This window comes from Peromyscus maniculatus, chromosome X (genome assembly GCF_049852395.1).
Source record: "Peromyscus maniculatus bairdii isolate BWxNUB_F1_BW_parent chromosome X, HU_Pman_BW_mat_3.1, whole genome shotgun sequence".
Classification (NCBI taxonomy): Eukaryota; Metazoa; Chordata; class Mammalia; order Rodentia; family Cricetidae; genus Peromyscus; species Peromyscus maniculatus.
The window spans coordinates 16,270,681-16,323,855 of NC_134875.1; the positions used below are offsets into that span (position 1 = coordinate 16,270,681).

Here is a 53,175-nt window from a genome sequence, read left to right on the forward strand (position 1 = left end):
TGAGGTAGCATTCTCCTCAAATGTAAAATTGACACTTAGAGTAGTTCATCTCTCTTCTTCTCCTTTAGCCAATGATAACAGAACTGATTAATCTAAGTATGGTCCCCTTTCCCGATGCTCAATGCATGACTAATTCTTCTGGAATAAACATGAACTCCAATTCACCTAACATTTAAAAAAATCATTTATCTTTATTCACGTGTATGTGCGTGTGCCTGCTTGTCTGTAGAGCATCACATGTGTGCAGTGCCCATGGAGGCCAGAAAGGGCCATCAAATCTCCTGGATCTGGAGTTACTAATTAATGGTTGTGAGTCTCTTGATGTGAAGCTGGTAATTGAACCTGGGTTACTAATAAGAAGCAAGTGCTACAGCAAATGCTCCTAACCACTGAGCCATCTCTCTAGCTCCAGCTAGTGTTTATTGAGCAACTACTGTGTCCTAGTGTAGTATGTACACTGATGGTTATTTACATACTTAAATTTTTTTCAAATGCAAACACTCTTATTTCAAAATTTAATCAGCATTATTGGTAATGTTATGCAGGGAACTCTACTTGAATATTTGTTGAATGAAGGAATGAAGAACAAAGAAACACTTGGAGAAATTTGGAAAGATGTTTATTGATACTTTTTACAAGACAAAAAAGAGTAAGTAGTGGCACTTTAGTAAAATCAGCAGTAGTGAAGTAGGGTTTGTTTGATGGGGGCAGGTGACAGTGCCAAGGGGTTCAAATCATGCTTTTGTCATTTTTCCCCTTTATGCATCATTGAGTGCTCAATATCAGACAAGTTTATACAGAGATCCATGATATGAATTAAAATACAAGTTCATTAAGTCCCAGATGAAAAAAACGTGTTGGATGGTCAGTTACCCTCTAAAAAACTTAATATAGCAAGATTAATTATAATAACAAAGCTCATTGGTGAGCTGAAAACCAGAAATGGGCAATTCAGTTGGCCATTTGCAATGACTCTGTCCTTGAGCCCACTTATGTTGGTTGTCTTGTTTAGGCAAGTTGTCTTGTTGATTGGCACTGGAGAAGGCTGAACACACGCTGTTAAAACATTCCTTGAGAACTCAGCTAGTTCTAGGTTAAAACTGACTAAAGCATTGTTTTAGATCAATTTTGTATGTTTTATCAACTCCCTTGTTCAGTAATTTCATGTTAATAGCTTGAAATCTACCAAGATTATACCATAGAGATGAGTAGTTGCTACACATAAGGTTCTGAGTTGTTTTTAAGAGCCCTTGCTTAAACGTTTACCAATATGCTACTATACACAGTGAACTTACATGGCTAAATTAATCATTTACTTTTTTTCTTTTTCTTTCTTATTCTTTTTCTTCAAGACAGGGCTTCTCTATGTAGCCCTGGATGTCCTAGAACTAACTCTATAGACTAGGCTGGCCTCAAACTCAGAGATTCACCTGCCTCTGCCTCCTAAGTGCTGGGATCAAAGGCATTCACTACTCTGTCTGGCTCATCATTAACTTTCTATTACCATGATTTCTTTCAGACAGGAGGCAATGCATTTTGATCAATGTCAGGCCTCCATGATCACCGATTACACATTCTTAGGGAACTATCCTGGGTGGTGCATTGAAGGGGGAATTCCCCTTATGATTGTAGGTAGTACACCTTATCCCATGTTATCCAAAGTAAGTTTGAGATAAAACTGAAAGCGAATATGGGTTTGCTGTGTGTGTGTGTGTGTGTGTGTGTGTGTGTGTGTGTGTGTGTGTGTGTGTATATATATATATATATGGCATTTAAAAAGAGTCCTCTTCCCCCTCCATGGCTAGGGAGAGTGGGAGTGAGTCAGGGAACACTGATTTAGGGATTGACAGTTTGAAAAGATACAGGATTCAGGAAAAAAAAAACAGGAGAGGAAGTAATGATTTTGATGAGTTTTAACCTATCAGTGGCTCCTGTGTGCCTCTGGCCTTAAATGGGCTAAAGATTCTGGTAGAAACCCAATAAACTTGAGAGAGGCAAGGAAGATCTATGACATGGGTTACAGCTAAGAAGGGAGAACCAGGTAAGTCACTGCAGTCGAGGACCATCCTTCCTGATGGGCACCATGGAAAACTTTCCTTTCTAATTTTGCCAAGGGCTGCACTTATGGAAACAGTAAAATCTCTTACCAAACTCATTCTCTAGCGATTATATCTGCTAACCTACTTGATCTAGTACAATATAGATCCTAGATGGGATCCTCATCTGCACAGAGAAAAATCAGTATTTATAGAACTTATATATTCAAATTTAACAAGAGGTGGAAAATGACTAGTTAGTAAAGAGCTTGGTCCATTTTCAATCCTAGTGAATAGCCTTCAAAAATAGTTGTTTTTTTTTCATTAAGTTAGCTTTGTTTTTTCCTTAATCCAGTTGACGTACCGGGAAACCTTAGTATATATTCCATATTTGCCTTTCATTGCACACTCTTCACCCCAGCTAATAATGCCAGTTAAGAAACTGGTTCCTTCCACCTCAGTAACATGGGGTCCCCCACTATCTCCTTCACAAGAATCTTTGCCTCCCTCACGGTAACCAGCACAGAACATGTTGTTATAGATGCTGAATGTTGTGGACCGAAGGCACGTGGCTCGGTCAACCAGTGGAACTCTAAGGTATTGAAGAATTGAAGCCTGTCTACCTTTGTTGAAGACTTTCCCCCAGCCACTTACATAGCCAGACCCAAACTTGAGGAAGATGTTTGTATATTCCCTATTGGCAACACAGATAGGGGTTACGTAGCTATTTAGTATTAAAGGTTTATCCAGCTCTAGCAAGGCAATGTCATGGCTGTACTTATTAATGCTTGCGTTGTAGTGGTGATGAGGAATAGTTCGAATCACATTTCGCCTTTGCTCGGTGTCTTCCTTTTCATCAATGTTATATTCACCTGTTGAAAACAAATCTTGTAATTTATTGTCTTTTGCATAAACACATTTCCCATGGGTCTACAGTCTGCTTGGGTTCACTGATCACTAGCAACCAACTCTCAATGATCTAATATAGTGGGTGGGGAAATTAATGCATCAAAAAATAATTGTACCATGCTGAGAGTGCTTTATGGGTTCACAAAAACTGGGGCTTGGAAGCTGGAATAAGTTAGAATTTGAAATTATGGCCCCTCTACCATTAGCCCAATTTATTCAGTAACAATCTTATTGGACCTTTGTACAATACATATGTCCATCATGCACTGATGTTGCCAATTATTATCTATTTTGTTTACTTACCTGCAACAACCTCAATTTTATCACCAGGTCTGAGACAGTGGGCAGCAGTTACAACCCATTTTTCATTAATGATGGCACCGCCACAGAATGCCTCAATTTCACCATTTAAAATGACCTGTGGAAATGAAATTAAGAATCTCACTGCATACGATATTTGATCCAGAGAGAAATGAATACATATGCTGTTTGTGGGAGTAGGTAAAAGTTGGCTTCTAGGTGCTGGCAGAAATGGAGGATTTCTGGAAAGTGTCAGCTCTGCAGATGAATTAGTGTTTCTGGAGTACAAACCAAAGTGCTGTTTCTATAATGATCTTGAAGCGAATGCAGAATGAGAGACAGAATGGTAGGGCTAGTGCTCCAGGTGAGGCAAATCTGAGGGGTGGGTTTTTTGTGTGTGATGTGGGGTCCTTGAGTTCCTTTTCCCATGTTATCTAGAGTCTGCTGGCATAAGTTTTTCAAGGAGATACAGTGAATATGGCGTGAAATACTAACTCTCCAGGATGAATAATTAAATTACTATTGAGTCTCTTGCCTTGTATGAGGACATCTCTTTTCTATAGGTTACTTGAAAGAGAGAAATGACTAGTTTTCTCAGGAGTTGTTTCAAGCCTCCCAGATGAGAATATTATGAAATGAGGCCTAAGGACTCCACAGGGTCTGTGTTTACTAGTCACCTATGTGCTGATCACCAGCAGGACTCGCACATTCCTTCCATCTCCCCTAACCATAGCCAGCTTGCTCTGGCTAGAAATGCAGGCTGTCCTTGTTCTAAACTGTCTGCTTTGCTGTACTTGATTTTTAGACAATGTGGACAGAAGTGCCTGGAGTGTTGCATTAAACACGGACATTAGCAGATAAGAGGCTAATCCATTCTCTCTTGTCCATAGTCACATCATAATCAAAGAGGACCATCAATGTTTTTTACCCAATTAACATCTAAATCAACTTAGAGAATTTCAGTTCCAATGTAAACAAAGGCCTTCTTGATCCACATTTTCAAGGATAAAACTGAGAAGCGTGGACACTAGAGGGCGCACTCAGCATTCAGTAAACTTTGCAGGAGCCAACTAGCCTCTGTAAACTGATGCCCTTTGCCTAAGCCATAAGTAGCCCTTCAGCTAAACCTGTTCCTAAACGTGACAAAGAGGGATGTTGGTCCCTTTGCATGTGGGGTAGAGATGGTCCTTTTGAAGGACTTGTTCTGGGCCTGAATTCAACTTACTGACCACCTGCTGAGACCTGGACACTGAAGCACTAGCTTTTTATCTAAGCTCCTGATGGGCTCATCCAATTATTACAGCCCGTTCACCCTCTTTCCCACTCTCAGGCTCTCTGGCTCTTTTTAGCTATTGTTTTATATTTTGAAAAATTGCAAAAATACAGAAAAACATAATAATGATATAATAAACACCAGCATTTCTACCACCCACCTTTAACAATCTTCCTAATTTTATACATTTATTGAGTTCATTTATTTGGGGCTAATGACTGTATTGTTTATACATGTTTGTAACTCAAGACACAGTACATTATGGAATATTACTTTATCCATTCTCAATGAACAAACTAAGGTTTAAAGTTATATAACCACTCATGCTACTGAGATGGCACAGTAGCTAAAAGTACTTGCCACCAAGCCTGGTGACCTTCGTTCAATCCCTGGGACCCACATGATAGAAAGAAAGAACTGATTCCTGCAAGTTGTCCTTTGATCTCCACATGTGACTTGTGGCATATGTGTCTCACCCCACCTCAGTCTGCCGGGCCCCAGGGTTTATGTTTCTGAGCATTCAGAATGTCTTAGAGGTGGTCTGAGAACCAAATGTGGTAGAAAAATCTTGGTTTCTGATAAAAACAGATTTGGGGGCTCATAGAGACTTAATGAGAATATTTTGTGGGTAGGACTGGGGAAAGTGGAATATTCTTACAGTTCTTACAGTTACCTTTGTAAACTGTTACATAGCTAGTGAATCTGGATTCTCATGGCTTGGTAATCCTTGTGGTTTAAAAATGTGGCACATATACGTAATGGAGTACTACTCAGCAGAGAAAAACAATGACATCATGAGCATTGCAGGCAAATGGATGGATCTAGAAAATATAATCCTGAGTGAGGTAACTCAGAAGGACAAACATGGCATGTACTCACTCATCAGTGATTCTACGTGTAAAGCAAAGGGTAACCAGACTGCAATCCACAGCTCCAGGGAGGCTACCTAGTAAGGAGGACCCTAGGAAGGACACATGGATTGCCCCGTGATGGAGAAATGGATGAAATCTACATGAACAAACTGGGGGTGTGGGTGGGGGTAATGGAGGGCAAGGGATGGGGGATGAGAGCTTAGGGGAGCGGGAGGTTCTAACTGGAACAGGAACAGACTGGGAGAACAAGAAAAGAGATACCATGATAAATGAAGACATCATGGGAATAGAGACAAGCAGAGTGATAGGGAAGTTCCCAGGAATCCACAAAGATGACCCCACTTTAGACTACTGGCAATAGTAGAGAGGGTGCCTGAACTGGCCTACTTTGGTGATCAGATGACTGAATACCCCAACTGTCATCATAGAGTCCTCATCCAGTGACTGATGGAAGCAGATGACAGAGATCCACGACCTGGTGTCAGGCTGAACTCCAGGAGTTCAATCGATGAGAGAGAGGAGGGATTCTATGAGCAAGGGACATTGAGATCATTATGGGAAAAAATACACTAACAACCAGCCAAACTAGTGGAAACACATGAACTGTGGACCAATAGCTAAGGAGCCCCCATGGTTCTGGACTAGGTCCTCTGAATAAGCAACACAGTTGTTTAGCTTGAACTGTTTAGGGGGCCTCCAGGCAGGCAATGGGATTGGAACCCATCCCTGGTGCATGAGCTGGCTTTTTGGAGCCCAGTGCCTATGGTGGGACACTTTGCACAGCCTTGGTGCAGGGGGAATGGCTTGGACCTGCTTCAACTAAATGTACCTCCCCATGGGAGACCTTGCCTTGGAGGGGATGGAATCGGGGGGTGGGTTGGGGGAGAAACCTGGGGGGCAGGATGAGGGAGGATGGGGGAATCTGTGGTTGGTATGTAAAATGAACAGAAATCTAATAATAATAATAATAAGAAGAAAGAACATGCTAAGAAATTAAAAGTACTTTTATGCTTAAAAAAATGTTCACTCAGGCTGGGAATATACTTTAGAAGGGCCAATGGGAAACAGAAATCTGAGTCCCCTTGTTCTAAAGCCAGTATAAAATTGCTGTTGAAGACACTGAAATAGAAAGCATTCCTTTTTCTTCTAGGGTAGCTTTTATAACCCATAATTTAAAACTTATTTAGTTCTATACTCCTTCCGGCATGGGGATATTTGCTGGTTGACTGCAAGCCTTCACAGGTGCCCAGGGCCTGTAGTCTGCAGTTTAGCACTCATAGTCTTGATATCCCACTGTCTGCTAGTTCCAGATGATCCCCACACTCCTCATACCATTCCTAACGGGAGGGTATGTTAGTCTTCCCTTGATAGACTACCACAGCCATCAAGGGAGGAAGATGATTCCCAAACAAATGCACTTCCATGTCAGAATGTGTACGGGATCTGGAAGCCCCTTTTCATTCTCTGAGTGTGCTCGCAGAAGCATATTCTGGGTCCAGAGATGCTATGTGATTATGTACCTTTCCCCAAATGGTAGAGAGTATGTGCACTTGACATACTCTGCCTGTGCCAACCCTGCGAGGAAGAGTGTAGCAATGGCATTTGGGTTGAATGATGGGAAGTTTGCCTGAGTGCCATTGGTTAGGGGATGGTAGTGGTCACTGGGCAAGTGTAGGGAGAGGTAGGTTCTATGAGGCACTATGGGTAGAAGGTAAAAGATGTGACTACAATAATCCAAGGGTCCAGGTCCTCAGCACTTGTTCTATTGTCTCATTAGACTTCAGTTATGGAACACAAATACAGAATACTTAAGCCTTTGATATGAGACCCTTCTCAGGCTAGGGCAATGTACAAGTGTACTGTTCAAAAGATGAGGTGGCTGATCCCGATCTCAAATGATTTTACCATCACAAAAATTTGGGTAACATGGTTCTATGCTGGTCCTGAATATTACAATCCAACACATCTTTCTCTGGAAGTAGAATTAACATGCCACAATGGAATGCTGTTTCTCTTGTAGGTACTATTATAGAATTAGTGAACACCTCTCAGCTTAGAGAGGTCAACCTGAAAGATATCCATAGCCCCTGGGCACATACACTATAATATATTTTATATGACTCTGCCAAAGGATTGATGCCTGGAGATTCTACTGCTTTCCAGTGGATGACTGAGAAATATGGTTGTGTCCTTTTAAGTCTGAAGAGCATTCTTTGCCAATCCCTAATTGGTATTAGAAATTTTAGCAAACACCTTTGCTAAGAAAAAAGGACTAAGATATATTTACAATTTTTACAATTAAAATATTACAAATGCATGGTTTGGAATGTTTGCTTGGCCATCTCAGGATCATAGCTATCTAAATATTACCTACTTGGAAGATGAGCTGTCTGCTTGGCCAAGGACAAGTTCTTGTAAGACTTCAGAGAATGAAGGGGAAAAATAGGAAAGCATATGTTCTGAGCAAGGCATCTGAATTCTGATCTGTCAATTATTTTCATGGTTACAGCCTACTAGGAACTTTCTTCTAACAGCCCCCATCTCCAACATACCTAAACACAATGACAAAATACATTCAATCTGTATTTCTGTTCTTCATGCAATGGCAGCCCATGAAAATAGCTGTTGTCTCATTGTTCTCTTTAACCTTTAACTCCAGCCTAGCCTTTCCCTGTGAGTTCACGAAAGCTCTTATTCTCACTTGCCATCTATTCTAGCTTTTTTAATAACACCGTTTATTCCATATTTTCTATTATACTAAGCAAGGTACGTGATGTACCACAGATGTTGCTCACCAAATTCATGGCAGTAGGTTATTTTGTTGAGCACATAAGGAATACTCACTTTGGTTTAATTACAACCATTAAATACAATGGCCATTGATATGCACTTCATTAAACAATACTGCAGGTTAATAGTCCAAATGGTCTGTCCAAACTAGCTTTATAGATGTAGGTGAGATTGCATGTGTTATTTTCTTTTTTTCCTCCTAATTGTAATTTCATCATCTTAGCTAGGAATAATAATACAAAGTTGTCTTTTTTTTTAAATAAGATGTCTTTTTCTTCCTTCCTTCCTTCCTTCCTTCCTTCCTTCCTTCCTTCCTTCCTTCCTTCCTTCCTTCCTTCCTCCCTCCCTCCCTCCCTCCCTCCCTCCCTCCCTCCCTCCCTCTCTCTCTCTCTCTCTTTCTTTCTTCCTTTCTTTCGGCGTTTTTTGAGACAGGGTGTCTTTGTTAGACTGGCTGTCCTAGATCTAGCTCTGTAGATCAGGCTGGCCTCAAACTCAGAGAGATCTGCCTGCCTCTGCCTCCTGAGTGCTGGGATTAAAGGAGTGAGCCACCACTGCCCGACTCTTGTTTTGTTTTTGAGATAGGGTCTCACTATGTAGCCCTGGCTGTCCTGAAACTTACTGTGATGAACATGCTGGCCTTGAAATCAAAGATCCACCTGTCTGTTCCACTCAGGTGCTGGAATTAAAGATGTGCACCATCACACATAGATAAGTAAAACATTTCTGTAGAATTATGGTCGGCACGTAAAAGAAAACATCTCTGGCTCATTAATATTTTAAGTTTGCTGTCTGTCATGGGGCTATAACCTAGTTGAAGGAGTAGATCTGTGCAAACAGCAGCATAAGCAAAGAGCTCAGGTTGCTTCAATGACAGCTTGGTGACCAAGCTGCGGAAAGCCAAGAATAGGGGAAATAAAGATGTTTAAGGAGGATATTTATGCCAAAAGTACAAAAATAAGATAAAATACATCTTTGAAAAAGATCAAGTATTTCTTATATAGGGTTACACAGACCTTAGCAGAAAGCAGAAAAGGTGTGCACATGCACAGAGATGTTGAACTAGCCATGACTGTGGGAGAAAAATGAGATGAAAGCTCTAGACAGGCACTGTGTGGTTTCCTCAAACCTCTACTTTGGAGTTGTTGATGAAAGTGATCTAGTAATATAGACGTTACAGTTTGCCTTTCCCTCCCTCTCGTTCCAAAGCTTTTATTCTTTCCTATATAGCTGTTTCAGTTTCTTAGTTGGCTAGATACAGTTTCTAAGAAAAGTGTGTTTCTGTTAAGGTGTGGTACACTTAACTCTCTGGCTTCCCCTCTCATCCCCTGAAGTGCTCCTTAGAGTCCCTGCTTCTTTTCCAAGGAGCTCTGATCCCACTGCAGGAGAACCTTAAGGAAAGACTTCTTGCCTGGTTTGCATCTTTGGTCTAGGTGGAGGGGAGGGGAGGAATTTTAGCCTGAATTGGGTAGCTATGCTGCTCAGGACCCCTAGAGTTCCAAGGAAGTAATCCTGTCAACTTGTGCTGACAGGCCACTTAGGCCCTGGCCACTAGGCAGGCAAATGAAGTGGAAACCATGAAATAAGGTGAGAGATGTGAGATGAGAAATAACAGTGGCCAGGCTTCCTGAAATCCCGTAGCCTGTGCCCATGGATTTCTCACTGTGGATGAACACTCTGTGACCCTCAAGCTAGAACCACTGCTCCTGGGATCAGAAGAGCTCTGCCAGTTGACAATTCCAAAATGTTTGCTCAAACAAGTCTCATGTTAAACAGGTCCAGCCTAGCAACTAAGCCAGGTGCTCAGAAAGGGCTTCTTAACTGAGGCCAGACCACTTTAAGTCTACAAAGAAACAAGTGTCTCCAGTTGGAAAGATGTGGACAGCTCACCTAAACGTCTAAACTAACCCCCCCCCCCTCTCTCTCTCTCTCTCTCTCTGTCTCTCTCTCTTACTGAGACTTGAACCCAGGGCTATACTCATGTTAAGCAAGCACTCTACTACTGAGATATCACCAGCTCCACCTAAACCTTTTAATAGATGAAACATGTCTAGTTTATTCAAACTATTGGTGATTCCTGATGAAAGTCAATTCTTTGTTCCTTGTGGGATTTCTTCACTTGAGTGCTCACTTTGTTCTTCTCTCCCACCGACTTGCCTAACAAAAGAACCAATTCTGATTGGAAAGGCTTTTAGGAAACACAAGCAATTTGAGACACTTTTCTAGGTGACAGTTGCAAGTGATGTCTCATGTTTCAGAACCACTGTATTCTTCCTCACAGAGCTGCAGCCACCATCTACTAGTCTCTTCTCCTTGAAAAGAAAATCCAGGGTCTGCTATGCATAGGTACCTGCTAAGCACCTGCTCTAAAGGGAGTGGGTGGAAACTCCAGACTGTGTGACTAAACTGAGACTATATTCCCCTACCCCATATTTTTGCCATTTCATTTACTAAGGGTGGCAATACTAAGACCTCAATGTAAACATCTTGGAATTAAAAACATTCTGCCTTATTTAAAGAGGAAATGATAGTTGTTGTTAATAAGTCCCTGGATAAAATTGCTTTATGCCCCTCTGGCACGTTGAGGGTCACTGTCACAAAATAAGATTTTTTTGTTAGGGCCACTGTGGTGGTTGAAATAGAACATGTCCCCCCATAGGCTCAGGTATGTGAACACTCAGTTCCCAGCTAGTGGTGCTGTCTGGGGAGCAGGGGCTGCCTGCCCTTCACTAGGGTGGGTTTTGACAGTTTGTATCTTCACCCTACTTCCATTTTTCTGCTTCATGTTTGTGGTTGAAGATCTGATCTCCAGCTGCTATGCCTTCCCTCCATGATGGATTCTTATCCCTTTGCAATCATAAGCCCAAGTAAGCTCCCCCTTCCTTAAGTTGCCTTTGGTCATGGTGCATTATCACAGCAACATAAAAGTAACTAATGCAACCACCTTGCACATGGACATTGGAAATATAAGGAATGAAAATACACAAGAACACAAAAAAACAAAATTAGAATTAGCTACACTGATGTTAAATAGAATGAAAACATTACAGTGTCCGAACCCAAGAGAGATTGTTCAAAGGTCACTAGAGAGGGTTAGTTTGACCAAGGATAATGACAAGCAATAAAGATGTGAGAGAGCAAGGGAAAGGATGATGAGGGCATAAGGGATGTAGCTCTGGGAAGGTGCCTTTAAGGAGGGATAGAGGGTATATAAATGTATATACAGAGACATTTTATTGTCTACATATTCAGTGTCTGTAGGATTTTCTTCTGTCCCCAAGTATATGTTTAATATCTTTCACCTGCTATCCTAGAAAATGGCAGAGTAGCAGACATTTTGAAGACTCCTGGATAGACACACAGCTAGGATTCCTAGCTCATTTCAGAAATTTCTAGTGTTGTTAAACCTGAAATTTAGATGAATACATCTAATTGACCTTGGTTCCTTAAATTGTAACTAATTTGATGATTGCAGTGTTATCCAAACTATCAGTCTCTGATGTTGTAAAAGTCTGTACTCCACTAGAGAAAATATTTTGGTGTGAAGAATCATTGAAATCGCTACTAAATTATGACTGTGGCCTAAGGAGTTTTAAAATAGACTAAACCATGATATATACACTAACAGAAATACATGTAATGATAGACATATTCTCTTTATACTTGCCCTTTCCAGTATAATAGTCACCAACCATATGTGACCATTATTCCTTGGAAGTGTGGCAGAAGTCACAGAGGAAACGATTCTTTTAACCAGTTAATTTAAGTAACCACATGTGCTGATTATCTTATGGGCCAGCCCAATTTATGTAAGGACAGACTAGCTCCTTGTATTGAGGTGGGAGGAGGTGGCTTGTCTCCCTCATAAATGGAATCACTGAGGCTTTGGTTGAATGGATAATTAAGTCCTGCGCTTTGCTACTAATCTCACTCTTGGTTATATAAAAAAAATACACAAAGTTAATACTTTACATGCAGTTTGTGTGCAGAACACACTTGGAAGACTGTAGATCGAGTCCTTTGTTTGGTATTTTGGAAGCTGGTTTCTGTGTGCTTCCTTTAGTACAGTGGTTTTTCAAACTACGGTATGTGTCAGAATGACCTGGAGGGCTTCTTTGAACCCTGCTTGCTGGGCCTCTCCCTCTAGTGGTTCGAATCCAGTGGGAATGGGATGGAGTGTGAGATTGCATTGCATGCCTAACAAATTCTTGGTGATCTGGGCATACTGCCAGACTTGGAGAAATGTGGCAGTAGATCAGGCCTCATATGTTTATTCTCGGAAACTAGTTTTTGCCTTAATCCTTTCCATGTGAGTCCCTTTCTTTATTCCCATCACTTTGTCTGGGCCTAGAGACTTTCTTACTCACTAGTTTGCCCAGGGACTGAAGGCGTTCTGTGAGCCCCAATGTGTATGTCTGTGTGTGTGTATGAGAAAAAGAGACAGACAGAGAGAGAGAGAGAGAGAGAGAGAGAGAGAGAGAGAGAGCACTCATTTACGGACATCCCTGTTGCTGACCAGTTGTTTGGAATCCTACTGTGCTGTTTGTTTAGTACCAAATTCTTTTTTGACCTAGTCTGGTAGCTGTCCCTGGACATGTCTTTCACCAGATGCTTACCTTTGGGGTTTTTATTTTGCTGAGTGATGAAATCTACCTAAGTACATCTCACAATTCCCATAGGTCTTTCTAATGTCCTAGCACTGCTCCTTATCCAGCCTGTCTTTTGCCATCTGTGCTCCAGCTTGTAAACACACTATCAATATAGAATACCTGCCAAGGGATTTGACCTGGTTTGGCATTTTCTCCACCAACAACTCGAGTGAAGTCATTCAGTGATTCACTGTTTTCGGTGACGTTATCCAGAATGGTGCCGTCAGTGATGTCATCCAGAATGAATTCAGCTTCAGTAGAATTTTCATAGCCCATGTCAGAAAAAATAGTCTCTGCACGGGTGAGCTTCTTAGAACTGTATGAAACAGAAACTCTTCCACATGGAAATGGAACTACAGAAATAGAAAAAAGGAGAATATTCTGATATTTCACAGTAGCAAATGGAACTGCATTACAAAAACTGAGAATGAAGTTCATGCATTGCTGTCACTTTGGAGAAGTAGGCCCATCTACATTTAAAAAATGAATATAATTTCAAACTAAAAGGCTGACTGTTATTTTCATGCAAAGTTTTTAACACTTCCATGGGGGAGATCATTTAGCTTTGGAATCCACCATCTTTATGGAAATTAAATAGGTGTTCTGAAATCAAATTTACTAAGACTTTAAAAAATCTAATGATTTTCTATCTAGCTTCTCAATTAACATCTTACTTCCAAGATCCCTTCCCAAGACTGGAAATCTGGAAGGGGTGCTATGTAACTTTCCTTTTAGGATAAGATACAAGGGGCTTCTATTACATGTTATTAACAGGGTCTCTTTTGTAGACTATTAATGCACTGGAGATTCTAATGTGGAATTTTGAAGAGAGCTCATTATGATTCAATTGTATTTGTCAAAATTTACCAAATAGGTATAGGTTACTAATATGATAACCAAAGCCATGTTTACTAAGATCTGACCATCCCCCCACCCCCCACCCCCCCACCCCCGCTTGGTTTGACTTATTTCCCAACAAATCATCTATTGATATACTGGGGGCTACCAGTATGGAAATTTGTAGCCAAACAAAGTCACCTCACACTTCATTTTCATGGTTTCCTCTCCTTTTAGTTACGTTTCATATACCAGACATTTCTATAGCAACCAGCTATGGCTAAGTATCATGAAGGCAGTTTGTAGTTGAAAAATAGGAAATTAGTTTAAAATACTCATGCATAAATGTACAGGATCAACAATGGCTTGAGAAAAGGGACTGTTATCTTTGAAAAGGCAGGACAGCTTATTTTAAGGTTGGCCTACTTCCTCTGCTAAAGCTAAGGCTACATTCAAATGGAACTCTTAATAGTTGGAGGTGCTTTTCAATTTTCATTTTCCTCTCTTAGAGCATGGAAGGGCTTCTAAGGACTAAGCTTCTGTGCCAGCTGCCTTCATTGGAAGTTAGCTTTTTAATGTTAAGTGTGAACAGATGTGTATGTACACACACACACACACACACACACACACACACACACACACACACACACACCCCTAAGGCAAGCTGTGGTAAGGCAATGTATGTGACAAAGCAGGCAGAAGGAAGGACAGGCAGAAGGTGAAGCATCAAAGGCTTTTCATTTTACTTGTAGCAGATACACTCTTGTATTCTGGGCCTCTCTTTAATTTCCTCTGCCTGGTACATTACTGAGATAGGTATCAAATCTACAGTTATAGAGGAATGGTTCATAATTGAATGTACCAATTTAATAAAAAAAATCTTGCTTTGGAAACACAAGAGAAACTGTACCTGGCTTGCTTCAAAATTGTACTTCTTTTTTATTTGTAGGTGGGGTATATGTGTGTGGGCACATATGTGGGCTGGTGTGAGAAACCAAGCCTGTATGTGTGGAAGCCAGGGGTTGACAGCAAGCATCCTCGTCTATTTCTCTGCTTTCTAAATTACTTTTGAGGCTGGACCTCTCCCTGAACCTGGAGCTCACTATTTCTGGCTGGTCCTATCTCCCCCTTCCCTTCAGTGCTGGGGTCATGGGTTCATACTGCCTGGCTTTTGAGTGCTGGGGATTTGAACTCAGGTCCTCAGGTTTGCACATCAGGCACTTTATTTTCCTTCTTTTGGTCTTGCAAAGTTTCTCTCTCTCCCCCCACCAGTCAAAACTATGGCTTCAGAGGTGAGCAATGTATGTGGAGATGTGCTAAACACAGTGATGATCTGTCAACATGGTTGCATGCTCACACATCTGTGAAACGTTGCTTTGCCCTTCACTGTAAAGATGGTGTGGCTCAGCCTAGGAGTGCATAAACAGTTGCTGGATCCAGTCTGACAGCTAGTATAGAAACCCAGTTTATGACTCAAGTCAGGAAGTAACTTTAATAGACTGAACTAACTCGGCCTCCAACAGACTTATGCTTAACATTTGGCATCTTTTTCCTAGAAACTTACAAGTCAGCCATGTATTTATATGTCTTTTATGCTATGGTAACATATTACTAGTTTGATATGTTGAACCTCAAATATTTCACATAGAGATCACACAAATCCATTTCTTTGTGATATAGAAATCTTAGAAAAAACATGGACCCAGAAAAAAAATTCAGGCTGTACATAATTACTGAATTTAAGTGATGATGCCATTTGTAAACTTAATTTGTTCACTTCAAGCTACTAAGCTTTTGTTCAGTTTCAAAGGAAGTAGATACAAGTAAGTATTGAAATAAGGAAACCTAGGGGCTGAAGAGATTTCTCAGTAGTTAAGAGCACTGACTGCTTGTGCAAAGGAACTGAACCTGGGTTATTTAACTGGAGTTATGGAGGGTTAGGGAAGCACCTACATATTAGCCCACTCAGCCTCTGTAACTCCACTTCAGGGGATCTGATGCCCTCTTCTTACTTCCATGGGCATTGTACATACAATGTATAATACATACATGCACACAAGACACTCATACATATAAAATAAAAAGAAATAAACCTTTTAAAAAAGTCTAAAATAAGGTAGTTCAAATGCTAAAGATCCAAATAGAGATTTTCATTAAATAACTTATTTAGATTTTGACCTGCTGGTTCACAGGACTTCTGGTCTTCTGCAAGTTGGTATCCATCAGTGCAGGAACAAATTACCTTGTTATCAGCACCATTTTTACAAAACTGCTTGCACTTGCCATTTTTAATGTTACATGTTGCATCTAAAAGAAAAGAAAAGGAAAACCCTAATGGCTTATCTGATACACATTTCAAAAACTATACAAAACTACAGGCTCATGTCTGGGTTAAACATAAGTTGAAACAACAACCTGGGAGCATTGAGTTAAGAGTAGAGTAGAAAATGAGGCAAAATAACATTCTCAGTAATTCATGAAGATGGGGTTGGCAACATTTTGATTTTATGTATAATCAATTAATTGGATATTGTACTTTGACTAAATCATGAGCTACAACTAGAAACCTATTGATTTAAGCAATAAAACTTTTGTGTCAAGTTTTGCAAAGTAAATGCACCTGTTCAAATGCTGCACAGGTTAATAAATAGGACATTACCAACCCCCACAAGTCCTGTAATGTTCCCCCAATCATTTCCCCTTTACAGAAGTTATCACTACGTGGGCTTCAAACAGAGTAAATAGCTTTGGTAGTTCATGAACTTTATGTAAACAGCATAGATAGTCTTCTCTTTTAGCAATGTATTTATGAGATTCATCTATATGCTTTTGTATAGCAGTAGTTCATTTACATTGCTGTGTAGCAGTCCATTGTATTAATACAATTTTCATCCATCTATTCTATTATTTGTTAAAATACTAATGTGCGTGTGTGTGTGTGTGTGTGTGTGTGTGTGTGTGTGTGTGTGTATCCACAGAAGCCAGAGTGTGTTTAGAATACTTGTATATCTTTCTTTTATTACTAAACACTTAATTCCATCCCAAAACTTATTTTCTATTTATTCTGGTATAAACACAACTGGTATTTGTATATTGCCTCCATATCCAGCATCCTTTCTGTATGTGTATTTATTTTAACTGTTTAACATTCATATGATAAATAGTTCATAGTGCTTACTGATAGTCCAGTAAATCAGGAGAGGAAAATAAACTGTTATCAAGAGGAGGGAATAAAAGAACCAACCTGAGATTTAATTTTTGCTGCCAATAACCCACCAAGTACACGATAAAAAAAAGATGGCATCTGCTGTTTTGCATTTATTTAGTTTTTAGAACCTTTCCCCTCATGAGTGTCGATAACATTTCTGGCTCTTTTCTTGTTCCTAGCTATCATATCGTTGCTACAAAGCAATACTGAAGTGTTCAGCCAAATCAAATACCGTGTGTAGAAAATGTTCCATCAGTATTGAGATTGTGATAAGTTAACAGAGGCAGGTGGTGAGAACAAACTTGTAGTGTCCAGGGCATGTGTGACGGGAATCAGTAAACTTGGTGTGATTTCTCTATTCTGCTTCTGTGTCCTTGGTTAAGCAACCAGACCTTTCAATCATTTTCTTATTTGCCATTGCCCTTTCTGGCCCAGCATGTTGCTGCTACTCTTGATCCCTGGCTTGGTTGGTTCATGCGGTGGGATGTATTGCTGTAGCATCAGCAGACTTTTCCCTGCAGCCAAAGGCTCAGGATTCTAGAAATAGAATTATAGCGCAAGAAATTCCAGGGGAAAGGTCAATAGAGCAGGACCTGAGAAACAGAATGGAACTCATTAATCAGTTGTTGAGCACTTAGATGTCAAACACTAGGTTGGGTATGGGTTTTCCTTGGTCCTGACAGCACCAGGTTGGCCATCACAGCCTTAACAAAATTTTGTTCTGTTTAACAGGTTTGCCAGAAAACATATGTTATTCAGCTAAATGAAATATTTTTCCCATTCCAAAAATACACAATAAAGGAGATAGTTGTGTCTGGGGTGTCCTGCAAAAATTAAAATTAAAACAAACAAAACCCCAAACCATAAAACAACCTCAGAGAATATTCTTTTGTAATTTTTTCTTCCCACTCTGTTTTTCTGTTGGGAAATGTTTCTTGCATTCTTTAGGAGGAAAAGATGACTAGATTCTTGCAGACCTTGATCTACCTGATGATAGATACTTGGATTTCTTCTGCAGCAGAGGAAATCCGGAGATCTTTATTCTAGCCAAAGGCAGACAGTAGCCAATTAATTCTTGTTTTTTATTTTCTAACTAGAAAGCATGCCCCAAATGGTTGCTTCTCATTCCCCTGACTAGGAGCTCTGATGAACAGGGGGAAAGAAAGCAAAAGATCACAACAGTGGAAATCTTTGCTTTTCATACACAAGGTGAGGCATGGGCCCACACACCTATAAATTGTGCCGCCTAGTGACTTCTCAGATTCTTGCTCAGTTCAGCTTGAGGCAAGAAGCTTAAATGGGAGTTTGTACATGCTTTGTTGTTGCTCTCCTCTAGTGTCTGAGATAAAGAGCATTCTGACAGAATTCCATTTTGTTTCTGAACCAGCTGAGCTGAAAAGATTTTTTAAAAAACCCTTTATCAAATTGGTTGGATCTGATCAATATACCCCAGAGGCTAAGTATGGTGGTGGCTGCAATACAGCTACAGAGCCCTGAACAAACACAAATGTGGGAACCAAGGAGCATTGAGATGTTGCCAGTTGTAGATTTAGCACTTTTTCTCTATGGACCGTAACCTCCCACATATTGTTAGAGCATTTCTGAGCTTATGTTCACATTCCTCGAGGCTGTTCTCTTCCTCCTTTCAAACTGTCTTTTAAAACAAGATAAAGAACCAGAGAGCTGGCTCATTGGTTAAGAGCATTTGCTGCTTTTTCAAACAAACCAAATTCATTCCCAAAACCCACGTGGAGGCTCACAGCCACTTTTAACTTCAGTTCCAGAGGATCCCATGCCACCTTCTGGCATTTTTGGGCATTGCATGCACATGGTACCCAGATATACATGCAGAAAAAAAAATCCTTAAACATAAAATAAAAATAAATAAAACTAGAGAGACATTTTAAAATTTAAAATTATTTCACTACTATATTTTTATATGTATGGGTAAGGTTTATCTTCATGTAAGTTTGTATACTATGTGCATATCTGGTGACTGCAGATGCCAAAAAAGAGCTTTGTATCTCCTGGAACTGTAGTTACAGAGAGCTGTGAGCCACCATGTAGGCTCTGGGAACTGAACCCAGTTCCTCTGGAAGAGCAGCCAATGCTCTTAACTGTTGGACCATCGTTCCATCCCAACCTTTATGTTTGCAATGACCATCTACTACACTGTGGCCTTCAATTATAACAGACTATGTTATTCATTCCCTACACTCCAATAGTTTCATCATTTGAGCCAATAATGAGTAACTACTCAAAGCATTCCTGTATATATCTGGAATATGAGGACTAAATTTCACTAAGTAAGTCTGAATTTGAAATGATGATCTTTCAGAACAAATGGCACTTTAGAGATGTTGAGCCAATTAACACACCCACAGGAGTGGAACTCAAACAGTGCTTTATTGCTACACGAGGCACCCTAAACAAATGGAAGTCCAGCCCGAGTATATTAGTTCACCCACTAGCATTCATTCTTTCTTTTGAAATTCCTTTGTCCTTTCAACTTTTCTTTTTATTCTGAGATCTTTCAGATTTCAAAGGAAGATGATCAATGAACTTCCCCTTGGTACTGAACAATATGACAGGGACTTTCATCCCCTTTCTCAATAGGGCAAGTGCAGCTGCTGCCTTTCATTTCATTTTATGCCTTGTTCATCTGTCAGAGAGGTGGCTATACAGCCTTAATAGTGTCCTGATACTTTTCTACTCTTTATCTTTAGCCATGTAGCCTGTGGTGTTAAATTCTTTCTTTTGGATTGTACCTCTATTCTCCTAGAATTTCAGAGTGCAAAATCTTTTCTTGGTACCATATGCTTGTCTCAGTCACAATGTCAGCAATACTGCATCCAGAGGCAGTAACCAAGTAGGAGAAGGACTTCGGGTTTTACTGTGCAAATCACAAAAATCTCAAAAAAAGAAATATTCTAGGCTATTAGAAGAAAAAAACCAAAATATTACATTTGCAAGTTACTTTTTTCCTGTTACTATTTGATATAATCAATACTGTTGATTGAGGAACAATCTCTGATCTTTATAACAAATTTAACTTATAAAATGCTTTGTTCATCTGGAAGAGTTCCTATTACATGGGAGCCTGTCTTGCCCAGGTCTATAGATTATCCACTGCCTCTGCCTAGATTGACAGCAACTCAGTCACAAGTTCAAACCATTTTATGGGTGCAGTTTTCTAAGAGTTTTGTGTACAGTTCAGCTGAAGTTCACTTCCTCGCTCAACCATTTATACCTCTTATGTTGGTGCTGCAGTCTTCTAATGTTCATAAAATGGAAATAATAATGGTACTGAGCACATATGACTGTATTAAGGATTAATAAGTAAAGGGAATGGGACATTACCACTCAATATTAGATTGAATTCATACCCTGGAAACTGACTACAGAGAAAGTGAATGTTTATAAGCTTTGAAGTGTGTTTTAAGATAAATGTATGGTATATAAATATTTCAATTTCCTGTTTCATCTGGTTTAAAAAGGAAACTGTGGACTATGAATAATAAAACAATTACTTACCTAATTCACAGTTCCTTCCTTCAAATCCAACTTGGCACCAACATTCATAGGAATTAATATCATCCTTGCATTTTCCACCATTTAAACAAGGATTTGACTCACACTGATCTCCATCTTTAAGACAGGTTAAGAAATTGAATTATCAGATAAACTGAGTAGACATATGAGGCTAGGATTCTGATTTTTAGGGTCAAGGAAGAACTACCAAGCTGCAAGCTAACTGCAGATGGGCAAGCGATGCACCTGTTCTTCCGAGTTTCTAGAAGCCACTGCAGCAAAGGCCAATGCCATCCTGGAAATTGCACAGAGGGAGGCATACAATCGGAGGGAATAGGGAAGATGCATTTGCGTGGAAATTACTATATCAGCAGACAACGAGAGGGATTGTCCATGTTTCTTCATGGAATGGGAACAGGTTAACCATAAATCAAATCAAATTGAACCACTTCAACAAATACTATCCATGTTTCATACAAGGCCATTTTATTATAAGAATTGCAGAGCAAGCCATGTTAGACAATAAAGGTGTTTCCATTCAAGGAACCGGCAGCCCAGGCACAGGGCAAAAGTATCCACTTACCTATCATATGAAGCAAGGGTCTGTGACAACAGGGAAGGTGCCAGAAGCTTAAAGATGGTTTTCTGCCTACCACTTAGCTTCCAAGTGAGCAACAATGTTCAGTGCACCATCAGCAACTTAAAAGTACTATTGGATGTGCTTTGCGAATAGATTTGCTGTTTCCACTCTATGTTTTCTGAAGTTTCTACATTTACAGTCTTTGAAGACACTGATAGTAAAACAAACAAACAAACAAACAAACAAACAAACATAAAAACATAAAAACAGGAAGAAGGAATAGGAAAGAGGGGAAGGGTTAGGAACAGAAGGGAACCTTTAAGTCTGTTTTCTTAGTGTTTGGACTCCATTCATACTACTAAGAAAGCTTCAAGGGGGATAGGCTGAATCCAACCAGGAGAGAGCTATGTATTTTGAGCTATAGAAAACTTGCTAACTAGGTCTGTAGGACTCCACATATGAGAAAGAAAACCATGAGATAAAGTGGTATCAAAGATCAAAGAGAGAAAAAAAAGGGAGGAATCAAAGAGAAATGTCTAGTTACTAATCATACTTTATATACAGCCAAACTCCTTGACATATACTGTGTAGAGTCCCATGTTCTTTCCCTACTATCTGATGGAAGCATGTGTCTAGGTTCTGTTGACTAAGGGACTAGAATCCTTTTTTTTTTTTCAGAAATAAACTCTCTGGAAAATTGGATTGCTGTAAAAATTAGACCTTGCCCTCTCTGCCCCTTGATCCAATGTGCTTTTGCACAGATACTGCAATTTGTTCCAATTCTATGAAAACAAAATACATTATCTCTGGTTTATTATTATTGATGTTCAGAACTGGTCTAAAAACGAGCTACATTTGCACTTTATATTATAGACCAATGAATCTGAATTATTTAGGGTGTTTCAGTGAAAGGGTCTGGGCTTGCAGCCAGCTGCATAGGAAACTCATTTGCTGAGACATATCTTCAAAATGAGTGTCGTTTTATTTTGCATTTAGCCCTCCTTTGGGTTCCTATCTCTGTGTACTATAGGCCGGGAGAAAGCCATAGTTAGTAGGGGTCAAAGACAACAGGAGACAAGACAAGTGAGATTCTCCTTTAATACTGCTGCCTTCTGGAGCTGAAAAGGTTGCTCAGTGGTCAAGAGCACTTGCTGCTCCTGCAGAGGATCTGGGTTCAGTCCCACCACACACATGGTTGTTTATGTCAGTTCATACCTCCAGTTCCAGGGGATCTGATACCCCCATTCTTGCCTCCATACCAGTCACACATGTGCTGCACAAACACACATACAAAATAAACACACACACACACACACACACACACACACACACACACACACACACACATATAACGAAAAGAAATAAGCCCACAACAACAACCACCACCACCACCACCACAACAACAACAGACTTTTAAGTTCCTATTGGATGAAAAATAATGTTCAGATTTCAAGGTCATAATGAAAGAAGGGGATTGGTAAGAGAACTTGGTTTCTCTTCCAGGTCTTGTGATTCCCTTACCCCCTCTACACCTGTTTCCTTCTTTGTGAGACAGAATTCATAATGCTTCACACATGGGACTGTATGAAGGTTAAATGTGATAAGGCATTCTATAGACTGCTTCTGTGAACTGTACTCTACAAGGTGCCTGACGAATGCTGATTTAGTCAGGCTCCTTGTATGATGAGGTCATACTAGAGACTGACATAGCACTAAGGAGCCTGGGCCCAGGCTATTTCTGAGTAGTACAGGTTAATTTGATAGTAGGTAGGAATCTTAACTCACATGAAAACAAGCATGGGCTTTGTTCCTTTTCTGTTCTTGTTTGTGTTGTTTATGTTTTGGTAGTGAAAATAGCAGTGACAGAAGTATGTCCTTAATGTTTCATGGACATTTGTAATCAAGGTATAGCAAAGATTGAATTTAGCTCACCTGGAAAACCATTGCCCAACTTCAAAGTATGCTGCTGTGGCTGGGGCTTGGGCAGGGCCTGGGGCTGGTGTGTATGATGTGAAGGGATCATGAGAGTTCAAGTGTAGCTAGAGTGAGTATTGATATGAGTGTTGTTTCTTTGGTGTGTGTGTGTGTGTGTGTGTGTGTGTGTGTGTGTGTGTGTGTGTGTGTGTGTAGAAGTCAATCCTGGGTGTTTCTGAGACAATCTCTCACTGAACTTGGAGAATATTGATTAGGCTAAGCTGGCTAGCCAGAAAGCCCTAGAGATCTTTGTTTCCACCTCCTCAGTGCAGGGATTATAGGCAAGCACCACCCAAACCTAGCTTTTATTTTGTATCATTTATTCTATTTTTATTACTTTCGTATTTTACCATTTTTACTACATTTTAATTAGAATATAGTCCCAACATTTCCCTTTCCTTTGTATCCTCTAGCCCTTCCCAAATCACATCCCTTCAACTCTCTCCATGCTCCCCACTCTAAAATTGATAATCTCCTTTTCTTTCATTATTATTGTTAAATATACATACATACACACATACGTATATATCCATGCAAAAATATTTAATTACAACCCACTAGACCCCTTTTTGTTCTTTGTGTGTATATGTTTTCAGGGTTATTGAAGTCATGGCTCTTAGAAGAGAATCTACTACTGCCACTTTGCTAGACCAGAAGAATCCTTAACTACATTCTAAATCTTATTCTTATACCCACAGGTAAGTGTAGCCACCACATCTCATCAAAGAAGTCTCTATGTAAAGCAAATGGAGACTATTACAGAAAACACCACTGGACACAATGCAGAGATCAACACATGGGGAGCCCAGTCCCACTGGATACATTTGTATCATAGTTCTTGCGGGCATAGCTCAGTGAGCATCACAGAAGATGGGACAGAAAGATTGTAAGAGCCAGAATACTCCAAAGTCTGTTGTGAAACAGTCTTTCCTAGAAATGGCTGCATAAACAAGATCTTAACAATGGCAATACCAATGGACATGTTAGCATGGAAGGGGAAAAAGTCTCACCCCTAGGCAAAGACATATAGGTGACTGCTGAGAGAAGAGAATGACCTCTCCAAGGATTATCCTTATAATGGCTACCTGATACAAAGTGGTCAGTCCTCAAACCACATACCAAATACACACAAACAGCAAAAATGGTGGGTGATAAGGATTAAACTCAGGTTTTCATCTGTGCTGGCTGAACATTTTTTGTTGTTGTTGTTGTTTGTTTGCTAATGATATAAGCCAGTATCATCTTGGAAGAAAGAACCTCAATTGAGAAAATGCCTCCATCAAATTGTTTGTAGGCTGGTCTGTAGAGCATTTTAATGATTAATGATTGATGTGGGAGGGCCCAGCTCCCAGTGGGTAATGCCACCACTGGGTTGTGTAAGAAACATAGTTGAGCAAGCCACTGAGGAGAATTCCTCCATGGTTCCTTTCATTGCTCTATCTTTAGGTCCGTCCCTGACTTCCCTCAATGTGAGAGGGGAAAGCCAAATAAACCATTTCCTCCTCAAGTGGCTTTTTGGTTATGTGTTTATCAAAGCAATAGAAAGCACTTTACTAACAGAGGTATATCTTCCCCAAACCCCTGGTTTGCATTAGAAAAAAAACAAGCCACAAGCTTCAGAGTTTTAACTCCAGTATAAATAGAGTTTGGATGAAGTTTTAGGGGCAACTCGGGAAGAAATGGGCATGGAAGCATTCATCCTTGAAATTAAGGGGAGACAAAGGTTCCCTCTTTGCGTTCAGGACTTCAAATGGAATGTGGAGAAACCAGAGTGAGTTCTGAGGGTATGACACTGTCTAGTTCCTCCAGGAAAGGAACTGTAAAAAAATCCAACTGGACCTCAAATTAATGGAGCTCAGTGACTAGGTGTCCCAGTTCATTTGTTTCTGTTCATGTGGATAGTCTGAAGGAGGTGAATCTGTGAAACTTCCCTCAAAATCCTAATTCTGGATTTAAATGGTTTCAAATTTGTATTTGCAGGCAAAATTTAACAATGTACAAAGATATAATGTAAATAATAAAATTGGTTGTTGTTAAAGTATTACATTTTTTCCTTTGGGTCAGTTCATTGGGCAGATATTTACTGCATGCCTCCATTGTATACTGCTGTAGGTGGCAGGAACCCATCAACAAGTGAAGTAACTAATTTCTGCCAAAATGAAGCTCACATTCTATTAGGTGGGAAAATGAACAATAAATTGTTGTGAAAAATGCTACAGATTGAGTATCCTCAATAGAAAAGCTCAAATTCCAAATTACTCCAGAATCTAAAACTTTTTGGATACCAACATGATGCCACGAATGGAAAATTCCATGCTGTGAAATAGTTTCATAAACAAAATTATTAAAATTATTGTATGACATGATCTTCAAGGAACATGTTTAAAGAATATATTGATATTCTCATAAATATATATTATAAACAAATCCTGCATTTAGATTTGCATCCCATGCCAAAGATATTTCATTACATATATGCAAATAATTTAATGCTTGCAAAAAAGCAAAGCCAAAATCTAAAATACATTTGTTTGCAAGTATATTAGATAAGTGGTACCCAACCTGTAGTTAAAAAAAATAGACCAGGACACAAGTATCTAAAATGGCAGAGCTGCCAGGGAGCAGGTTGAAGTATTAATACCTGATAAAGGGAGGACTCATTGAGCTGGTGGAATCTGGGCGAAGTCCCTGAGCAAGGTAAGGAAGTGAGCCTAGCAGAAGCTGGGAAGAGTCAGTAAACAGGGATAGCCAGATAACTCCTCTAATCTGGGGACACTGCCAGGATGTGCAAGGATCCCCTTTGTGGAATGAGGAGAGTAGTAGTAGAGGTGATCAAAAGGGCAACAGGAAGGGGTGGTAAGTCAAGACTTGGAGGATTTAACATAGTAAACATTGTCACTCAGTGTCTTTAACTCCACTAATGAGAGCAAACTTTCATTCAGCAATTGTTTTTGCTTTCTTTCTGCATTGAAGTTTGTTACTGAGACTTTACAATCTCTACTTATATAAAGAAAAAAAAGCACAATTCTCAAATGTTTCATATAGCAGCTAGGAAATAAAACTAATTGCTTACCAACATACTGCTTCCAAAATTCAGTCTGTAAGAAAAAAAGAAGACAACTTTATGACAGTGTTTAAAGTATTTTGATGTGGATTCACTTTCTTTTATAACATTTGTGATGTAATACATACTGGTACTTTAAGATTTCAAATACAAGTTTCTTTCTTTAAAAAATTGATTTAAAAATAGTTTTCATTTTGTTTTATGTGTATGGGTGTTCTGCCTGCATGCACACATGCACCATGTACATGCAGTACTCACAGAGGGTGTTGGATCTCCTGGAACTAAAGTGGAATTCAACCTGTGTCCTCTGGAATAGAACACTGGGCCTTCTCTCTAGTCCCCCATTCCTACTGCTACTCACATCACCAGTGAGGCTACCTGGAAAACGGGACCCCAAGAAAGACACGGAGAAATGGATGAGATCTACATGAACAGCCTGGACATGAGTGGGAGCAATGAAGGGCAAGAGTCGAGGGAAAGAGAGCGGGAGATTCTACCTGGATCAAGAAAAGAGAGGGAGAACAAGGAATAGGAGACCATGGTAAATGAAGACCACATGAGAAAAGGAAGAAACAAAGAGCTAAAGAGGCCCACAGAAATCCACAAAGATACCCCCACAAAAGACTGCTGGCAATGGTCGAGAGACAGCCGGCACTGACCTACTCTGGTGATGGGATGGCCAAACACCCTAATAGTTGTGCCATAAACCCCATCCAAGGACTGAGGAATCTGGATGCAGACATCCACGGCTAGGCCCCTGGTGGAGCGCTGGGAGTCTAATTAGTGAGAAAGATGAGGGTTTATATGAGCGAGAATTGTTGAAACCAAGGTTGGATAAAGCACAGGGACAAATAACCAAATGAATGGAAGCACATGAACTATGAACCAAAGGCTGAGGGGCCCCCAACTGGATCAGGCCCTCTGAATAGGTGAGACAGTTGATTGGCTTGATCTGTTTGGGAGGCATCTAGGCAGTGGTACCAGGTCCTGAGCTCCTTGCATGAGTTAGCTGTTTGAAACCTGGGACTTATGCAGGGATGCTTGGCTCAATCTGGGAGGAGGGGACTGGACCTGCCTGGACTGAGTCTATCAGGTTGATCCCAGTCCTCCGGGGAGACCTTGATCTGGAGGAGGTGGGAATGGGGGGTAGGCTGGGGGGAAGGGGAGGGGGGCAGGAAGGGAGAGAACAAGGAAATCTATGGCTATTATGTAGAACTGAATAGTATTATAAAATAAAAAATAAAATACAATTTAAAAAAATGTAAAAAAAAATAAAGTTTCCATCTTTTGCTCTGGGACACATTGCTTTGGTATGATGTGGTATACTCACAGTTTTTTCAGTGTTTTCAAAAACTTCTCGTGCTTCTTCAAAACTACACCTTTCTTCTATACATTCTCTCTCAAGGTTTCCTCGAACAAACTCTTCCAGTTTCCCTGAATTATATCTTTTTGGACGGATTAGAATTTTGGTGGCATTTTCACGATCAAGAAAAACTGAAATTTAAAAGAACTTTTCTTTAGTTTTAGAGAAAAAAAGAAAACACTCTGAAAATGAAACATGTCTTTTAAGAAAAGGTTTGTTTGTGATCCAAGTAATTCTATAGCTAATTAATTTCTCTTTGGGGCATGGAGCCAAAATCTGTGATATTCTCACAGTACCGTATACATATTGAGATTTAGGAATTAAAATTCAATTTTACTTTTAGTAGAGCTCCAATAATAAAAGGTCACATTTTTAGCTGTATTTGTATTTAAAAAACTTTGGATGAAAAAGGAAGTTCTCAAATAAGCAGTTAATTTTACACTTTGTCATCACTTGAAAATAGCTCAGTGCAGGATCCTTGCAAGGTGATCCATCATTACCTTGGCTGGGCTGTTTCGAGGACGTAGTCTCCCAGTGACTTTGCAACAAATATCCCATGAAGAACAGAAGCCTGTTTTGATTTTGTTTTGTTTTGTTTTATATATATATATATATATATATATATATATATATATATATATATATATATACACATATATATATATATGTATGTATGAAACATGAAGTTGGAGGTTGAGTGGGTAAATAGATTGGAAGGATATAGGAGGAATTCAGTGAGGAGGGGAAAGAATATGATAAAAATGTTTTGTATGAAAATATATTAAACAACAACATCAACAAAATCCCAACTGTAGGCCAGCTACAAATGTGATCTCAGTTCCTCTCATATGATATCGAGGAACAATCATGCCGTAATTGATTTTATCTTCAGGCCAATGATGCCTTTAGTTGGTATATGAATTCCAGTGATGTAAGCATTTCACTGACATTCATGATGTGGTTTCTTTTAGGTATGACTGCCTACTCTATAGGACACTTCTGCTTTTTTGAGGATTGAAGGCTTTGAATTTTCTGCCTTCTTCCCTTTCCTTCTCCTTGCCTCTTCCTCTTTGTATCTATTTCTGTTTTTCTGTCTCTCTCTCTCCATATATACATGTGTATGCATATGTATGTGTATATGTTCACATATGTATATATATGTATATAATGTACATAATCAATATCAGGATCCTGAAAAACTGCTTGGAGTTACTCCTTTTTCTAAATATTGAGGCTGGAGAGATTGTTCAGTAGTTAAAAACACTTACTGATCTCACAGAGGATCTGGGTTTAATTCCCACCATAAATATCACATAAGTAGCCACATCAGGTGGCTCCACTGCCTGTAACTCCAGTGCCAGGGGATCTGATGTCCTCTGGCCTACATAGATAGGCACCAGCATGCATGTGGTGCATATAAACTCAATCTCATATGCATACATACAAATACAAATAATAAATAAATAAATCTTAGAGAGAGCATCGATGTAGCTGATAATATTACAAACTGAACTATCTAGTGCATTTAGTACTACTTTCTCATTAACCTAAAAGAGGAGAAGAAATGGAACTTAATTTTATTACCTTATTTTGTGGTAGCTATATCCTTTATGGAAAATTTTTGACCACTGACATCCTGGCTCTCTGAATCCCTTTGGGAATATTTTCTCAATCCCTGAATTTACTTTATCTTCCTGTAATTCTTCCAACTTTCCCAATTCATTCCACTCCTTGTTAGTGCTTTGCTTGCCAGGCAGTCTCGATGTGAGGCAGGTGTGTGTTCCACCAAGCTGCCTATGGGTACCTTTGTGTATTTATATCTCAGTTCCCACAGCAATTCATTTGCTTGGTTCAAGTCACTCTTATAGAAGAACATCTATGATGGTATTGATTTATAGTGTGGAGGAATGAAAAAGCAAGCTTTGTAATCAGACTGGACAGGATTTGAATCATGTATCTGACTCTTTTTGACTGTGTGGACATAGACAAGTCATACAATGTCTGGATCTTAACTTTCCCAAATGTAAAATGGGTGTAGCAGCAGTGTAAGAATGTGTACCTCATCATCATGTTGACAGGATCTCTGAGATAAATTATAAGCCAGCGTATTCCTGGTTACTCACTTTCCCCCCAAGCTTCTGAGGCTATCTGTTTTTTTTGTTTGTTTTTGCCTCTGAGCTTTCTCCCTTCTCCAATTCTTCTATGTGCTTTGTAGTGCCTTTACTTCCTTCCTGCACTCTGTGCAAGGAAATTACCATTGCCATTATTGGTAGTAATCTTGGAAAGCATCATTTTGACTTCATGTATTTCCTGATTCCTCCTTGTCACATAGTAGAGGATCAGCCTGGATTTTGAGTCAGAAGTCTGCCTACAGAGCCTGTGCTTTGTTGGTATCATCACACTATACTCAACCCTTCAGACACTCTATTTTTGTCTCTTAAACCTTTCATATACATGTGGCTATTGAATCACTTCACCTCTATTTCATAATTATCACTTCAATTGTCCATCTTCTCTCTATGACTACTGTCTAGGTTCTGAACATTTGTTTCCTTTGGATGATTGCAAGAGACTTAAGGTTGGACTGGCTAGCCTGGAGTCTCATTAGTTCCTTAGAGTGTTACCAGACTGAGCACTAGAACATAGTGAAGGGTGTGATTTTTACACGCACACTTGTTACACCTCCACATTGCTCTCTACTGTTCAATTTCCTTAGCTTAGGGCCTTTTAAAAATTATTAGATGATCTGGCCCACCCCATTTTCTTGCCTCATTTCTAACAGCCAATATTCAAACCAGACAGAGCCTCTGGAATACTTACATTATTGTGGATGTGGCTCTTTCTGTGTGAGGGTTACTATCTACATAAAATGCTCATATTAGTGATTAGTTTTACTGCTCTCTCTATACATATGATTATATATATATATATATATATATTACACACACATGTGTGTAGGGTGTGTGGATGGGTGGATATCTGTGTTCTGGCTAGCTTTTATATCAACTTGACACAACCTCGAGTCACTTTGAAGAGGGAATCTCTTTTGAAAATATGCCGCCATAAAATTGGCCTGTGGTGCACTTCATTGATTGATGATTGATGGGAGAAGGTCAGACTCACTGTGGGCTGTGCCACCCCTGTGCTGGCAGCCCTGGGTTGTGTAAGAAAGCAGGCTGAGCAAGCCTTGAGGAGCAAGAGAGTCACGGTACCAGGCACCATAACAGCAATGCACTAATATCTGAATGCATAAAAGACAGTTTTGATCTGTATACTTTGTAAAACCAAATTTGTTTCACAGACTGATTTTGATTTCCAATTCTAAATTGGCACACTAAGGCACTAGTTATGAACATGCAGCGTCTCCTTTTTGAAGACCACGACAATTTAACAGAAGACATGAATACTGTCCACCCCAGGGACAATTCCTTGGCTCCCCGACCACAGTGACTCTAAAATCTTGTTGCTTTTCTCCTCACTATTGTTTGAGGATCATCTATTTAACATTTCTTTAGGATTATCTCCAGTCATTATTGCCCCACATCTGAAATCTTGATTCTTTTATTATTTTTCCATCATCCAAGGTCTTCTGATGGGCATCAGTCCTCTGACACACACCATCCCCTTACTACTAATTTATAAGAAATTGTTTGGATCATTTGTCCTCACATAGGTCAATCTGGTACAGTATGTTGAATGACCTGACTTTATGATCCACATAATGAGTTTTTCCAACATGTATTTTTCATCTCTTAGTCTGCCCACTTTGCAAGAGCAGTTTAACCTTTCCGTTTTCATGTCATCGCTTCAGGCTTTCAGTCTGATTCCACAGTTGACATCATGTCTGGAGTGGGAACCAGAAGACCAGCCTGTTTTCTGGGGATGTTCAGGGTTGGCACCCCTGATCCTGGCACTGTCAGCTGCTAGAGATGATTTTAGTAGGTTGACAAGTAAGTGTGATAAATGCATCTTGAGGGAGCAGGCTGTTTGTCTAAATGTAGTAAGTTTTTCTCTGTGTGCCTTTCCCTGGGGAGTAAAGTCACTGTTGTTGCAAAAAGGAAACCAAACAGAAACCCAATATGTTATACTTTGCATGGACTAAGTTTCTACTCTATCTAGCCGTTTTTATACTTGTATTGTCCCTAGAGAGGTCTATGAGTAAGTACTAGGGGTCTCTAAACAACAGTTCTGAAACATGTGGACTCACAGATGAGCTGATTTATTCTCATCTGTGTAGAAGCTTTCATGACAGATCACTTAATATAGAAAGGTTAATCTTCCAATTTTAACTGAGAAATTAAATTGTAAATATATAATTTTATACATTATAACTATGCCTTACCATCTAGTTCTAAAACGCTGAAACACATGTAGATTCAATAAATACTTTTTAGGTAAATAAGACCACTGTCATTTAGATGTTTCCCCTTTTGATTTCAAGGTGGTGAGTCTAAAATCACAAACTAACATGTTTTCCTGGTTATTCTACAATTTCTTTGTTAAGACATTTTCCCACTTTCATTTTTTAAACCAAGGACACAGAAATTTTAAGAGGAATTACATTGTTAAGTCATAAGAATAACTATCTATTAAATAGAAATGCATCACAAGCTCCAGGTCTTGTTTAAAATGAAGAAGGTGAAGTTTCCAGAGAGCCCGTATTTGCCAGCTGACATGCTGCCTGCTGGAATCTAAACTATAGCGTAAAGTCATGGAATCTTGGTTTAGTTGAAAATTGTGGTTCTAATTTTTTTGTATCTAAAAGAGAAGCATATTCAATGTAGCTTTGAAAAGGAAACAAACCTGCACATTCAGCACTGAGTAGATATCCCAAAAGGAAGACAGTGATGAGGCCCGGTGATTCTGCCATGATGGTGTTCAGGTGCTGCATGACCTTTGTTAGTAGATTGTGCAAGTGTCAGAGCTGATCAATCGTTCCAAAGTACGAGCTGAATTGGATTTACTTCTGGGAAATTCCTGTCCATATCCCTCAGTGGGTCTTTGGGCCATTTCCAGTGGTTTCTTGGGTCAAGTGAAGAGAATGAGCAGGGCTCATCATTAAAGTGCACCTTGGGTTTCACGGGCTTCTGTCACTGGGGCTGGGCTACAGTTGTGCTGGCAGCAACGTTTATCAGTTGGAACTCATTTTATCTTTGTCAGAGAGCAATCTTATAGAGTTTAAAGATAAAAAGGGAATTCCATTATTTGACCCTTTATGTTAAAATATCTTAAAAGATTTTTATTTACAAATTATAAATCTGGAAGATTTGTTGTATACTTCATTGTAATCAAGAATTCACAATCTTTCTTGTGCCATATGCCAATATAGTGACACATATAGACCCTGTCTCTGAACATGTGTATGTATCTATACCCACGGATATATAGAAACATAAGTGTATAACTATACAATATCAGTGCAATCCCTATAAAAATTCCAACACAATTCTTCACAAATCTTGATAGGACAATTTTCAGCTTCGTATGGAAATACACACACACACACACACACACACACACACACACACACACACACACGTACATACATACACACACACACACAGACATACACAAACCCAAGTTAGTTAAAACAATCATAAATAAGCTGGGCGGTAGTGGCACATGCCTTTAATCCCAGCACTTGGGAGGCAGAGGCAGGCAGATCTCTGTGAGTTCGAGGGCAGCCTGGTTTACAAAGCGAGTTCCAGGAAAGGCGCAAAGCTACACAGAGAAACTCTGTCTCGTAAAACCAAAAAACAAACAAACAAAAAAAACAAAAAAAAACCAATCCCCCCCAAAAAAACCCAACCCCCCCCCAAAAACCCCCCAAAAAACCCAAAAAACAAAAAACAAAAAAAAACCAATCCTAAATAATTAAAGTACTGCTGAAGTTATCACCATCTCTAACTTCATATTGTACTACAGAGCTGCAGTAATAAAAACAGTATCGTATTGGTATAAGAACAGACTTATTAACCAATGAAATCAAAGACCCAGACATAAATCCATACGCCTATGGATGCCTGTCTTTTTTCTTTTTAAATAAAGAAGCCCAAAATACACACTGGTAAAAAGACAACCTCTTCAAAAAATGGTGCTGGTTAAACTGGATGACTGTATGTAGAAGAATCCAACTAGATCCATACTTATCACTCTGCACAGGGCTCAACTTCATATGGATCAAAGATCAGATACACTGCAGTTGATAGAAAAGAGAGTGGGGAACAACCTTGAATGCATTGCCACAGTGGTGACTTTCTGAACAGGACACTATTAGTGTAGGCACTCAGATGGACAGTTAATAAATGGGACCTTAAGAAACTGAAAAACTTCTGGAAGACAAAGGACACTGTCAATGGGACAAAGCAACAGATTGCAGAATGGGAAAAGATATTTACCAACTCCACATCTGATAGAGGACTAATATCAAAAATATATAAAGAACTCAAAAAACTAGATATCAAGAAAACAAATAACTCAATTAAAAATGGGGTACAGATATAAACAGAGATTTCTTGTAACACAAATTTCTAAAAGGTCTTATTAATAAAAACAAACTTGAAGCCAGGTATTGGGGTGAATGCTGAAAGATCAGAGTAACAGAACAAGTCACAGCCACCTCACTTTGCCAATTCCTCAGCTAATCTTGTTTCCTCAGACTGAAAGCCTCTGAATCCTCATCCAAATGGATCTCAGCTGAACTGCAGCTAAAAGCTAAGAGCTTAAAAAAGGCTCTAGTTCCTGGGCCTCATGTCTTATATACCTTTCTGTTTCCTGCTGTCACTTCCTGGGATTAAAGGCATGTGTCACCATGCATGGCTTTTTCAGTGTGGCTTTGAACTCACAGAGATCTGGATGGATCTCTGCCTTTGGAATGCTAGAGTTAAAGGTATGTGCTACCACTGCCTAACTTCTGTGTTTAATATAGTGGCTTTTCTGTTCTCTGACCCTCAGATAAGTTTATTTGGGTGCACAATATATCAACTACAATTTCTCAAAATAAGAAACTCAAATGGTCAAGAAACACTTAAGGAAATGTTAATGTCCTTAGTCATCATTGACATGCAAATTAAAAGTACTTTGAGATTTCATTTTACACTGGTCAGAATGGCTAAAATCAATAAAACAAATGACAGCTCATGGTGACAAGGATGCAGAGTAAGAGGAACACTCTTACATTGCTGGTGGTAGTGCAAACTTGTACATTCACCATAGAAATCAGTGTGGCAGTTCCTCAGGAATATGGGAATCAATCTACCTCAAGATCCAGCTCTTGGGCATATGTCCAAATGATGCTTCTTCTTACCACAGAGACACTTGCTCAACCATGTTCATCGCTGCTCTATCTTATAAGACTCAGAAATTGGAAACAGCCTAGATGTCCTTTAGCAGAAGAATGGATAAAGAAAATATGGTTCATCTACACAATGGAATGTTACTCAACTATTAAAAATAAAATAATGAATTTTGAATATAATTGGATAGAAATAGAAAGAAATCATCCTGAGCAAGATATCCCAGACACAGAAAGACAATTATGGTATGTATTCACTTACATGTGGATATTGGCTATTAAGTTGATGATAACCAAGCTACAATCCATTGAACCACAGAGGTTTGGTATAGATTAAGGGACTAGGAGGGACAGAAGTTCTGCTTAGGAAAGGAAAATAGAATAGATAGTTATGGATGGATTGAAGGAATGGCTAAAACAGGAGGATTAAGTGGGTGTGGGAATGGTATAAGGGAGGGGAAATATGGGAAGAGATAGTTAAAATTAAGGGCCATTTGAGGGGTGGTATAGAAACCTAATACAGTCCAAGCTTCCTAAAATGTTTACATATATGAAGGCAATGTAAAGGAAATTGCCAAATAATGGGGGAGACAAAGCCCCAGCTGGACATCTCTTGTCACTAAATGAAGTTTCCAGTACTGGGAGCAGATTACATCTAATTGAGTTATTGGCCAAAGGTGTCCCATGGGAATCCCCAAGCAATCCAGGCTATTGCCAAAACTATAGGTTGATCTCCACAAACTGATAGTATGGCTCAGTTGCTAAAGATAACACTTACACAATTCTTGAACATAGAGAAGTTGAGCTGGTGCCTAACTACAACCTTCACTCCTATGTGCTAGTATCTTTGGTACAGGAAGGTACTCTGCACCCTACCAAAGTAGAAACATAAACACCAACTCAGTCACAAACCATTTGATCTACAATGGTGTCTTGCCTGCTAGATATGCTAGTGCGATGGTGGCACAAAGCTTGTGGGATTGATCAACCAATATATGACTTGATTTAAGGCCCACTCCATGAGATGGGACCTGACACTGTGTGACCAAGAACCTGAGACTAGATAGCCCAGGGAGCCAGGGTGAAACCAAATATTACTGTTTGACTAAAAGAATGTAGCAACAAATGACTTCTGCTATTCTCATAGATCACTGTCTTGCTCAACCATCATCAGAGAAGCTTCCTCTTGTAGCAGATGAGAATAAATATAGAGACCCATAGCTAGATATTACACAGAGAGTGAGAGATCTTGGAACACTCAAATTCCTTCCCTGACAGCTCAGGGGACACTGTATAATAGCAGACAGAAAGAGTGTAAGAGCCAGAGCGTATGGCTTTTATTTCCAATAAATAAATAAATAAATAAAATCTCAGAAGACTATGTAGCTGGAAGTTTCTTGATCCTGCCCAGCCCCAAGGTCCCACAGATGCTTATAAAATAGTCACTCAGAGGCTTATATTAATTACAAACTGTATGGCTTATGGATTCAGCTTCTTTCTAGCTAGCTCTTTCATCATAAATTAACCCATTCCTATTAATCTATATGTTGCCATGTGGCCGTGGCGTTACCGGTCTGCTGGCATCTCGTTGCTCCTTTGGCAGCACGGGCTGGTGTCTCCCTTGACTCTGCCCTTCTCTCTGTATCTCTGTATTTCCCACCTGACTGTAAACTTTCTTGCCATAGGCCAAAACAGCTTTATTTATTATCCAATGGGAGCCACACATATTCACAGCATACAGAAAGATACCTTACAGCAAGACTACACTTCAATTTACCTGTATTTCTTTGTGATTTTTTTTTTTTTTTTTTTTTGGTTTTTGAGACAGGGTTTCTCTGTGTAGCTTTGCGCCTTTCCTGGAGCTCACTTGGTAGCCCAGGCTGGCCTCGAACTCACAGAGATCCGCCTGGCTCTGCCTCCCGAGTGCTGGGATTAAAGGCGTGCGCCACCACCGCCCGGCTCTTTGTGGTATTTTTAGAGACTTATTTTTATTTTATGTGTACGAACATTTGCTTGCATGTATGTCTGTGCTCTGTGTGTTTACAGTGCCCATGGAAACCAGAAGAGGGTGTCAGAGTCCCCTTAGAACTGGAGTTACAGACAGTTGTAAGATATTATCTGGGTTCTGGGAATTGAACCTTGGTTCTCTATAGGAACAAGTACTCTTAACTACAGAGCACTCTCTCAAGCCTCAAGTATTGTTTTGATATATTTTACTTCTATATATCTTAGAAATCTTAAATTATATCATCTCTACTTTTGCTGTATATAAACAGCCAACACTCTTTCAAAGAAATTTTAAAATGAAGAAAGATTTCTTATGTTTAGGCACATATTTCTATTCTAGAGCTCTTAATGTATTGAACCAAAATTGAATCAGCTGTACTATTTTCATCACTCTGAAGAATTTTCATTGACAATTTTCATAGTGTAGGTGTCATGATACATTTTCTCAGCTTGTGTTTATTTGAAAATGTCTCCATTTTACCTTCATTTAAAAATATGATTTGGCTAGTTATAGAATAAGGTTGAGAATGTTTCTCTCATTCATAACATTAAATGTTATTATCTTCCAGCATGCATTATTTCTGATGAGAAGAAGGTGATAGTATTTTCTATCACATTTTTATTCAGAAACTGGCTATAAGGAATATAAGATGTTCTTGGGATTCATTGAGATTTGTGAGTCTGTGGTTTGGTAATTTTTATTAAAATGTGAAAAATTTTAGATAAATAATGAAGAATGGAAATCATATGACAGAAAATTGTTTCCTTTTATGAGACACTGATTCTCTGTGGTTTTTTTTGTGTGTATTCACCTGTGTAGGCATATGTGGAGGCCAGAAGTTGAATTCAGATATCCTCCTCTACTGCTTTTCACCTTATTTTGTGAGACAGCCTGTCTCACAGAACCTGGGTTCATTGTTTTGGCTAGAATAGCTGGCCAGTGAGTTCCAGGGATCCTCCTATCTCTGCCCCCACCTCCCACCACTGTGATTATAGGTGCATGCCATCATGCCTGGCTTTTGTTTTTTATTGTTTTATTCTTTGGAAATTTCCTACATGTATTTAATGAAATAAGATGAGATCTACCCACCATTTGCCTCTCCACACTCCACCCATCCCTGTATCCTACTAACACATTCCCTTCTCAACTTCAGATCTTCCAAATTTGTTTTCTCACTCTTTTCTTTTTAAAAACATCATACTAAGCCCAATTATTGCTGTCCTTATGTGTATGGAGTTGGGATCAATTATGTGTATGGATTGTGGGAAACCTTCCAAGAGGACTGTGTTTTTCACATGGGCAAGTGCTGGGATCTGAAGTTACATTCTTGTGCTTGTGAGCCTTCTCCACAACCCCAATCTGTCTTTCAAAGTAGACATTTCTGTATTCCTTGCAGCACTAAATGAGACTTCCTCTGCACACTTCCTTCCAAGTACTTGGTGTTGTCAGTATTCTGGATTTTGGCCATTCTAAGAGATATATGTTGTGAAACCTCATTCTTTCAATTTGAAATTCTCTAGTGACATGATGCCCAACATTTTTTTTTTGTCATTTGTGTATCTTTGGAGAAATATGTCTTAAGGTCCCTGTCCCATGTTTTAAGGCAACTATTATTGAATTTTGTGTTCTTCATTTTGGACAACAGTCTCTGTTCAGTTGTTTCTTTACAGATGTCTTCTCCAATTCTGTGTTTTTTCTTTTACATTTACTTGGCAACAATTTTTTCTTTCATGGATTTTGTCTTTAGTGTCACATGCAAATGCAGAGATCCATGGCCAGGCCCCAGGTGGAGCTCCAGGAGTTCAATTGGTGAGAAAGAGGAGGGTTTGTATGAGACTCAGAATTGTTGAGACCAAGATTGGATAAAGCACAGGGACAAATAGCCAAACGAATGGAAACACATGATCTATGAACCATTAGCTGAGGAGCCCCCAACTGGATCAGGCCCTCTGGATAAGTGAGACAGTTGATTAGCTTAATCTGTTTGGGAGGCATCCAGGCAGTGGGACTGGGTCATCTACTCAGTGCATGAGCTGGCTGTTTGGAACCTGGGGCTTATACAGGGACACTTGGCTCAGCCTAGGAGGAGGGGACTGGACCTGCCTGGACTGAATCTACCAGGTTGAACTCAACAGCCAGGGGAGTCTTTGCCCTGGAGGAGATGGGAATGTGGGGTGGTCTGGGGGGAAGGCGGGGGTGGGAGGAGGGAGAACAAGGGAATCCGTGGCTGATATGTAAAATTAAATTAAATTATAAAATTAAAAAAATAAAAAAGAAAGTTATTATCCCCAAGCCCATGGCCATTTTTATTTTCTCCTGTATTATCTTCTAGGAGTTTTGTAATTTACATTTATGTCTGTGATATTTTTTGAGATGAATTTGGTATGAAGTTTACACTTAGACTCTTCTTTTTTTGCATGTGATTGTCCATTTGTTCCATCTTTATTTGTTGAAATATTTGTTTCTTTGTCAAAGACCAGTTGACTATATTACACAGAGCAGTTTCTAGGCTCTCTGTTTATTCCATAGATCTATTTTGACATTCTTTCAAGGGTACCACCCTTAATGTTTGTTGTAGCTTTACGGTAAGCCTTGGAGTCTAGTAAAATCAGAATTTGGGCTTCTGTTTCTCTTTCTAGGTCTATTATGCTTCCACATAACCTTGATAATTGGTCTTTTGATAGCCATAAAGTGTCTTGCTGTTATTTTTTATATATGAATTGCAGTGGATGTATAGATGGTGTTGGGAAGAACTGACATCTTGACAATATTAAGCCCTGAACATGGAATATTTCTATTTAGTTCCTTGATTTCTTCCACCAGAGCTTAGAGTCTTCTTCATATAAATCTTTTGGCTATTTTGTTATCTTTATATTTAAGTATTTCATTTTTGATGGTGCTAATCTGAATGGCATTTCATGTTTTAAATTCCAAATTCCATTATTTTACTGTTACTATGTGAGAAAACAATTGACTTTCATATTTTAGCCTTGTGTCCTGCAACCTTGTTCTAATTACTAATAATTTACTATAGGAGCTTTTGCTACCGAGTTTTAATTTATGTCTTCACATATTCAGTTTTACTAAGTAAGAATCCAGTTGATTTTTTTAAAGGAAAGAAGGGCTTATTCTGGCTCACAGTTTGAGGGGATAGATACATTTCTATCATGGTGGGGAAGGCCTGGCTACAGGAGGTCAGCTGGGCGTATTGCATCAACAGTCAGAAAGAAGAGCCTAATTGATTTTTGCCCATTGATTTTGTGTTCTGGCCTTGCAGAATTCAATTATTAGTTGTAGGAGACTTTTTACCTGTTTGAAAGTTATTTGGAATTATCAACAGATAGACACACCGCTTGCAAATATCTTCATTTATTTATTTCCAGTTTATATGCTATTATATATTTTCTTGCTTGTTCAGTTACTAGCTTGCCCACTACCATGTTGAATTATAGTGGTGAAAGCAAAAATTCCTTGATTTTTCCTGGCCTCATTGGGGAGACTATTTAGTCTTTCTATAATAAATATGATATCAATTATAGACTTTGGGTAGATTTGTATTTTTTGATGTTATGCAATCAATACAACTGTTTTTTTTTAACCTTTTTTTTGTGAGTTACTAAGGATTAAATCTTGGGCATCACATATACCAGGCAAGTCTCTCAGGTCCATTTTTAGCTTTTCACTTTAAGAAAGGGCATCTCTAAGTTATACAAACTGGTACTGAACTCATTCTGTAGCCTAGGCAGGCCTAGAACTTGTGATCCTCCTGCTTTATACTTTCTAGTAGCTGGGATTATAGGCCTATGCTACCAAGTCTTCTTTCTTCCCTTTTTAAAAAAAAATACTTGAAAATGTGGATTTCATTGGTTGATTACTGAATATTGTTACATGCCTTGGAAAAAAATCGCCCCATGGTCAGGTGTATGAGTGTGTGCATAGATATATGTAAATACATGTATATATGCGTACATACACCCCATGTGTACATATATGCCTCAGAATCATGCTTTTTAAAAATTACTATAGCTCTATAGTATTATTTAAAATCATGGATGGTGATGTTGGCACTGTTTTCATTGTTCAGAATGGTTTTGGATATCCTGGGTCTTTTGTGTTTTCATACAAAGTTTAAGATTTTTTTCAATTGCATTGGAATTTTGATAGAGATTCCACTAAACCTGTAGATGACTTTTGGTAGGATGGCCATTTTCACAATGTTAATTCTACTGATCCATGGGCATGGAGGTGTCTTTCTATCTTATTCAGTTTCTTTCTTCAGTGTCCTTTCATTGGACAAATATTTTACTTCCTTGGTTAGATGTAGTCTAATATTTTTGAGGCTATTGTGAGTGGCAATATTTCCCTGGTTTCTTTCTCAGTATGTTTGTCAGTGGTTTGTAGGAAGGCTACTGATTTTTTTCTGTATTAATTTTGCATGCTCTTACTCTGCTGAATGTGTTTATCAGCTGTAGGAATTTTCTTGTGGAATCTTTGTGTCTTTTATGTATAGAATTATATAATCTGTAAATAGGGATACCTGGATTTCTCCCTTTCCTATTTTATTCTCTTTATCTCCTTCTATTGTGTTATTGTTCTAGCTGAGACTTCAGTCACTATATTGGGCAGGAGTGGAGACAGCAGACATCCATGTCTTGTTCCTGATTTTATTTTTAACATCTTATTTTTTAATTATAATTTTTATCGTTTGAGATTATAATATAATTATATAATTTACTCTTTCCTGTTATTTCCTCCAACCCCTCCTATGTACCCCCTGCTGTCATTCACAGCCTCTCTTTCTTTAATTGTTGTTATATATACATATGTATACATACATATACATATTTATTTATAAATATATAAATAAAACCCGCCAAGTCTGTTTAATGTTATGTGTATGAATATGTATTTTAGGACTGACTATTTGGTATTGGACAACCAATTGAGGAAATGCTTTGAGTTTTTCTCTGTTTAGCTTGATGTTGGTTTTGGACCTGTTTTATATTCCCTTAATTATGTTGATCTATAGTCCCTCTTTCCTTAAATTCTCTAGGACTTTTATCATTAATTTGAGTATTATGTTTTTTCATTTCTATTTCATTTATTTCAGCCCTCATTTTGATTATTTCTTCCCATCTACTAGTTTGGGGTGTTGTTTGTTCTTGCTCCCCCCCCCCACCCAAGGTGCATGATTAAATTAGTAATTTGAGATCTCCCTTTTTTTTTGATGTAGGCACTTAGTGCTGTAAACTTTCCTCTTAAAACTGTCTTCACTGTCTCATAGATTTTGATGTGTTTTCCTTTCATTTTGGTTTTAAACTTTTTATTAAAACTTTATAAGTGGATTGATGTTTCTTTCTTGCAGTTTTTTTTGAATTTATATTTTCTTTTTTTAAAAAATTTATAATTAATTTAATTTTACATATCAGCCACAAATTCTCCTGTCCTCCTTCCTCCCACCCACCTCCCCCCTCCCCCCAATCCACCCCCTATTCCCACCTTCTCCAGGGCAAGGATTTCCCTGGGGATTCATCTCAGCCTGGTAGATTCAGTCCAGGCAGGTCCAGTCCCCTCCTCCCTGCACCTAGGCTGAGCAAAGTGTCCCAGCATAGGCCCCAGGCTCCAAAAAGCCAGCTCATGCACTGAGGACAGGTCTTGGTCCCACTGCCTGGGGGCCTCCCAAACAGTTCAAGCTAATCAACTGTCTCACTTATCCAGAGGGCCTGATCCAGTTCACTGGGGGTTCCTCAGCTATTGGTTCATAGATCATGTGTTTCCACTAGTTTGGCTATTTGTTCCCGTGCTTTTTCCAATCATGGCCTCAACATCTCTTGCTCAAACAATCTCTCCTCTTTCTTGCCAATTGGACTCCTGGAGCTCCACCTGGGGCCTGGCCGTGGATCTCTCCATCCTCTTCCACCAGTCATTGGATGAGAGTTCTATCATGACAGTTAGGGTGTTTGGCCATCTGATCACCAGAGTAGGTCAGCTCAGGCACTCTCTAGACCATTGCCAGTAGTCTATTGGGGAGGTATCTTTGTGGATTTCTGGGGACCTCTCTAGCACTTTGCTTCTTCCTATTCCCATGGGGTCTTCATTTATCATGGTATCTCTTTCCTTGTTCTCCCTCTCTGAACAGCCCTAATCATCAGGGAAATGCAAATCAAAATGACTCTGAAATACCACCTTACACCCGTCAGAATGGCTAAGATCAAAAACACTGAAGACACTTTATGCTGAAGAGGCTGTAGAGCTAGGGGAACTCTCCTCCACTGTTGGTGGGAGTGCAAGCTTGTACAGCCACTTTGGAAATCAATATGGCGCTTTCTTAGAAAATTGGGAATCAATCTCCTCCAAGACCCAGCTATACCACTCTTGGGCATATACCCAAGGAATGCTCAATCATACCACAAGGGTACATGATCAGCTATGTTCATAGCAGCATTGTTTGTAATAGCCAGAACCTGGAAACAACGTAGATGCCCTTCAATTGAAGAATGGATAAAGAAAATGTGGTACATATACACAATGGAGAACTACTCAGCAGAGAAAAATAATGACATCATGAGGTTTGCAGGCAAATGGATGGATCTAGAAAAAAATCATCCTGGGTGAGGTAACCCAGACTTAGAAAGGCAAACATGGCATGTACTCACTCATAAGTGAATACTAGATGTAAAGTAAAGGATGACTAGACTGCTACTTACAACTCCAGGGAGGCTACCTAGTAAAGAGGACCCTACCTAAGAAAGACACAGGTATCACCCAATGACAGAGAAATGGATGAGATCTATATGAGCAAACTGGTCGTGAGGGGGGGTGGTAATGAAGGGCAAGGGTTGGGGGAAAAGAGAGCTTAGGGGAGCAGGAGACCCCAGCTTTCTTGCAGTTCTTAATATCCTGACTTTGTTCTGTGTTTTTAATGTTTTAACTATAATATGTTGTGAGAGTTTCATTTGTGGTCTTGTCTACTAGGTGTTCTGTAGACCTCTTGTAACTGAATGGTGTTTCTTTCTCTAGGCTTGGGAAATTTACTGCTATGATTATATTGAAAATATTCTCTATTCCTTTACTATGGTAACTTTCTATGCCCAGAATTGGTGTTTCATGATGCTTCTGTCTCTGCACTAGGGTTTCCACATCTAGAGTCAGATTGTTATATGAGATCTCCCTCCCTCCCTCCCTCCCTCCCTCCCTCCCTCCCTCCCTCCCTCCCTCCCTCCCTCCCTCCCTTCATTTCTTCTTTCAGTGGAGGTGTTTACAATGTTCAGGAGAGAATTTAGTCTTAGTAGGGCTGAGATGACAGTTTTTCTTTGTTTGGCTGGTTATTATAATTTTTATGGACTTGGCAGAAACCTAGACATGCTTGGGAGAGGGAATCTCAACTGGGAAAATGCCTCCATTAAATTGACCTGTAGGCAAGTCTATGGGGCATTTTCTGACTGCTGATTGATGTGGGAAAGGCTAGCCTACTGGGGGTGGTGCTATCTCTAAGCAGGTGAGCCTGGGTTGAATAAAGGTGATTGAACAAACAATAAGGAGCATGGTATCTGTTTCAATTCCTGCCACCAGGCTTCTGTCTTTAACTACTGCCCTGAACCACTGCCCTGATTTAACCTGTAAGATGTGATAAACCCTTTCCTCTTCGAATTGTTTTTGGTCAGGGTATTTATCACAGAAACACAGATTCCAACTAGGACACTGGAACAAGAAGTTCCAGAGTGGCATAGGTGCACCTAAACAAGGGAAGCTACTTGCTGCAGGACACTGAATTGGGCTGTGCTCTAGGAGCAAATTCTGGATGCTACAGGAGGCTGGGTATGGTTCCTGGGCAGTGTAGGTGGGCCTAATCAATGGAAGGGTGCAGAAGGCCATGAAGATTGGGCTTTTGGTGCAAGAAGTTCTCAGGCAGCAGAGTAAGGCCTCAGCAGGGGATGCTGAACTCACCTATTTGCTGCAGGAGGCTGTGTCAACTAGACTCCTGGAGCAAAATTTCTGGGAGCTGTACATGGATATGGGCAGGGTGCAGGAGTCTGGTACCTAGGGATTGTTTTCCGGGTAGTGTAGGTGGGCCTAAGTGGAGACTTTCTCACCTGGTTCAGGAGGCTACTGGGCAATGCAGTTACACCTAAGAGGACTAATTGTAATCCCCTACTTCTTGTTTTTCTTCTTGCACCTCTATCTAGTTTTCAGGTCTGTTTTTATTTCACATATTTCTGTGGAAGTTTGAAGATTCTATCTTGTTTTATTAAAGTTTTTAAAAGAATATCTTCTATAATTTTTGTAGCAATCACTGTGGGTATTAAAATATTGTTATGTCACTTGCTGTAGTCTGTTGTATTAGTATTTTAACACTTCAAGTGAAGTGTGAAATCTTGCTTTGATTTTGGTGCCTTAACCTTCTCCACTCTTAAATAGTATTGTGTTGGTAAGCAGATGGTGCATTTAAATTTTTATTTTGCTTAGTTTTTATTTGTTTATTTTTAAATTAGTATACAGAGTAATAGGTGAATAATGATGCTTCTAGAAGCCATCGGTTATTAAACGCAAATGCTACTTTAAGGTTTGGAATTTTTTCATATGAATTGTCGGTCAGAGTTGTCTTAGAGGCCCCCAAACAATAGATGCCTGTGCCATTGCCCTTGCTTGCTCACCAGAACTAGATAGTAAGATCCTATGCCTAAAGATACTGTGTATTTTGGCTGCAGGACATAAAGAAATGAATGAAGCTGGAACTCATCTGGAAGCTCCCTCTCTGCTGGCTAGCTTTCACAGTACTGGAAGGTGCTATGCAGGTTCTAGGAGAGAAAGTCAACAGTCCCTCTAAGCCCCCACATCTTCCAGTGTTTCACCCATGTTTTCCTCACTGTTTCACATTCTAAGTATAGTCTTTGATCAATTTTGAATTGATTTTTGAGCAGAGTGACAGAGTGGGATATAATTTTATTCTTCTGCAGATGAATATTGAGTTTTACCAGTTATGTTTGTTGAACAGGCTGTTTTTCTCCATTTATATTTTTGATAACTTTGTTAAATATTAGGTAGCCCTATGTACTGGCTAGTTTTATGTCAACTTGACACAAGTTAGAGTCATCAGAAAGGTGGGAACCTCAATTGAGAAAATGCCTCCATAGGGTCAGGCTGTAGGCAAGTCTGTAAGGCATTTTCTTAATTAGTGATTGATGGAAGACTGCCCAGCCCATTGTGGGTGGTACCACCCCTGGACTGGTAGTTCTGGGTTCTATAAGAAAACAGGCTGAGCAAGCCAGTAAGCAGCACACTCCAGGGCCTCTACATCAGCTCCTGCCTCCAGGTTTCTGCCCTGTTTGAGTTTCTGTCCTGACTTCCTCCAATGATGAACAGTGCTATGGAAGCATAAGCTGAATAAACCCTTTCCCCTGCAAGATGCTTTGGTCATGGTGTTTTGTTGCAGCCATAGAAACCTAAACTAAGACATTGTATATGGATGAGTTTATCTGGGACCTGTATTTTGTTCTGTTGGTATACATCTCTGTTTTTCTGTCCCAGTACCATGCTGTCATTGTCACTATAGCTTTGTAGTATACTTTGAGGTTAAGTATTGAGATAGATTATGCATCTTAGTGATTATTTATTTCTATTATTCTTATTTATTATTCATTCACATGTATATATGTGTATAGGTGTATGCATGTGTGTAGTGCAAGTACTATGTAACTTGGCATGCATGTAGAGTCCAGAGACAACTTTTAGGAGAATAGAGGAGGGAGGGGGAACTGTGATTGGTATGTAAAATGAAAAAATTAAAATAAAAAAGAAATGAAAAAAATGTTTTCCTTTATAAGAGTTACAGTGGTCATGGTGTCTCTTCACAGCAATAGAAAACACAAGGTCTCCCTTATTTCTGCTGTGCTCTGGTCTCCAAGTTCAGTTAGTACTGACTTTGTGTGAATGAGGATTTGCCCATCTACTAGGTCAAGGGCAATCTATCAATAGCAACATCCCCAAAGAAAGATAACTCTTCCTCCCTCAACAGCCATCAGCTGCTAATAACTCCTCAGCTGGGAGCCTCTCTTCTATTCACGATCAACTATTGACTAGTTTGCTCTTACACAGGTCTTATGCAGTATGCCCATATTTCCTAAGTTTAAAAAACAGTATTATCAACTTAAGAACAATTTTTATTTCATTATGCCTAGCTAATGAGTCTGACTATTGTCTGTTGTACATAATACTGCAATTTTTCAGTAATCAGCACCCAAATTTCCTAAAATAGTGGTTACTTACTTATGAGTACCTTGAAGGAACAGTGTGGTAGTCTACAGGGGGTTTGTATCCAGCAACGTAGTACCTGGTGCTAGTACAGTTATTTATTTATCTTTTGAGACTAAGTCGTGCTCTGTAGAATAGGCTGATCTTCAACACATAGAGATCTGCTTGCATCTATTTCCCAAGTGCTGGGATTAAAGGTATGTGCCACTACTCCAAGCTTTTTTCTTCTCTTGGTACAGTTATTGTACTACGTTGTCAACGTATTACCAGCTGCTGCTCTCCAGATAGGCTGCACTGGGAGAGAATATAAATTTCTATACTGCACATGTCTGCCAACTGCTGTTATTATCTTCCTTTATATTATTTTCTGGTTTTAAATGGATTAAAGTGGTAGTTTTTTTTTTTTCGAGACAGGGTTTCTCTGCATAGCTTTGAGCCTTTCCTGGATCTCGCTCTGTAGACCAGGCTGGCCTTGAACTCACAGAGATGCTCCTGGCACTGCCTCCTGAGTGCTGGGATTAAAGGCATTCGCCACACCTGCCCGGTTGTGGTAGTTGTTTTAAATGGGATTCCCTTTTTACATGTTAGAATATGTCTCTCTATGCTCTTTATACTTTTGTGTTTCCCATTTGGTAAGCTGTCTGCTTATCATCTTTGCCCATTTTCTACAAGTTCTGTTGATTATGAAAGCACAAAATAATTGCCTCATGGGATACTTATTGTAGTTATTATTGTAGCCCCAAAGTACAAACATATAAGTGTCCATCAAACAATAAGTCAGAAAATGTGGTCTGTCCATGCAATAGAATATAATTCAAGAATTAATAGAAATGAAATATTTACAAAGGCTACAACATGGGTTAACTTTGAAGCAATTATTTTAATTCATGAATGTCAATCAGAAAAGGGACATATTATATCTTTCAAGTTATATGCAAGTTTGTCTGAAAGAGGCAAATCCACAGAGATAGAAAGATTAGTAATTGCTGAGAACCTAAGAGGAAGACCAGGAAGAAAAGGGGCATTGATGTCACTGATGGGGATGGTCAGAATGTTTTCAAATTCATTGTAATAATGGTTTTATGAAGGTATTAAAATTACTAAATTGTATACCTTGTACTGGTTGTTAGTGTAGAATATGAACTATGATCTTAATAAATGCATACAAAATCTAAAAATAATATGGTTTCCAATAGCCTTAAACTGAAGCACTTGTTTTAGTTTCAAGAAAGCTTAAACAACATTTGAGATTTACAAAATAATAATCTGTGGTAATCTGTGGATCCTAGATTCTATGCTTCAATTCTATCTATCTATCTATCTATCTATCTATCTATCTATCTATCTATCTATCTATCTATCTATCTATCTATCGTGTGTGTGTGTGTGTGTGTGTGTGTGTGTGTGTGTGTGTGTGTATGACATGAAGTAAAAAGGAGGCTGAGGGGAGGAAGATAACTATTAAAAGGGGAAAGGAGAGCTCCCCCGACCTGTGGCAGGAGGGTAAGCTGCCCCAAGAGTGTGGGAGCAGGAGAGCTGGCCTTGCTCCTCTCCTTCATCTACCATGTGGTGGTGTGGGAGAAAGAAATATGCTCCCCCTTGTCCCTTGCCAGCTGTGGCAGGCAGGAGAGCTGGCCTCAGGGACATGAGAACAGGAGAGCTTGTCCTTGTCCCTCACCAGCTGCAGCATTTGGAAGATAGGACTTTGCGCTGCACCTGAGCAATACAGTAGAGCTGTCCCTGGTGTTGTGGATGTAGGTGAGCTGCTGGAGGGCATAAGAGTGGGAGAAATGGCCCTGTGCCTTGTTGCCTGCTACACTGGGTGACCTAGCTGGGGCAGTGCTGGAGAGCTCACCCTGTTAGTGAGGATGAGGGAGAGCTGGTGGGCTGACCAACCCAGCTACCACCCAGGCCCAGAACCAGGGATATGAGTTGTCCCATTCCAACATCCACCCATCCATGAACTGCTGGAGCACATAAAGGGGTGGATCCTGTAGACCCAAAGTTGCAGATCTCCACAACATAGGGCAACAACAAGATATCCAATAGGAGTCCCAGTGAGGATACACTATTAATAGTGTAGCCAAAGACCTTGAATTAAATCAAAGACTCATTGCAATCCACGACAAGATTTTTTTTTAATTGTATTTTTTGTGGGGGGGGGGTTGCAAGGGCAGAGGGACGATATGAAAGGACAGGGAGATGAGTGGGATTGGGGTGCATGGTGTGAAATCCACAAAGAATCAATAAAAAGTTTACAAAAAACAGGGAAAGGAGAGAGGGTATGGAGTTGTCATTATGGACAAAATACATGAAATGCATGATATACTTGAAACATTATGTACAGTGAATATATGCCAAATCAAAACAGAAGGATGATAAGGAGGAATATTTGCTGTGGAAAAATACAATTGCTACCTGAAAAAAAACATTATGTTAATGTAATTATGATTGTTATGCCTATATAATTGACTTTAGCAAATTCATGTATATTTACAAGTGTTCTTTCCCCGTTCTAGGGTATTATTAAGTATACTTTATCACTTGTTCACTATTTCTTAAAATTTTATAAGTAATATTCATTAAAATAACCAAAGAATAAATCTACTAGTGCTAATATACTTAAATACAGTACAGAAGCCTCATGAAATTTATTTCCCACATTCCCTTTGTTGCCTCTGCTCTAGGCAAGTGTGAGGGAAGATAAATCTAGTATTAATTGATAAGGAAACAAAAATTAAATAGAAATCTCTGAGATGCCCCCTTTTCAAAGATGAATGGAGGAATGGGGGATAATTGATTGATATGTCATGGCCTAGTCCATTGTGGGCTGTATCACCCCTGGGCAGGTGGTCCTTGTTGTATAAGAAAGCAGGCTGAGAACAAGCAAGGGCAATCAAACTAATAAGCGCCATCTGTCCATAGTCTCTGCTTGAGTTCCTGCTGTGATTTCCCTCAGTCATGGACTGTGACATGGAATTGTAAGAACAAAATTCCTCCCCCAAGTTGTTTTTAGTTAGTATTTCATCCCAAGAAAAGGAAACCCAAGTAGGAAAGAGGGCAATTAAAAAGTTTTGTCTTTTTAATTGAAAAAAAAATAAACATTTATGGTTTACAATGTCATGCTTTAATTCATGGTGCATAGTAAATGATCAAAGCAGACTAGCTGATGATCTTATCACTTTACATAATCATCATTTCTTTGTGGTAAAAACATTTTAAATCAACTTTTCAGGAATTCTGAAATATATGATCTACTACTACTACTACTACTTATTATTATTATTATTATTAAAGATTTATTTTTATGTGTACAGGTGTTTAACTTTTTAAATGAGAAAAAAAGGGGCTTTAATTATGGAGTGGGAGAGTGCTAAATGCCGAAGAGGGAGGGAGAAGGGTAAAATAACAGTAAGGATGTCTGAAAAAAAGTCAAGTATCATTATTAACTAGCTACCTAAAAAATCTATAATGCATGTAATTCTATGTATAAATACACTATATGGTTTAAATGAAATTTTCTCATGTGTGCTAACAATGCTCCCTTTAAGACCCAAAGAGCACCTAACAGAAATCCCAACACCAGACACAAGAAGCCCTCTTTTGAGTTGTTGGTGGTTAGAGTTTTCTAAGAGACTACTAGAACATCGCAGACTACTTCTGTTGCCCTTGGTTGTCCCCCAAGAGGTGGAAGGTAAATCTCTATTGCTTAAGATGCCATGGGTTTCAGACACAGGGCTCAGAAGCCTCTAACCTGGAATTGATCAGAATGTAATGCTCCTTATGGACTAACTTGCATGGTACCAGAAGATGCCATGAATGTTTCCAAAGGTGGGAAACAACCAAGAGCCCTACCCAGTTATATGATGCCTATGAATCAGAACAATGAGCAGTGTGGTAAGATAAACCTAAGGGTGAAGTAGTGGCGTGCATACCTTGGTGCTAACCAACAGTTGGAATCAAGACCCATCGACAAGAGGGAAACTATTCCCAGTACTAGAAATCTAGCCAATTTCCAAGGGTTAGTGAAGTCATAGATCTTGGAGGAGAACTTAGAACTACTTTACTAAACAAGCATAATCTCTATCTACATTCTAAATATTTAGCTTTGTACTTACAGGTACGTGTAGATCTCATACCTCATCCAAGAACTTTTCTTTTGTAACAGACAGAAAACTACAACCACTTAAAAATCTATGGAGCCCAGTCACAGACTCCCCCACCTAAAGCTCAGGGAACATTTCTGATGATGGGGTAGAAAAATTTTAAGAGCCAGAGGATCAGGGAGTTTATTGTGACATTGTGTTTCCTGGTAACGTTAGAAGCTACACCCATAAGGTCTCACCAACATGGTTGCCTAAACATGATATTAACAAGGACAACACCAATAGACATGCCAGAAAGTAGACAGTGGAAAGCCCAGGAGACCTCAACCCTACATAAATAACTACAGGCAACTAAAAAATGTGGAGAGAAGTAGAAATAGTTTTCCTCAGAGAGGAGTACATGAATTGGTTATCCAAAACCAAATGTCCTGAAAATATATAGACAAGCAATAGCATATAGATTGAGCAGGTTTTATCTAGGAATATGTTCGTGTTTACCTATACATGTATGAATATAGGAACAATGAACAAAGAGGCCATGGATTTGGAAGAAAGCAAGGAGGGGTATATGGGAGGGTTTAGAGGGAAGAAAGAGAAGGGGAAATGATGTAATTATATTATAATCTCAACTATAAGGGAAATAATTATTTTTATATAACATATTTTGATCATATTTTTCCCTTCCCCCACATCCTACCATATCATTTCTTCATCCCTACCCACCCAACATTATGTTCTTTCTCTCTCTCAAAAAATCATGGGGTGGCTGTGGTGGGTAGGGAGGTAGACATGGCTTTAATCCCAGCACTGAGGAGGCTGAGGCAGGCTGATGCAGAGGTATCTCTGAATTTGAGGCCAGCCTGGTGTACAAGTCAAGTTCCAGGACAGCCAAGGCTACACAGAGAAACCCTGTCTTTAAAAAATAATGAAAATCAAAACAAACAAAAATTAATAAAAAAACTAGTAAGGCAAAAATACTAAAACAAGACAAAAATCATATACCCATTTGATGTTGGCAAACTTCTTCTGGGTATGGGGCCTGTTCTGAAGTGTGGTTGATATATTCAGGGACATTCCACTGGAGGGAACTGATTTCCCCTTCTCCAGCAACTATTAATATAGATGCCTCCTCCTCCTCCTCCTCCTCCTCCTTGGGTTTTTGAGACAGGGTCTCCTTGGCTGGCCTGGAACTCACATAGACCCACCTGCCTCTGCCTCCTGAATGCTGGGTTTAAAGGCATGTCCCATTATGGCCAGACCTGTGCAAATATCTTCTCGGTTATAGGTGGGAATTTCTGTCTACTTCTCTTTCTCAGGGCTGAGATTTTTGTCTGGTTTGAACCTGCACAGTCTTGTGCATGCTGTTACAGTCTTCATAAGTTCATACGCATATTAGTCCTGTTGTGTCTGGAAGATGCTCTTTCCTTGGAGTCATTCATCATTTCTGGCTCTTACAATCTTTTTATTTTGCTTTGCCTGCATGTATGTGTATGTACCACGTGTGGGTAGTGACTTCAGAGGCCACAAAAGGGTTTTGGATCCCCTGGAACTGGAGTTATAGAGAGTTGTGAGCTGACATGTATGTGCTAGGAATTGAACTCAGGTCATCTGGAAGAACAAGTGCTCTTAACCACAGAGCCATCGCTCCAGCCCCATGACATGCTTGCTATATTAAGTACTATTATCATGCAGTGAAATTCACCAGCAGAGCCCAGTCCTCCTATCTGAAACATTTTACCTTTTTACTAATGAATCTTCTTTTATTGTCTACCCTCTACTCTCCACTATGGGGTAATTCAAAGTTGGAATTCTCAGGGTCTGTGGATGAGAGGAGTTGGAGTAAGAAATAAAGGTTTAGAATCAATGAGGGGAGTTGAAGAAACAAGTTTGTGAACAGTTTTCTGTACAAGGTCGAATCCTGTCCCAGAGTTCTGGGAAGAGGCCAGTTAGAGCATTTCTGGGAATTGACATTTGAGGCTTGTTGAAATTAGCTACTGGGTTGATTTCTTATTCTGCTTGCCTGACATCTATATAGTCTACATTTGGCCAACATGGGGCCTCTATAAATGGTTTTTTCAAATGTCACAATATGCTTTCATTCAGTAAACACAACCCCAAGGAAACACTATTGAA

At 39.4% G+C, this 53,175-nt stretch overlaps 1 protein-coding gene across 1 annotated transcript; it reads right to left on the bottom strand.

The window, feature by feature from the left end:
• Positions 1-602: 602 nt before the first annotated feature.
• F9 (coagulation factor IX) lies at positions 603-32,342 on the bottom strand. The gene is made up of 8 exons (XM_006993893.4): positions 32,187-32,342; positions 27,351-27,514; positions 26,030-26,054; positions 20,406-20,519; positions 15,842-15,970; positions 12,947-13,179; positions 3,249-3,363; positions 603-2,908 (listed from the first exon to the last, which is right to left on the bottom strand). Exons 1-8 carry the CDS (start codon positions 32,272-32,274, stop codon positions 2,361-2,363), a joined length of 1,416 nt encoding a protein of 471 aa, XP_006993955.1. The 5' UTR covers positions 32,275-32,342; the 3' UTR covers positions 603-2,360.
• Positions 32,343-53,175: the final 20,833 nt, after the last annotated feature.

What these genes read in the sequence shown, in the direction of transcription:
- F9 (XM_006993893.4), bottom strand. Translation starts at nt 32,274, where the DNA reads ATGCAGCACCTGAACACCATCATGGCAGAATCACCGGGCCTCATCACT. An exon ending in ATTTTGGAAGCAGTATGTTG is followed by an intron (nt 20,520 to 26,029) that starts GTAAGCAATTAG and finishes CCTGTCTTAAAG; the next exon opens with ATGGAGATCAGTGTGAGTCA. An exon ending in AGGAAGGAACTGTGAATTAG is followed by an intron (nt 15,971 to 20,405) that starts GTAAGTAATTGT and finishes CTTTTCTTTTAG; the next exon opens with ATGCAACATGTAACATTAAA.